General features: G+C 34.3%; 1 protein-coding gene across 1 annotated transcript; it reads left to right on the top strand.

The window, feature by feature from the left end:
* Positions 1–11,590: 11,590 nt before the first annotated feature.
* LOC134242972 (serine-protein kinase ATM-like) lies at positions 11,591–61,473 on the top strand (the record flags this gene model as incomplete). The annotated part of the gene is made up of 3 exons (XM_062725185.1): positions 11,591–11,697; positions 28,933–29,056; positions 61,216–61,473. Coding segments are annotated over 3 exons (450 nt in total), but the record flags the coding sequence as incomplete, so codon positions are not given.
* Between the last annotated feature and the right edge of the window lie 4,688 nt (positions 61,474–66,161).

The following is a 66,161-nucleotide window of genomic DNA, read 5'->3' as shown; positions in this document are numbered from 1 at the left end:
AAAAAGGCGAATCCAAAATGGCGTCTCTCTCTGTCAACTCCGACATTTAGCGCGCAGGGGGTTATGGAGTCAGCTGAGCGTTTGGTTGAACGCAAACTAACATAAGGATAAATGAAATGTAAAAGAGTACTTTGATTGTAACGTCGTAGTTACGTTGCAATTCTGTTTCAACTAAGGCCAGGTAAAATTAATCTTTAGATTCTCATCCTAATTTGCCAAAAAATTGGGGCGGGTGGGCGGATTTTATTTTTTATTTTTTATAATTGTTAATTTATATATAGGCCTAAGTATCAACAAAACAATGGACGCCCCGTACACATTTCTTTCATTACCTTAATGCAAATATGAATAGATTTAATTCTTTTCATATTCTTTTAAATATTTAAAGAAAATTTTTGCTTTAAAAGTTAAATATTTATTGTTAATTAACAAATTATCAAGTACACATTATACGGCACACCCTGAACAAAATGAGGTGGGGATACCAATAAATTGTGTATGCGTGACTTCTTATTTTGCAAAATCTATATAAATGTTCTAATAATTATTCTACTGAAAAATCTAGGCCTTCTCTTAAGTCTGTCTACGATGTTGTAGATTTTTTTTTATTTCAAAGCTAAGTCACACAGCTGGAGATCGTTATATATAACTTGACTTCCTCGTCTATTTTTACTTCATTACAATCTCTCTACATACTTGCTCCTGCCAGTGATGGTATCTATATGTGTTTATGCTATTTTTTCTTCTCTGCCTTCTCTATACTGACAAATTATCTTTTCCTTACACATTTAAACTGCTTTTATTGCCGATTTTTCTCCATTCTTCACATGGCGTTTTTGCTATACATTTTGTAAATAGCGACATGCGACTTTTAATACAGACGGGAGATAACTAAACTTTGACCCAAATTCTTACAGAATAAAAATACATGAAAATACCCAAAAAATCAAAATAAAAAAACATCGGGGCGGGCGGGGATGAGAATCTAAAGATTAATTTTATATGGCCTAAAGTTTTAATTCGAGGTCTTCTCAAATTGGTTTTAAGTGGTTCTCAAATTCAAAAAGACGAGACTACATGTACAAATGAAATATTATATCTACAACCTTTTGTTTTGCATCATGGAACAACAGATCTTGAATCACGATTAATATACATGTAAGCATAAGTTTATCAAGAAACAATATATTCAGTGAGTATAAAACGCGGCCACTGTTTTCCCATGCAAACTAATAGAAAAGAATAAAATAAGTAAACCATTTTTCAAAAGATCGTTTAATGAAGTTTATGTAAACATTTGTTTTCTAATAGATCTAATTCAAGTTATTGAACATAAATGGTATCTTAATTCTTGACCGTCGTTGGGTGAGGAACGTTTTTCAGTTTCAGTTTTTTAATAAATGTGAAACTAATTGGGAAATTGAAATATGTTAAAGAATCATAGCCATATTCCACTGCTTTCGTATTACTTGCGTATAAACGATATGTTTTATGTCTCGTACATTGAACGTATTTAATGACTTTTAAAACTCACAATTTAAGCTATAAGAATGTTCTTAATTTCATTGAAGCTATCACACCTTTTTAATAGAACTTTCCAAAGAAAAGACGTGAAGATTTTGGCGCGAAATTATGAATAGTGACCAACCTTTCACAATTTCAAGACAGATATACTGTTGCAGAAATATTTACAAATAAATTTAGAAGAGTGGTCCCAATATAGTAAAGGTAAGCGCGTTGGAAATACTTGCAGGTAACCCTGGTTCAATCACCACCAATTTTTCAAATTATTTTCAGCTCGATTTTACAGGTTTTTTTTTTCAGAATTGGACGGAAGACCCACTCGTTGCTCGCAACGAGATCGTATCTAGTTATTATTATTATTAAGGTCTTCCGTCTCCAACGGAAGACCTTCTTGTTATTCTTCGGTTTCTTTTTCCCTATTATTATTATTATTATTTTTCTTCCAACCGATTTTGTGCAAGCGATTTCTCAGAGATGGCTCGTCCGATTTATACCAAACTTTCAGATCTGAAAGATATTTAATTGATCTTGATAGGTTTTTTTGCTTTTTGATTATCTCACTTCCGGTCGTGAGATATGGACGATTTTCTGATTTTCAGAGGGTCGGCTTGTCCAGGAAACTCCTCCGAAACGACTCAAGATATCGACTTAAGATTTTCAGTGAAAATAGAGGAAGGTTTGGTGAGTTGTAATTGGGTCTCCAAATCTTTCTGGCGCAAAAGGCGCCGGAGCTCGGTAGGGCCCGAAAAAATGTCTCGGAAATATCTCACAAAATTTGACATATTTTGTTTTCATATCTTCACACCTGTTCATAATTTGTTAAAGCATATTGAAGGAAAAATGTGCAACATCACAAGACCTTTCATTTGATATCAAGAAAATGGGGCTGATCCCTCAAATTAGGGGCTCAGAGGGGCCAAAAGTCTTTTATCTATAACTCTATAATGATCAATATTTTGTTATATATTACTGAAGCAAAAGTATTCATCTTAACGATTTGCAACAATATATGATACAATTTTGATCATATGATACGTAATTAGGGGTCCCAAGGGGACAGAATGTCAAATCTTTGACGCTTTATATCTCAAAAAGTGGGAATATTTTGATAAGCAATCTGAACAAAAGATGGTCAGAATTATATTCTAAACAATATGCATACTTTGAATTTTTGTAAAACGGCCCCATTAAGGACTTGTAGGAGTGGCCCCTAAATATTTTCATTAATCATATCTCCACAACGCATTGAAATCTCTGAATAAGTGTTGAACAAAAAAACTTCAAAATCACAAGACCTTTCATTTGATATCAAGAAAATGGGGCTGCCCCCTCAAATAAGGGGCTCAGAGGGGCCAAAAGTCTTTTTTCTATAACTCTTTATTGATCAATATTTTGTTATGCATTACTGAAGCAAAAGTATCTATCTTAACGATTTGCAGCAATATATGATAATATTTTGATCATATGTTACGTAATTAAGGGTCACAAGGGGTCAGAATGTTAAATATTTGACACTTTATATCTCGAAAAGGGGGAATATTTTGATAAGCAATATTGAACAAAAAATGGTCTGAAAAATGTTTTGAACAATATGCATACTTTGAATTTTTGTAAAGCGGTCCAATTAAGGACTTGTAAGGTTGACCCCTAAATATGTATATGAAGCATATCTCCACAAGGAAAAGAAATCTCTGGATAGGTGTTGAACAAAAAGTCTTTGAAATCACAAGACCTTTCATTTGATATCAAGAAAATGGGGCTGCCCCCTCAAATAAGGGGCTCAGAGGGGCCAAAAGTCTTTTTTCTATAACTCTTTATTGATCAATATTTTGTTATGCATTACTGAAGCAAAAGTATCTATCTTAACGATTTGCAGCAATATATGATAATATTTTGATCATATGTTACGTAATTAAGGGTCACAAGGGGTCAGAATGTTAAATATTTGACACTTTATATCTCGAAAAGGGGGAATATTTTGATAAGCAATATTGAACAAAAAATGGTCTGAAAAATGTTTTGAACAATATGCATACTTTGAATTTTTGTAAAGCGGTCCAATTAAAAACTATTGAGCGGTTTTTCATGAAACTTTCACAAAATATGTGTCATTATATGAAGTTGTTACATCCGAAGAGAAATTTGGAAAATTCGCTTCTGGTGCCAAGTTATGGACAAGTTCCTGATTTTAAAATGTGATTTTGTCGCCCCTTTTTGTCGAAAATGGCTAAGGATATGAACTGGAGACTTATTGGAGATGATAGATCATGTCTTTGTGGTTTGCAGAATCGCCTTTTCGTGCGTCGTCAGTACTTCCGGTCGTTACGAATTGCAATCTTTAAAAAATCGTATTTTCTAACTTTTTTGTTTTTCAGTATTTTTCATTTATATTTGGTATGGTAATAGAAGCCCTCCGTGTAATGCTTACTATTTAATTTGTTTGAATGTTAATAAATCTAAAGTCTAGATATCAGCATTCAAATATCTGAAGCGGGTCCAAAATGGCGACTGTCTCTGTCAACGCCGACATTTCGCAATAGTGGTTTACGGAGGCAGCCGAGCGTTTGCTTTAACGAAAGTAACATAAGAATAAATGAAATGTAAAGAAATACTTGGATTGTCACGTCGTAGTTTCGTTGCAGTTCTGTGTCAAACTAACGTCTTCTATAGTTGGTTTTGGTTGGTTTTCAAAGTAGAAAAACAAAAGACGATTGTGCAAAATGTGCAAATGATATTCGATACCCAATATCTTTTGTGCATCACGGAAAAACTTAAATCATACTTATAAGTAATACTTTCTCAAAAAAGAATATCAATTAATATTGTCAGTATATATTTTTTTAAAGATCGCTTCATGGTGTTTATTTTAGCATTCTTGTCTCAAAGACCTGATTCAAGTTATTGAGCATAAATGATTTCTGATTCCCTGACCATCAAAGGGTGAGCCATGTTTTTCGGCGAAACGTTTCAACCTTTTTCGATTAACTAATTGGGATAGTTCACTTTGGGGATAAACAGGAAATTGAAAAAAAATTCATAACCGTTTCACCGCTTTAGTGTTACATGCATATATACAATATGGAATTTTTAAAATGTGTTAAATATACTTTCTAAATCTGGAATCTTAGGCTATAAAAACGTTCTTTTTTTAATATCATTGAAGCTATCACAGCTATTTAATAGAACATTCCAAAGAAAAGGCGCGAAGATTAACTCTTGGTGTTTGGCGCTAAATTTTGAACAGTGACCTGCCTTTCATAATTTTAAGAGAGAAGCATATTCGTAAATATATACAAGTAGATTTAGAGTAGAGGTCCCGATAGCGTAATATTTAGTGCGTTGGAATTTCATGCTAGCAACATGGGTTTAATCCCCCTTGTGTGCAAATCGTTTTTTACTTTTTCAGCTCGATTTTACGTCTTCTTTCCGGAATCGGACGGAAGACCTCTCGTTGCTCGCAACGAGTTTCACATCTAGTTATTATTATTATTATTATTCTTATTTTTTAGACAAATTTTGTGCACGCGATATCTCGAGAACTATTCATCGGTTTTTCATCAAACTTTCAGGGATGATGCGCTCTTATATGCCATTGTTACATTTGGAAGAATTTTGGAACAAGTCTCTTCCGGTGCCAAGTTATGGCCATTTTCCTGATTTTAAAATGAAATTTTGTCAGTTCGAGATCTAAGGAACTACTAAAGATATGAACTGGAGACTTGTTGGAGAACATAGGACATGACTTCTAGATATGCGGAATGTCCTTTTCGTGTGTCGTCGGTACTTCCGGTTGCTACCGGAAGCGAATTAAAAAAATCAAAATTTTCAACTTTTTTTGTTTTTGATTATTTTTCTTTGATTTTTATAGTGATAATAGAGACATTTTATAGGATACGAAATATGCAATTTGTTTTTGAATTGATAAAGCCAATCTTGAGATTAAGGTCTTCCGTCTTCAGCGGAAGACCTTCTTGTTATTCTTAGGTTTTTTTTTCACTTTTATTATTAAGGTCTTCCGTCTTAACGGAAGACCTTATAGCAATTCTATTGTTTCTTATTATTATTATTATTATTTTTCTGATGCGATTTCTCAAAGACTACTGGATGGAATTACATGAAATTTTCAGGACAGATGTTTTGTTAAATGAATTTGATACATCTGAGAGAATTTTTCGAAATTCGCTTCCGGTGCCAAGTTACAGACCTTTTTCTGATTTCTTTTGTCCACAGATTTTCTCAAGAACGGTAAAAGATATCATTGTGAAACTTTCAGATATTATAGATGATAAAAAATACTATCCAGGACGCGACTTTTCGTTTGTCGTCATTACTTCCGCTCGCTACCGGAAGCTAATTTAAAAAGTCTAATTTTTAAAAAAATTTTGTTTTTTCAATATTTTTTGTTTATTTTTTGTATGTTGATAGAAACCTTTCTTGTAATGCTTGCTATATAATTTGTTTTAATATTGATAAATCTAAACTCTAGATATTAGCATTTAAAAATTTGAAGCGTTTCAAAATGGCGGCTCTCTCTGTCAACTCCGACATTTCGCAATAGGGGTTTACTGAGGCAGTCGAGCATTTGCTTGAAAGAAAGTAATAAGGACAAATGAAATATAAAGGAATACTTGGATTTTCACGTTGTAGTTACGTTACAATTCTGTGTCAAACTAAGTTCTTCTTAAACGTCTTCTATAATTGGTTTTGGTTGATTCTCAAAGTAAAAAAAGAAAAGACTAAATGTGCAAATGAAATTCGATACCAAATATCTTTTGATTGCACCACGGAAAAGCAGCTCATTAATCATTGTTATAAGTAATAGTTATTCAAGAAGGATAACAATGAATACAGTAAGTATAAAACTTACCCACGGTTTTTCTCATGCACATTTGTGCCATATTATACTAATAAAAAAGACAAAATAAGATAACATATTTTTTTAAAGATCGCTTAATAGTGTTTATATTAACATTATTTTCTCAAAGATCTTATTCAAGTTATTGAGCACAAACGATATCCAATTCCTTGACCGTCGTAAGGCGAGCCATTTTTTTTTTGCGAAACATTTCAATCTTTTCATGAATGTTTTTAACTAATCGGGATAGTTTACTTTAGCGAGTTCACTTTAACATGAAATTTAAAAAAAAGTTAAAATTCATAGCCGTTTCACTGTTTTAGTGTTACTTCCTTGCATACTATATGGAGTTTGTGAAAATATACTTTCTAATCATCAAGTTTTAGGCTAAATGGACGGTTTCTTTTATTTCATTAAAGCTATCACACCTAGCTATCACACCTATTAAAGAGAACATTCAAAAGAAAAGGCGCGAAGATTAACTCGTGGCATTTGGCGCGAATTTATGAATAGTGACTAGCTTTCATAATTCTAAGACAAAAGCACTGTTATACAGAGGTATATACAAGAAGATTTAGAGCAGAGGTCCCGACAGCTTACGTAATATTTAGCGCTTTGGATTATCATGCTGCCGACTTGGATTCAATCCCTCTTGCGTGTAATATTTTCTTTACCCTTTCAGCTAGATTTTACAAAGGTTTTCTTTTTTTTTCGGAATCGGACGGAAGACCTCTCGTTGCTCGCAACGAGATCGTATCTAGTTATTATTATTATTCTTTTTTTCTTACCGATTTTGTGCACGCAATTTCTCGGAAACGGCTCAATGGATTTCCATGAAACTTTCAGGACTTATGTAACATGACTTGAACCTTATGCATTTTTTTTCCGATTTGATGACGTCACTTCCGTTTTGGAGATATTGTCGATTTTATGATTTTTGAAGGGTCAGATTGTCTGCAGACTTTCTCAGTAATGGCTCTAGATAGAAAGATGAAACTTTCAGGTATGATAGACGAAAGTCTGTAGATATGCGTAACGTATTTCTTTTTTTCCGGAAGTGCAGTACGTCGGCGCTCGTTACGGTCCGACGAATGTCACCTCGCAAATTTCAAAAATTCTAACACCTTTTCTACGATATCTTATTACCTGGAAATATTTTGCCAAAACATATAAAACAAAAGAAGTGTAGAATTCAAAGATCTTTCAAATGATATCTCGAAAAAAGGGCTGGCCCCTAAATTTAAGGGCCTAGAGGGGCCGAAATTTTTTCCTTTATATCTAAAAAAGTATTGAGAATTTGTAATACGTCTAAGAAGCAAAGTTGTTCAAAATGTCAAGGTTAATCTACGTGCGTCGTCAAAATGCGTCCGGCGACGTCACTTCCGGTCAAACCGGAAGTAGTCGGAAAACGCGTATTTTTGCCGTTCTTGACAAGTTTTGGGGTAACATCTGTCTCTGGGAGCATAAAAATTAATATTCTGTCCGTCGTCGCCACTTCCAGCTAAACCGGAAGTAGCGCAAAATGGCGTATTATTGCATTAATTAACATAGATTTGGACGATTTCAACAATTTTTGGATGTATTTAGTAATTTTTTTAATGAAAGTCACTTCTGGTTACGTTACTTCCGGTCAAACAGGACGGAAGACCTACTCGTTGCTTTGCAACGAGCTTTGCTCTAGTTATTATGTTCCCCAAACAAAGTTGGGGAACATATTGTTTTTACTCTGTTTCTTATTATTATTATTTTTCTTCTTCTTCTTCCTGGGTACTTTTTTGTCCGGGAATGATCTTGTAAACTGTTCGTCTGATGTAGGTAAAACCTTTTTAGGGTAAGTAGACATGTTATGTAGATTTGCGGAATCAAGGTCATTTTGCGCGCACGTGCTTGCAAGAGCGCGCACGTGCAACACGTGAAATGACCAATATAATAGATATAGCCGCAACTTTTCTATTTTTTGATGAATTGCTTTGAAACTCATAATGTGAGGATATATTAGTAGTATAGACATGGCGACATGACCAAAATAGCAAGATCTCACGCGCATGCACGTGCGCTTCACTCTGATTGGCTGAAACAAAAATCTCAATATCTTTTTTGTTTATTGACGAAATGCTTTGAAATTTTGAACATAGCCATGCATTAGGATAGCCAACAACGTGATGTATAGCAATTATCATTAAAACACGTGCATGCACGTGCACTGCAATCTGATTGGCTTAAACTTTAAATAGCTATAACTCATTTGGTTTTCAACCAAAGAGGATGGGATTTGAAATATAGATAGATATTATGAACTACTACAAGAAGGTATGGTCACCATGCACATGGATACATTGCATGTACGTGCGCTGCAATCTGATTGGCTGAAACTTTTAACAGCTATAACTCCCTTGGTTTCCAACGAAACAGGATGGGATTTGAAACATAGATAGATATAATGGACTACTACAAGAAAGGTATGGTCACCATGCACATGCATACACATGCGTGTACGTGTGCTGCAATCTGATTGGCTGAAACTTTTAACAGGTATAACGCCCTTGGTTTTCAACCATATGGGGTGGGATTTAGAACATAGATAGATGTAATGGACTTCTACAAGAAGGTATGGTCACCGTGCTCATGTATGCACGTGCGTGCGTATTTTTTATTACTTTTGGATTAAATACTTTAATTTTTAGTATATTAAAATATATGGATTGTGAAGACAAAATGATATGGTCATTACGCACAGGCATTTGCATGCGCACGCATGCAATGCTAAAATTTGAATGAACTTCGTACACTTCCGGGTAAATGTTGTTAAAGTCTCAAATACATAGAATTTGTCTTATTAAATGAAGCTTACAGGTAATATGGCACAAAAAGAGAGTTGGGGAGCGTTTGGGGAACATCTGTAACGGTCCCCGTTACAATTAGCACTAGTTATTCTTTTTTTTCTTCTTTGTTCTCCGGTACTTTTTTGTCCGCGAGTGTTCTCAGAAACTGTTCACCCAACTAAGCTAAAACCTTTTTAGGGTTTATAGGTGTGTAGTGTAGGTGTGCGGAACGAAGGTCATTTTGCGCGCATACGCATGCACGTGCGTGCGCGTGATTTGAGTGAAATGACTGATATACTTAATATAGCCATAACTTTTACATTTTTTAATGAAATGATTTGAAACTTATTATATAAAGATATATTAATAGTGTAGATAATATGACACTGTCAAATTAGCACGAACTCACGCGCATGCACGTGCGCTTTGCTCTGATTGGCTGAAACAAAAATATCAATATCTTCTCTGTTTTTTGACGAAATGCGTTGAAATTTAAAACATAGGCATGCTTTAGGATATCCTACAATATGGTATGTGAGAGTTTTCATCAAATCACGCGCATGCACGTGCGCTGCAATCTGATTGGCTGAAACTTTAAATGGCTATAACTCCCTTGGTTTTCAACCAAACAGGATGGGATTCAGAACATAGATAGATATTATAGACTCCTACAAAAAGGGAATGGTCAACATGCACATGCATGCACGTGCGTGCACGTGAAATGAGTAAAATTCCAAATACACTAGATTAAACATATTTTTGGATTAAATGCGGTAATATTTAGTATATCAAAATATATCAATAGTGTAGACAAGATGATATGGTCATTACGCAAATGCATTCAAATGCGCATGCTTGCGATGCTGAAATTGAATACTTCTGGTAAAACTTTGTTAAAGTCTTAAATGTATCGCGTTTGTCTTATTTAATGAAGCTTACAGGGAATAAGGCACCAAAAGGGAGTTGGGGAGCGTTTGGGGAACATCTGTAACGGTTCCCGTTACAATTAGCCCTAGTTGAGGTTTGGTTTAATTTCTCAATGTGCATAATGGTAATGTTTACTGTCTCTGAAATTCTATTCTTTATATCTAGGCTATTTTATCCATGAATATAATAAAACATGCAAATTATATAGGCCTAAATCAAATTCAAGGGAGTACAGTTACTGATATATGTAGCTAAAATCAATGCGATTAAATTCTAAGGAATCGATACATTTAAAATTCATTGCAGCTCAATGCTGCCAACAATACCTTTATTGAGTAACACAGAGTGAGTTATTCTTGTCGTCGGAGAAAGTGTGCTTATGCTGAGGTTTGTTCCGCCTGACTAACAACTGTACATTGGATTGTTACGATTTGATATCTCTTTAGTTTTTCTTATATCAAGCATGGGCATGCATAAAGGATAGATAATTGAGGGAAAATACACAAGTCTATTAAAAAAATATTAAGATAGTCTTTGAAAAGGTGAAAATTTAAAAGTGTGGTACAAGGTGGATTCAAACCCCGACTTTAAAAAGTTAGTTTGCACGGTAAAATAGTCAGCACATGTATATCAACTGAACTAGTCTGACTATCAGGTTTAAAGGTAAAAATTTGAAGCAGATTATCAAAATCAGGTTTCCTTATTTTTTGTAGGTTTTTAGCTCACCTGAGCCGAAGGCTCAAGTGAGCTTTTGTGATCACACACATTTTCTTCGTCATACTTCTGCCTGTCTAGCTATCTGTCTGTCTGTCTAGCTGTCCGTCCGTCTGTACACTTTTCACATTTTCGACTTCTTCTCAAGAACCACTGGGCCAATTTTGACCAAACTTGGTGCAGAGCATCCTTGGGTAAAGGGAAATTTAAATTGTTAAAATGAAGGGCCAACTCCCCTCACAAGGGGAGATAATCAAGAAAAGACAAAAAGAAAAAAAATCTTCTTCTCAAGAACCACAGGGCCAGAAAAGCTGAAACTTATGTGGAAGCAGCCTGGTGTAGTGTAGATTCTAAATTGTTCAAATCATAACTGCAGGTGGTTGGGCGGGGCCACAATGGGGAATCAAAGTTTTACATAGAAATAAATAAACTTATGTGGAAGCATTCTGGGGTAGTGTAGGTTTCAAATTGACTGTCTAAATTATGATCAGTGGGTAGGGTGCGGTCACAATATGTATAACAAGGGGGGGGAATCTGCTAAAGAACAGAATGGTCAAAGCTTTTCAGGTGAGCAATGTGGCCCATGGGCCTCTTGTTTGTGAATTTCGACCCTAGGGCAGGGATGCCCCTAAAACAATCCTATCTTAAATTATTCCTTACATCCAAACCTGAAAATATCACAATTTATTTAGGGGCAGGCCTTATAATTTTTTTTTTTTAATTATTTTACCTTTACGTATTCTTTCAGATGGTAGATAAATGTATTGGTAACAACTTGGATGTCATTGTTGTCAACATTTTGCTGTGTCTTTATGACCTTGAAGATGACAAATTTATGAAAACTGCTGTCATCAGGTGAGCTTAGCATAAAATGCAAATATGTACAAAATAAATATAATAAAAAGGATAAAAAAAGTCACTTAAATATATTGCAGTAATGCAAGACTAGTATCATTTTGAGGAATGCTCTCATATACCTAGGGTCAATTATCTATATAATATGTATTGTTGAGGAAATTCAAACTATACTCATAACACTTTTTTCAGTGTGCAGTGTGTTAATTTTTAGTTTTTTAGTCTTCTGAGCCAAAGGCTCAAGGAGCTAATGCTATGGCCATTTGTGCGGTGTGTGTAAACTTTTTAGAATATGGGCCATAACTCAAGAACCCTTGGCCAATCAGTACCAAATTTGTCACAGGGTAACCTTGGCCCAAGGGCTTCCATTTATACTAAAATTAGGGTTGGGACCCTTAAACAAGGGGAGATAATCAGGAAAACAAAACCAAAAGTACTGGTTGCTATAAATCGTCTTCTCCATAACCACCAGGCAGATTTTCACCAAACTTACATACAAGGATCAGGATATGTCGAAGATTAAAATTTGCACGGGGAATTTTCCTGGGGCAAAGGGCGTGGTCTCAAGGTCACTTCAAAGTTGACCTAAATTTACAATTAATAAAAATGTGTATATTTTGCTTACTATAAGCACTAGGATCATCAAATTTTGTAAGTTGATGCATCTTACGACTTCACATCATGTTAACTCAAAAGTAGGTCACGGTGACCTACTTTTAAAATTTTGCGGAGATTTGTTTTCAAATTGATTTGAAGTAATATTTTGGACACTTTAAGGCCTATGATCACCAAACTTGGTCAGTTGATGCATCTTGCGTCCTTGAACAATGTCACCTTAAAAGTAGGTCACCGTGACCTACTTTTTGAACTTTATGACTTATCCTTTTAAAAACATTTAATCCCATTATTTCAGACACTGGGAGGTTTAGAATCATCAAATCTTGTACTTTGATGCATCTTGGGAGCTTAAAACATATTTATGAAAAAGTAGGTCACTGTGCCTACTTTTTGAATTTTGCCGACATTTGTTTTCAAATTGTTTAAAATGCATATTTTGATTACCTTCAGACCTACGATCATCAAACTTGGTCAGTAGCTGCATCTTGGGTCATTGAAAAATGTCGACCAAAATGTAGGTCACAATGACCTACTTTCGACATTTTATGACTATATTTAAGTATCTTAGGTATTCATTGTCTTAGAATCATCAAACTTTGTGAGTCGATGCATATTTGGTTTTCGGAGAGTGACGACCAAAAAGTAGGTCACTGTGACCTACTTTTGACATTTTATGGCTTTATTTAAGTATCTCCGGTACTTTTTGGCTTAAAATCATCAAACTTTGTGAGTTGATGCATCTTGGGTTTTCGGAGAGGACGACCAAAAAGTAGGTCATGGTGACCTACTTTTGACATTTTGTGGCTATAATTAAGTATCTCTGGTACTTATTGACCTAAAATCATCTAACTTTGTGAGTTGATGCATCTTGGGTTTTCGGAGATTGTCGACCAAAAAGTAGGTCACAGTGACCTACTTTTGACATATTTATGGCTATATTTAAGTATCTCAGGCACTTACTGGCTAAGAATCATCAAACTTTGTCAGTTGAGGCATCTTGGGTTTTCAGAGAATGTCGACCAAAAAGTAGGTCACGGTGACCTACTTTTGAATATCTCAGGTACATATTAGCTTAGAACCATCAAACTTTGTCAGTTTAGGCACCTTAGGTTTTCAGAGAACGTCGACCAAAAAGTAGGTCACTGTGACCTACTTTTGACATTTTATGGCTATATTTAATTATATCTGGTACTTATTGGCTCGGAATCATCAAACTTTGTCAGTTGAGGCATCTTAGGGTTTCATTGAATGTCCAATAAGAAGTAGGTCACGGTGACCTACTTTTGAATATCTCAGGTACTTATTGGCTTAGAATCATCAAACTTTGTCAGTTGATGCATCTTGGGTTTTCAGAGAATGTTGACCAAAATGTAGGTCATGGTGACTTACTTTTGAATATCTCAGGTACTTATTTAATTAGAATCATCAGTCTTTGTCAATTAATGTTTCTTGAGTCCTCAGAAAATTTCAATCAAAAGGTAGGTCACTGTGACCTACTTATGGTATTTTATAATTATATTATAATATCTTCAGTCTTAACTGGCTAAATATTATCAAACTTTGTAAGTTGATGAATTTTGGGTCTTATGATACTAATAGAGTTGGAGGCTTCTAATAGAAGTGATAGATTGAACAATTTATCAGAAGAGCGATTCAAGGCCCTTGGGCCTTTTGTTTGTAAACTTCTGCTTCATATACACCAGAATACACTGAATGCACTTTTTAGGTCACCTGAGTAAACTCAGGTGACCTATTGCTATCCGTTTTTGTCCGTCGTCGTCCGTCACGTTTTTTTTTCCGTCGTTGTCGTGCGTTAACATTTGAACATTTTCAGCTTCTTCTCTGAAACCACTGAACCAATTTCAACCAAATTTGGCATATAGCATCTGTGGGTGAATTTTGTTCAAAAATTTTGTATTTACGAATTTCCCACATTCCAACATCCGCCCCCCAGCTGGGGCCTGGGGGCGTGGGGCATTTGAAACCACTAAAAATAGTGCAATCTTTAAAAATCTTCTTCTTTTGTCCCGGACATCAAGCAGTCAAACTGTTGATGTGATTGTAATCAGCATTATGGTCAATGACCAAAATATATAAAACCATCATGGCCCCAGGATCGGGGGTTCTGGTGTTAGGGTGGGGCTTAACTAATTATTATATAGTCAAAATGCAGTAAGTCTTTAAAAATCTTCTTCTCTGCTCCTGGGTATTGAATAAACAAATTAAGTTCATAGTTATGATGAGCAAGAGTGCCTCTACCAAAATTGTGCACAACTCATGGCCCCAGGGTCAGGGGTTCTGGTGTTGGGGGTGGGGCCAATTGATTATATAGTGAAAATGCATTATTTCTTTGAAAATCTTCTTCTCTGCTCCTAGGTTTTAAATAAACTAACTAAGTACATAGTTATGCTGAGCAAGAGTGCCTCTACCAAAATTGTGAATTTTATGGCCCCAGGGTCAGGGGTTCTGGTGTTAGGGCGGGGCTTATATTGATTATATAATGAAAATGCATTAAATCTTTGAAAATCTTCTTCTCTGCTCCTAGGTATTAAATACACTAATTCAGTAAATAATTATGATGAGCAAGTGTGCCTCTACCAAAATTGTGAAATTTATGGCCCCAGGGTCAGGGGTTCTGGTGTTAGGGTGGGGCTCTATTGTTTATATAGTGAAAATGTATTAAATCTTTGAAAATCTTCTTCTCTGTTCCTAGGTTTTAAATAAACTAACTAAGTAAATAGTTATGATGAGCAAGAGTGCCTCTACCAAAATTGTGAAACTCATGGCCCCAGGGTCAGGGGTTCTGGTGTTAGGGCGGGGCTCTATTGATTATATAGTGAAAATGCATTAAATCTTTGAAAATCCTCTTCTCTGCTCCTAGGTTTTAAATAAACTAACTAAGTACATAGTTATGATGAGCAAGAGTGCCTCTACCAAAATTGTGAATTTTATGGCCCCAGGGTCAGGGGTTCTGGTGTTAGGGCGGGGCTCTAAATTGATTATATAGTGAAAAAATGCATTATTTCTTTGAAAATCTTCTTCTCTGCTCCTAGGTTTTAAATAAACTAACTAAGTACATAGTTATGTTGAGCAAGAGTGCCTCTTCCAAAATTGTGAATGCCTTAGCATCTAGCTTAAAACATGAAACAAATTCAATCATTTGAAAGTTGTTGCATGATGCTCAGGTGACCTATAAGGCCCGTGGGCCTCTTGTTGATTGACATATCCAACTGTATGCTAAAAAGAAACGAGGCTTGCAACTTTATTTGCCCCTTTCCATGCCTCCCACACGTTTTTTTTTTTTTTCCCTTTTAAAAGTTGTATGCACTGCTCACCAGCTGAATTATGAATCCCAAACCTCTCCAAAATTCTTATAAATGATAAAAATCCTCAGGTATTAACTTTTCATCCTTATATTATTATTAACAAATAATTTTTTCTCCAATTTTCTACCTATTTAGTTCATTTAATTTTGTATTTAGAGAATTGTAAATTTCAAGACCCCAAGTTGTACCAAAAGGGGGGCCAGGATATTAAAAATGACAGCTCTGTTTGAAAAGGATCAGAGTAGCTGCAAATCTGTAAAAGCGTTATGGTTTTATATATTTGACTGTGTGGATGCTAGAAAGTGGAGAAATTCTGTGTGGTAGCGGCACAAATTGCGCAAAAAACTATTGTGCCGTAAATTGCACCTTTTTTGCATTATGGGTTCTGAAGCATTATGGTCAATGACAAATATATAAAACCATAATGCTACAGACCTGCAGCAAGGATCAGAGTATATGCCAATTAAAGTTGTTAAAACTTAACTAATTACTGACAATATATTTTTTTTAACCTGTATCCTTAATCAAAGGAAATTAAAGTTTAATTTATAGAGGGGGGGGGGGGATTTCAAATTTTTACACTTGTGTTTAAGGATGTACAACACCTTAATCTCTAAAATATCCTGTTGTTTAATTTTCGCTTTTTTTTATATTTAATATAAGACTTTATCTACTGTGTGTATGCATATTCTGGACAAAATCCTTAGCGTGATTTTTGGACAGGAAATTCCAAAAGTTACCCTCCTTTAGTTGTTTACGAGGAGAGAAAATTTTTAATCAATGAACTACTTAAACCTTGATTTTCAAAAAAGCCAGGTTAGCCTAGCTGTCAAAGAAAGATTGCTCGTACGGGCCCTGGTAAAATGTGAAAAAATAAACAAACTAGGAGATTTATTGTTCATAGAACAATAAGAAGTCTTTCCACCTTCTCTGAATTTCAATTTTGTTTATATCTAACTCCTTAAATACCATTTAAAAGAAACCAAAAGTGGCTGAAAGGATAAAAATAAAATGAAAAATTTTAAAATGTTGAAATGACCTTGACCTTTGACCTTGAATAAATTTTCAAGGTCAAAGGTCTAGGGTCACATTGCAATTAACTCCATGCCTCTACGACTTTTAGTTTTAAAGTTAAAAGGTTTAATATTAAGCACAAAGAAGTTAAAGGGCAGTAACTCATATAAGGGGTCATCAGATCCTTTCGCTATTGTACAATGAAGGTATGCCCAAAGTCCCTTAAGACATTAATGAAGGTTTTATGTCTCTGTGGTTTACGGTTTCGGAGGAGTAGCGATAACAAGGTTTTTGGCACAAAGGGCAATAACTTTTAGTAGGGTCAATTTTAGGGGACAAGAATGTAATCTTTGAAATAGTTTTAAGAGTACATGCTAAGGGTGCAAAGATAGATTGTATACGTTAAAAGACAAAAAAATATAAAAAGAGCTTAATTTCTCTTTTTTTTTTTTGGAATGACTTTGACCTTTGACCTTTGCATAAATTTTAAGGTCAAAGGTCAATGAATCATATGCAGTTGGTCCCATGTCTCTACCACTTCTCCTTTTGAAAATTTTTAATTATTTGTAAAATTCAAAAATTTTCATGGGCAATAACTCATTGAAGGGGTCACCGAATACTTTTGCAATGAATAGGCTGTAGAGTCTCCTTAATTGGTCGAAGACATTGGTGAAGGTTTCATACCTCTACAGTTTATGGTTTCGGAGGAGTAGCCATAACAAGCATTTCTTGAGGGAGATCCTGTTGCACCTTATTTATTTCTCCTCTTTGATGAAATCCTTGCTATTCTTGTGAAACAAAATAGACATTAAAGGCATTATTATTCAGGAAGAACATAAAATTTCCCAATATGCTGATGACACTTCGCTTGCCCTTGATGGTTCACCAAAATCACTTTTTGCTGCTCTTGATACTTTAGATTATTTTTTTGCAGTTATCTGGGTTGAAAATAAACAGTAGTAAAACAAAAATTATTTGGATTGGTTTAAAAAATTTTCAAACCAAGTTTTTCACCACCCAAGATGGAAGTTAGATTGGGGGTCAACAACTTTCTCCTTCCTAGGCATTAATTTTTCAGTAGACTTAGAAACAATAAGTGACACAAATTATAATTTAATTCTACCTAAAGTAAAATCATAGATTCAACAGTGGAATCGACGAATACAAACACCCATTGGTCAAGTCACTGTTGTTAAAACTCTAATATTACCAAAACTGAATCATTTACTGTAGACGTACTTTTTTCCACGGGGTCAAAATTTCGCGGAGTCTCAATTTCTGTTTAATCCGCAGGTAGAAAATTACGCTGATTTTTTAAAACCGTCATTATATGCCTTTCATTAGGGCCCCGCAAGGATTTGCGGGTGCCCTATAGTAATCATACTGTCCGTCCGTCTGTCTGTCTGTCCGTCTGTCACTCTTCCGTCCACAAATTTTCTGTTTTTTTTCTAATAACTTTTTTTATGGTTGCCCAATCAAGTTCAAATTTGGTATGGTAGTTCAGTAGGCAGAAATACATATTTTGATGCTAAGTTTGGTTCTCTATGTCCCATGGTTTGGAGCTGGGGTGGTGGGGTAGATTCCTTAACTATGCATAAGAATGAACGGGCAACTTTTTTTATGGTTGCCCAATCAAGTACAAATTTGGTACGGTAGTTCAGTAGGCAGAAATACATATTTTGATGCTACGTCTGGTTCTCTATGTCCCATGGTTTGGTGCTGGGGTGGTGGGGTAGATTCCTTAACTTTATATAAGAATGCATTGGCAAAGAGAGATAACTGCTGAAGATGTTCCCATTGTAAACTGAATGCTGCTAGGAGTCCCTTGTGATTAATTAGCTTTCCTCCTGAAGAAAATCCAGAGCATTATCTTTATCTGTCACATTGAGATTAATTACCACCTCTGTCTGCAAATGAAGTTTGTTTTGAAGTTAAATCAATTTGGAATGCTATGAACACTCTGAAATGTGGATCTAAATATAAATTTTTTATTATTTATTTTTGTCTGATATTTTTGATTTCATTGAATACTAAAAAAAAAAGAAATAGATTGAAGAAGAATTTTTGATTTACTTTTTTTCACTTTTTTCACTTTATTTTTAAACATATTAATTCAAGAATATTATTAATTTTTAATGTAGTTGTATAAAAACCCCATTCTATCATTAATACTGAAAAAGTTCTTATTGTAAATTTAGAAGAAAATGATGAGAGAGGTACAATTAATCCCTTGGGATTAATTATCTAGCCTGCTGCAGAAAATTTAGTAGGCTTTTCTTTATCTGTCACTTTAAGATTAATGAAAACCTTTGTCTGCAACTGCTGTTTGTTTGAAGTTAAGGTCAAGCCTTCATGATATTTGCATTCATTGAAGGCTGGCATTTTATATAACACAAGCTTCATAATTGTTTAAATATACATTCAATGTTAAGTTGTTCTTTACTGCCTAATGTAAATACAAGGATATTATTTTCAGGTTTTTGAATATTCAGGAATTATCTTGAAATTTTAAGAATACAGTTGCTGTTGCTTATTCTTCGTACATTTATTAATCATTCTGTAAGCTGCACCCTTTTAATTCTACCCCATGGCGGGGCCCTTGCTGACTGGTCAGTTTTCTAGTTTATAATAAGTATGCTTGCACAAATTTCCGTGGAAAATTTGTGACTGCGTACATAGCGTAAATTAATACCACGCGGAAAGAAGTACTTCTATAGTATTTATTTCTCTTCCTGCACCTAGCATTGACCAAATTTCCTCATTAAATAAAGATATCTTTAAATTTGTATGGAAATCAAAATGTGATAAGATTAAAAGAACAATAGCTACTCGGATAATCTGTCTGGAGGTTTAAAGATGGTAAATATTGACAACTTTATGAAATCCTTGAAATGCACTTGGGTCAAAAGACTGTTAACTGCAAGAAACAAAAAACCATGGTTTGATATATTCCTGGCAATTAATGGAAATGATGTTATAAAACAAATTTTAGATTATGGAGATGAATACATTTCTGTCATAATGTCAAAGAAATTCCTGGAAATATGTTATGAAAAAGGTAGAAAATGACATGGACATAAAAACTAAAGGCTTGTAATTTTCCAATATGGTACATTTTACTCAAACATAAAGATAAAAAATAAGAGTATTTTTATAGAAAATTGGTATTAGAAAGGTGTCAAAACTGACTTAGAGATTTTCTGTCCGAAGATTGTATTTTTCTTTCAAAGTCTTATTGGAGACAATGGTTCATGACTTGTAGGTTTGCAGAATCACCTTTTTGTATGTCATCAGTACTTCCTGTTGATACCGGAAGCGAATTTAAAAAATGCAATATTTCAATTTTTTTGTTTTTTATTATTTTTCTTTGATATTAGTTATCTTAACAATGACTCTTTTGCGAATGCAAAATATGTAATTTGTTTTAGAATCGAAAAAGGTAATCTCGAGATATTGGCATTTTAAAAATTTTAAGCGGTGTTGAACCATGGCCGAATGCTTAGCGCATAGGATTGTCATACGGGCGACCCGTGTTCGCTCCCCCCCCCCCGAATATCCGGTATTTTTTTAAATATCTTTTTCAGCTGGATTTTTCGTCTTTTTATTTCAGAATTGAACTGAAGATCTCTTGTTGCTCGCAAGATCATTTCTAGTTATTATTTTTATTCTTTTTTTGACTAAATTTTGTGCAGGCAATTACATAAGAACTATTTGGCAGATTTTAATGAAACTTTCACAAAATATGTGTCATTACATGAAGTTGTTACATCACAAGCAAAATTTGGAAAATTAGCTTCTGGTGCCAAGTTATGGGCAGTTTCCTGTTTTTAAAATGCAATTTTGTCCCCTTTTTAGCTCTACTGGTCAGAGACCAGAAGAGCTTATGCGATAGTAATGCATCCGGCGTCCGTCCGTCCGTCCGTCCGCTCTCCTCCTACGGTTTTGGTCTGTTTCAATATAACACATTTTTCAAATTTTTGATGCTACTCCTTTGTTACTACGGTTTTGGTCTGATTTCAATATAACTTGGCACACAAGTAGACTACATTAAGATACATAATTCTGTGTATCGATTTTTGATTTCGATGAACGTTGTTGCCTTTGTTACTAAAAATAGAAATTTCTGTGAAATACTTTCAAAATGCTACTCCTCCTACAGTTTTGGTCTGATTTCAATATAACTGAGCACACAAGTAGACTACATTAAGATACATAATTCTGTGTATCGATTTTTGATTTCGATGAACGGTGTTGCCATGGTTACTAAAAATAGAAATTTCTGTGAAATACTTTCAAAATGCTACTCCTCCTACAGTTTTGGTCTGATTTCAATATAACTTAGCACACAAGTAGACTACACTAAGATACATTATTCTGTTTATTGATTTTTGATTTCGATGAACGGTGTTGCCGTGGTTACTTAAAATAGAAATTTCTGTGAAATACTTTCAAAATGCTACTCCTCCTACAGTTTTGGTCTGATTTCAATACAACATGGCACACGAGTAGACTACACTAAGATACACAATTCTGTGTATCGATTTTTGATATCGAGGAAGGATGTTGCCATGGTTACTAAAATTGAAAATACTCTAAAACTTTATTAACTCTTTTCCCCCTGTTGCCACCATTTGACGCACTTGCGATTTCCCTAGAGTGTTTATCTGGCTGCCCCCTGAAGCCATTTTGACTGCCTTGAAATGACTGACCATTACATTTAGAACATGCTAATTAAGTACTTTAACATCATCAAAGTATCACATATTATATATTAATGTTTGGGGAATGGAATAAACTTTAGTATTGTCTAATTATTTTCTAAAAATTATTAATCTACAATTAACAATCTACAGGTGAAACCAGGTAAAATGATTTTTCCACAAAGTGAACTATAATCTTCATACTAATATCCTCACTATTAGTTAAACTTTCTATAAAACATACCAGTATACTTAGCTTATGATACCATACCATTTAAAAGGCTCATTAATTTTTTAATTATTAATAATTATGATAGTTTAATAATTAAAGGTAATTATCAAATCTTAAGCTAACTAAACTTCATGATCATGTTTGTACAGACAATGACAGAATCAAATTGTTGTTTATAGATATTTATTTAGCTGACCATTTCTTGCTTAAGTCTCTTGGGGAAATAAATTAATATCTTAACCAATGCCCAGAAGTAGAAATTTGCTGAAAGTAGAATTTAGCACTCATAAAACGCATGAAAATTCTGTGGCCGCCATTGCTGTTATTGCTCAAGATTCTCTGACGTTTTGCTATCTAATTTTCATTATAAAATTTTATTTCTATTAAATTCAACTTCAGAAATGATCTAAAACATTGTGAATGCTAATAAAACCCAAGGAATGGTTTAAAAAATGCAATATAAAGGCTGAATTTTGCTTGTGACAAGGCCCAATTTCTTCTTGTAAACAGACTGGGCGCCATTGTTTTCACACAGGTAAATCTCACGTGAATTCACACCAGATGTGACTTTACTAAATATAGAAACATTACCTAAGGCCAAAGTTTTTTTTTTTTTTTTGGTTTACGATTTTTTGACACAAAAATATGCGTTGGGCGGTCGAAAAAAAAAAAAAAAATTTGGAACCTTGACATATTTTTTTCTCCGGTAGCATTGAAATGTATTCAGATGCCTTGTTACTGTTGATGGTTTTCATTCTTCTGACTTACAAGTCCGAGTTTCCATGATAGACACATTGCACGGGTAAAATTAAGTGAATCTGCTATTCTCTGGTCAACCTTTCCACATATGAAAAAGTTTTTGGAAACTCTGTCATGGAAAGTCATGGACTGCTTTCACAACAGACTTTTACCTTAAATAAGATACGTGTGTCCATGCAGGGACCAATTAACCCAGACCCAAAATTTAAGGAGACATTTCTCCATCAAAGAAATTTAGGGAGAAGTTTTGAAATTTAGGGATCGAGACTTCTTGGCGCATATGTGGCACACATTAATTGTTATAAAACTATTTCATTGTTTATAAATTACAAACATTTCTATAATTTTTTCTGTATAAACATTGTATTTAAAATGATTTAATAAGAGAAAAAGAATCTTAAAAGAAATTTCCCCCAATTACAATATATAAATATCTAGAAAAAACAACATTGACATTAAATAAAATTTACTACTACGTGTACTACAATTAAAATGTAAAAGTTTCTTATCAGATTAATTGTTTATCTTTTTTTTTTCATTTCTTACATAGTAGCACGACCCTGAACTTCTAAAATTTCTCTTCTTATTTAAATTTCCAGACTTTTGGCATATAGTCATAATTTTGTTAATTTCTCTTCAAACTTTGTTTTAAATATAAAATTTATTTTCTAATAAAAGGTTTGAGGCACTTCTGCATACCGATTAAACTACACTTAAGTTTATCGGATCCGATGTGCGACTTCTGAAGAAGTTAATAACTTCACAATTTAACAGTAAAAATATGTCTGTATTCACAGCATGAATTAATTATTTGACAATAAAAAGATCTAAAATCTTCCCCAACATCTTTGGCATGACATCGATAGCTGTCCAGCTTGTGTATAACTTGTAACGATGGAAGTGTAAAATCGAGAGGAGTTCCGACGGAGTATTCGATGCATTGGTCATTAATAGTACAGAAACAGTCTGTAAGCGAGTCGCCCCCTAGGTTGATCCTTGCGCTTTCCAGCCATGTGGTTTGACAATCTGTGTTGTAAATTATAAAAACTGTCGTTTGGTCGAGAAAATTTCGGATTAAGGGTCCAGTTTCTAGAGTCAGACACATTATTTTTATACCCCCCGCAAACGAAGTTTAGGGGGGGTATATTGGAATCATCATGTCCGTCTGTCCGTCTGTCCGTCCGTCCGTCTGTCTGTCTGTCTGTCTGTCTGTCTGTAGACGAGATTTTGTCCGGACCATTACTCAGAAACTATTGGAAGGATTTGTCTGAAAATTTGTACACATATATGAAGTTGTGCACCTGATATTTTCATCTTGATTGGATTATTATTTTGAATTTTACAGGTGTTTTTTCATTTTTATTTTGTGGTTTTGTCTGGACCGTTTCTCAGAAACTATTGCAAGGATTAATCTGAAAATTTGTACACTTATTATTCACCATATGAAGGTGTGCACCTGGAATTTTCAACTCTTTTTGTTAATTTTTTTGCATTTTACAGGTTTTATTTTTTATTTTAATTGACTTGTTCATTTTGGGCTCATGTATAAGGTTTGAGATATAGAATCTAGAATATCTGTTCAAAAATACTACAGCTTAAAAGATAATGTAATTTCATTTGTCTCTTGGGAATAATGACTGGACATGCATCCAGTTAAAGATAAATTAATGAGTTTGGTGTTGGAAGTTGTTAAGGCATATCTCTTATCAAGCTGTGTGTTATCTAATCTCCAGGGAATAAGGCACAAGAATTAAAGATCTCTCTTCTCTTATTCTCTTAATTTTCAACTCTTTTTGTTAATTTTTTTGCATTTTACAGGTTTTATTTTTTATTTTAATTGACTTGTTCATTTTGGGCTCATGTATAAGGTTTGAGATATAGAATCTAGAATATCTGTTCAAAAATACTACAGCTTAAAACTACTCATAAAAACTTTTAAAAAAGAAACATCATCAAGTGTTAAAAACAGTTTTTACATTGCACAGAAGATAATGTAATTTCATTTGTCTCTTGGGAATAATGACTGGACATGCATCCAGTTAAAGATAAATTAATGAGTTTGGTGTTGGAAGTTGTTAAGGCATATCTCTTATAAAGCTGTGTGTTATCTAATCTCCAGGGAATAAGGCACAAGAATTAAAGATCTCTCTTCTCTTATTCTCTTAATTGTAATTTATTGTCTGTCAAAGCACTTCATTACTGGATGACCAGCTCTTTATTTTCAAAATGCATTTCAAATTGATATATCAAGATTAATTTGATTTTGTATAATGGTTTTTTTTCAACAATCAGTTTGCAGAGTGACATAACACATAATTGCAATATATTTTTTTAATGCAGAAATAAAAAAAAAATAAAATGAAAAAAAAAAAAATGTTACAATGGAATTAAATTGTATTAGTATTGATGTTTCATTTGGTTGCACCTTTGTTTCATTCATTAAGAAACATGATGAGCAATAATATTTCACTGCAAATATTTGTAAGTAAATTGTGAACCCCTCTAGATCCATACAGTATTTTTGAATTGGCACCTTCTCTGAAAAACCCAGCGGGGGGTATTTGTCCCTATTGGACATTTCTAGTTATTTTTGTAAATAGGGAAAAATAGGGTCGGCGGAATCGTAAACCAAGAGAAAAAAAAACTTTGGCCTAATGTGTAATACACATGATTGGCTGTTATTTTAGTGCTGACTTTATTTAGAAACAGGGGAAATCACAGAGCTATTTAGGGTTGTTGTGTATATGCGTCAAAAGTCGTCAACAGGAATGGGGCATAGCGTCAAATGGTGGCATCAGGGGGTAAAGGATGTAATGCATCAGGGGGAAAAGAGTTAATAGCTACTCCTACTGCTGTTGTCTTATTGCAGTATCTTGCCACAAAAAGAGCTCAATCAAGCGTCATTATTCTATTTATTGCTGTTGTAAAGTTTTAAGTCCCAAATGCTACTTTTCTCTTCCTTTGTTATAAGTACAAACCAGTAGAGCTTCAGTCTCGACAGAGACTTCTGGTTTCAAAAATGGCTGAAGGTTTGAACTGGAGACTTAATGGAGACGATAGTCCATGACATTTAGGTTTGCAGAATCACCTTTTCGTTCGTCGTCGGTACTTCCAGTCGCTACCGGAAGCTGATGTAAAAATCAAAATTTTTCAATTGGTTATAATTAGCGACTTTTTCAATATAACATTATATGTAATTTGTTTTTGAATTGAAAAGGCTAATCACGAGATATTTGCATTTTAAAAATTTGAAGCTGCGATTCAAAAGGGCGTAATGGTTAGCGCCTTGGATTTTCACATGGGCAATCCTCGTTCAATGCCCCTTGTGTCTGTATCTTTTTATCACTTTTTCTTCTTGATTTTTAGGTCATCTGAGTTACTAAGGTGACCCATTGCTATCCGTTTTCATCCGTCGTTTTGTGTCGTGCGTCGTGTGTTAACATTTGAACATTTTCAGCTTCTTCTCTGAAACCACTGAACCAATTTCAACCAAATTTGGTATACAGCATTTATGGGTGAAGGGGAACAAAAGTTGTGAATTTTATGGTCCCTGCCCCCCTGGGACCTGAGGGGTGGGGCCAACACCACTAAAATTATTGCCATCTCTAAAAATCTTCTTCTTTACTCCAAGGCATCAAGCAGGCAAACTGTTGGCATGAATGTAATGAGCATTGAGTCCTCTACCAAAATTTTGAAATTCATGGCCTCAGGGTCAGGGGTTCTAGTGCTAGGACAGGGCTATATAGATTATATAGTGAAAATGCATTAATGCTTTGAAATTCTTCTTCTCTGCTCCTGGGTATTAAATAAACTAAGTACATAGTTATGTTGAGCAAGAGTGCCTCTTCCAAAATTGTGAATTTTATGGCCCCAGGGTTAGGGGCTCTGGTGTTAGGCAGGGCTCTATTGATCATATAGTGGAAATACATTAATTCTTTGAAAACCTTCATCTCTGCTCCTGGGTATTAAATAAACTAACTGAGTACAAAGTTATGTTAAGCAAGAGTGCCTTTTCCAAAATTGTAAAATTTATGGCCTAAGGGTCAGGGGTTCTGGTGTCAGGGCGGGGCTCTATTGATCATATAGTGAAAATGCATTAATTCTTTGAAAATTTTCTTCTCTGCTCCTGGGTATTAAATAAACTAACTAAGTACATAGTTATGTTGAGCAAGAGTGACTCTTCCAAAATTGTGAATTTTATGGCCCCAGGGTAAGGGGTTCTGGTGTCAGGGTGGGGCTCTATTGATCATATACTGTATACAGGGTTATTTTCACCCCGTTTAATTTTCGCCTTTCACACTTGCAAACAATTTAGCACCGTTTTAAATTCGCCCATTCATAGTTTTATTAAAAAAAATATACTGTATTATTTCATTTCGCCCCGTTTTAAATTCGCCCAAATGAGGGTAGGTCGAAAGGGGCGAAAATAAAACGGGGGCGAAAATTTCCCTGTATACAGTAGTGAAAATGCATTAATTCTTTGAAATCTTCTTCTCTGCTCCTTGGTATTAAATAAACTAACTAAGCACATAGTTATGATAAGAGAGAGTGCCTCTTGTGAATTTTATGGCCCCAGGGTCAGGGGTTCTGGTGTCAGGGCGGGGCTCTATGGATTATATTGTTAAAATACATCAATTCTTTGAAAATCTTTTCATTTGCTCCTGGATTTTATGCCAATGATCCAAGTATATATATTTATGATGAAGAAAGTTGCATCTAGCAAAATGGTAATTTTGTACCCCCCCCCCCCCCTGAATAGTCTGAAAATAAATTAATGCTTTGAAATCTGCTCTTTGGTATTAATCAACTATTTTCTGATATAATTTGCAAAATTTTGAAATATGTGGCCCCAGTGTCAGTGGTTCCTTTGGGGTGAGGTGCACAACTTGTTATAAAGTTGAAGTGCATTTTCTCTTTGTTACTCTGATTTGCCTCTGGGTATTAAGTAAATAGAGTAACCATGCCAAGTCTATAATTATGATAAGCAATGGTGCCTCTTTCAAAATTGTGAATTGTGAATTCCATGGCCTCTGGTTTAAAACATGAACCAAATTTAATTGTTTGAAAGTTGTTACACAATACTCAGGTGACCTATAAGGCCCGTGGGCCTCTTGTTCGTTTTTATTTTAGAATCGGACGGAAGACCTCTGGTTGCTTACAACGAGTTCGTTTCTATTTATTTTTCTTCCTCTTCTTCCTGGGTACTCGGTGGATTCGAACCAGTACACTGTTCAGGGTGAAGGTCCGCAGCCTAACTTTCTGAGCTATAATGACTTTGTAGACACATCATAAATATCAACCAGTATTAAAGAAGTAGGTTTTCGCATTTTTTGTATTTTTTTTTTTTTTTTTTACGAATTTTGACCCTAAAAAATTCTTGTTTTAAATCATTCCTTAGATCAAAATCTATCAAAATTTCATAAATCAATTTAGGTGCAGGCCTGCCCTGAACGACTTCTAGGCCAAAATTCACGCAAAACTTGGTGTTTTAATTAATGGACAAATGCTGTTTTGACCAACTTTGGAGGTTAATTTCAAAGTTGCAAATAATAAATTTTAGGTTCAAAATGCAAATTTGAAAAATTTAGACAAATAACCTAAAAGGTTGAAAATAAGACGGATTTGATAATAAGACGGTTTTAAAAATAAGCCACCTATTTCTTGCATTGAAAATTACTTGAAAATAAGTCTGTTTTGAAAATAAGCCGGTCATAAAATTTCTATGAATTCACGATGTACGTTTAGCAATGTGCATTGCTAAAGGCACACCTTTTTTAAAACGGGCGCACAGAATTAAATACACCTGGAGACTATTCATTTAACTCTTATGGAAGTTTACCTGGATATTCTATTTTTAGAACAAGCAAGTAGTTCTCAATCTATCGATTACCATTTATTAAGAAAAACAGGAATTATTTAAATAATAAAATGCTTTCTTTGGTTGTTGGTACAGGAATTAGTGTTGTAGCTTATGTATATCAATCTACAGGGGAATATTTTTTAACCTACAGCTGGAACCCTGTGGCCTGTTTTGTAAAAGAACTTTGGACTACAGCTAAAAAATAAGTTGATTGTAAAATTCTATTAAAATTTATTTGCATAAAAATATCTTTCTTAATTTCTAAATTCTTTTCAAAAAGATTTAAACCATTTTCAAAGTATCGAAAAAAGGAAAGTTTTTTGCTTAACATTTAGATTTACATAAGTTCTTTTGTGAAATAAGGCCCAGGTTTGGATAGATGCCAAAAGTGAACACTCATTCAAAGTCAGAAAAATTGCAATTTTTGAAAAAAAGTACTGATACATAAAAATTTTATTATACCTCCAATTTATAAGGTCAATATCAATCTTTTACATCATCAAAAAAGAGTCCAGGCCATAGCTTGAGTGCCCTTTGATATTTTGATTTTAAACTTGGAACATAGTAGGAACACATTAATACAAGATGCACTGCACCAATATTTTGACCTTTACCTCTTTCTTCATTTGGCCTTTTGTTTGATGTTTACCTCTTATTTAGTAGAATTTTGTGTTTCATGTCAAAATGAGTTTTACAAAAGAACTAATATTAATGCTTTGGTTTCAGGAACCTGGACCCCGAGCCAAATCCACCATGTTACAAAATGTACCAGATACAGTCTACTCTTGATTACCTGACCAGTAATTTGTCTGGGAAAAAATCTCTGGTAGAAGTACTGTCAAAGACACAGGTATTATTTGGTGTGAACTAACCTCCCCCACCCCCTTCCAGCTCTTTTTGAATTTAGCATGCCTAATGAGGTAGGGAAATATGTGCATAATTTGCCACATGTAATAAAAAGTGTGATAGAAATTACAAAAATTGTTTTACATGGCATTTTAAATCTACCTGCTTTTTATTTAATTGAGATACATTTAAAATATTTTCATACCATATCAGTAGGTGCTAGTATCTGTCCTTTGTTTCAGTACATTGTTTGATTGTAGATATGTTGCTTATTTGTGCAAAAAAACGATGGCATCCTAACATCCAGACATGTCTTAAACTTATTAGAACCCGACACTCTTAATGAAGCATTTGGTCAGTTGCTCATATGTAGATTTTGATTAAGAGTGTTTCGGCAGTATTAATAACATGTCATTTCATAATTGTGATAAGGCCTGCCATCATCAGGGGTCCACCTTGTGCATAAATCAATCAATTTCTTTGAACTTCATTAAGAATGTCGGGTTCTAATAAGTTTAAGACATGTCTGGATGTTAGGATGCCGTCATTTTTTTTGCACAAATTATGTGCAGAGATGTTTTTCTTAATAACATGACAGCATTTTTGTAGAATTTAAAAAGATATTCAACATTGATTTTTCACCCAGTAAATACAAAATTGGCCATTCTACTGATCTTAAAAATTTTGTGACACTGAACCTCCAAACTTTGTGACACACCATCTTATTCAACATTCTCACAATAAATCGGCTTAATATCAGAAATCCAACATACAAATCAACACAAAATATCAGTCTATTCTAAAATATAGTTCTTAATTAACACACAAAAGGGATTATTGAGATGTAATTTCAAACAGATTAGCTCATGTAATTATATTTTTAAGTAATCAAAGACTTTTTAGGTGTATCCCATATTTCGTCGATTAACTCTTGTCTACGATGTACATCTCTGTCTTGGATTTTGAGCAATGCGTTCATAGCATACCCCATTGAATGACACCACAATTGTAACAATATATATGTACGTCATTTACATCATATTTTGAATTTTTCTACCAAATTTGATGTTTGTATTGTTTGTTTTATGGAAGTTATCATTTTGTCGTTGCATCTGCAACGTCCTGTTAACAGTCTACATGCTTTTTTGATGTAATTGATGGAATAATCAAATTAATATCTTTGACAAATGAAATTTTTTTATCAATATTTTTGTTAAAATGTATTCAGTATACGATTATCAACCTAATGATACATAGTTTTCATATAGTGAACTGTTTTAAAATTATTTTTTAAAAAAGCACAAATGCCACCGCAATGGTAATTTTTGACTTTCTGACACCAACACTGTGCGCAACTTCATAACATTTTTTGACCTTGACCTCACTTTTCCTAAATTAGTGTTTATCTCAGGTTTGAAGAAACCATTCAAGATATTTTGATTAAACTTCATATGCTAATACTTCTGATGAGAGCTATTCGATTTCATCAACATTTTTATGCCAGCCATGAATACTGCCAGGCGTATATCGTTTGTCATGTCCATCTTCCATCTGTCCTTGCATTGTGCTTTGCACTAAGCTCAGTTCAAAGCTCAGTTTCAAAGAAACTATTCAAGATATTTTTATCAATCATTTGCTGATAGATGTTGATGAGAGTTACATGTATGCAACACATAAACATTTTTTTTTATACCCCCGCAAACGAAGTTTAGGAGGGTTTATTGGAATCTGCTTGTCTGTCCGTCCATCTGTAGACAAGATTTTGTCCGGACCGTTTCTGAGAAACAATTGGATGGATTTGTCTGAAAATTTATACACTTATTATTTACCATATGAAGGTGTGCACGTGGTATTTTCACCATGATTGGATGAGTTTTCTGCATTTTACAGGCATTTTTTCTTTTTTATTTTATGGTTTTGTTTGGCTCATAACTAGAAAACTATCAGACTTACAATCATCAAACTTGGCCAATTTATGCATCTTGGGTAGAAGGTGTGTCGTGACCTATTTCAAGTTGACTGTGACTTTTAATTTGATTGAAATTTTTAAGAAAAAAACTGTCTTTTACTATTTAATTATGCAATCCCAAAAAATGTAAGAGTGTTTCTGTATTCCTATTTAAAAAATGTTAGATTAAGAAAAAAAATTTTTTCATCATATACTTTACAGCAATCCATAACAAATGTTATTTTATAAGAGATAATCTACCTCTCCCAATGGTTTAATTATCAAGCACTGGTCAATGAGAATTTTGATAACAGAAAATTGCATGTCAAATTAGAGAGAAGTTAATTTATTTAGTGTAAGGAGCTAACTGATACAAGCAATTATCAGTTATCTCTTTGAAACTGGGCTATGGAATCAGCCTGAAGGTCAAGATCTAGTAAATGAAAGGTGCCTACAGATTTATCAAATTTGAGAAATAAATTCCTTTATTGATGCTTTAGAACTTTAGCTTGGTCAAATAAGGTGTTTCGGGGCATAATTTGTAGGTAAACAAGATTAAAAACTATATTTTAAACTGTCGTTTTCAATGAAAAATTTAGAAAACCAGTCATGAATATGGGAGTTTTTTTCATATTCGACAGAGGAAATGTATCCAGATTGCCTACAGAAAATGGTAATTAGTATGTTCATGGCCTCTTCTTTAAATCAATATCAAATTTAATATAGGTATCCAGTTTACTTTTCATATGATTTCAAATTGAATGTCATGAAAATACCCTTTTTTCTACATAATCTGCTAAAGCCGTAAAGTACGGGAAAAAGAAAGTTGAAATTGATTATGACGTCATAATGGATCTTAAACAGTTTTAATGATTATCCTAACTTATTTGATGAATTTGAGAAAAAAGTAATTCAAACTATGATATGATAAACTTATTTGATATTGTATAATATAATTATACCCCCCCCCGCAAACGAAGTTTAGGGGGGTATATAGGAATCAGCTTGTCAGTCTGTCCGTCTGTCTGTCTGTGCCAACGTGTCCGGTCCATATCTTTCTTACGGAGGAACGTTAGAATCTATTATTATACTTCTGTTAAAATGTTTCCTATATAAAGTTCAGAAGGTAAACTAACTATCTTTTATAGTTCACGCATAGCAAAGCTATACCCCGGGGTATAGTTTTTGCTATCCACCCTCGGAAAATTTTCATGCAATTTTTGCCTCCAATTTTGATTTCAAGCAATAAATCTATGGACTTCAGTAGCATTGTGACGTCATCAGGATTTCAGATTATTCTTGCAGTATTATCTTACTCCAAAAAATTCAAACCTCAGAAATTATATTATACATCAGGCCACTTTTTTTTTATTAGTTGTTTTTCAAGACCGCCGACTTAAAATTTGAGAAGTTGAAAAAAAAAAAAATTTTTGATAGGCTTTTTTTTGACATTTGAAATTGCCGCTGAAAAATACAAAGGTAAACTTTGGGGAAAAAATGTGTCACATGCTGCAAAAATGGTGACGACCATGGAAAGGAACATGTCATCAATACAGTGTTTCCAAAAACCATTGGTCCTACCGGCAAAACAGATAGAAAATCGAAATTTCTGAGATTAAATTCACTATAGATCTTTTACCACTGGTCCATGTGACCGATTGGGGTGAGGGCTTGTCCTGATTAATTAATTGTTCTCTGATCTAATGTGATGTCTTCAATAAATGAAAATTTTTAATACAGTATGCTTCTATTCTTCGTAAATATTCACAATCTTATCTATTTTGCAATTCTACTTGACTTGTTTACTTCCAAAAATGATCGTTTTTTTCCTAATCCGAATTTCCTCCATTCTTCTGTTAATGGTAAATACATGCAGTAAATATAAGTCATGAAGTGCAATGCCCACTGAGAAAACGTGAAGATGATTTACCAGGAATTTTTTTTTTTTATTTTGAATTTCTATCATAACTGCTATTTATATATGATTCAATTTTACAAGTGAGGATTAAACTTTTAAAATTAATTTTAATTCCCATAATGGTAGTTGCAATCAACTAAATTTTATTTATCAAAAATTAAATTAATTGCATTACGTAGCTATTTTTCACATTAACATTGAACCATTCCAAGTTAAATTAGATCATAACGATAAATCGCAACATCAAATCAAAAATTAAAATTACTACTAAACAAGAAGCAGTTTAATTGCATGTAGAAGATTTTGAAATATTTAATACTAGTGTACTCTAAAGTACTCTATAGTAATCTGTTTAGTACGACCATTTTTCAACTGTCTTTTTTTTTTTTTTTTTTTCCGACTGACCGACCTTATTTTTTCAAAAAAAGTCTTGAAAAACAACTAATAAAAAAAAAATGGCCTCAGTATAATAAAACGCTTATCCACTGGTTGTGAGCCAGGCAAGCCCTCGGGGAATAGTTCCCTGTCGTAGGTTTGATAAAAGAGCTATCCCACTCACAACCAGTGGATAAGTGCATACTACTCCATACATATCCCAAGGTCATTTGGGGAAGTTCAAGGTCACTGGAAGAAAAATTTCATAATTCGTGTCTGGTCCATATCTTTCTTATGGAAAAACCTGGTAAGTTCTCGTTCCACACAAAGATTGCTCATGACCTAAGTGTGTGTCCTGACCTTGACCCAAGGTCATTTGGGGAAGTTCAAGGTCACTGGAAGAAAAATTTCATGATTCGTGTCCGGTCCATATCTTTCTTATGGATAAACTTTACAGGTTCTCATTTCACAAAAAGATTCCTAAACTTCTCATTTCACACAAAGAAGGGTGATACCTTGACCCAAGATCATTTGGTTCTCATTTCACAAAAAGACTGCTCATGACCTGAGGGTGTGTCAAGACCTTGACCCAAGGTCATCTGTGCAAGTTCAAGGTCACTGAAAGAAAAATTATATAATTCATGTTTGTTACATATCTTTATTATGGAAAAACTTGAATCTACTACTTCACAGAAACATTGCTTATGACCTGAGGTTGTGTCATGACTTTGAACCAAGGTCATTTATGCAAGTTCATGGTCACTGGAAGAAAAAGTTCATAATTCGTGTTTGGTCCGTATATATAGTCTATTTTTTATACCTCCCACAAATGAAGTTTGGGGGGGGGGGTATATAGGAATCACCTTGTCTGTCTGTCCATCTGTCTGTCTGTCCGTCCGTCCGTCTGTCAGTGCAAATGTGTCCGGTCCATATCTTTCTTACAGAGGGACATTAGAATCTACTACTCCACACAAAGATTTCCTATGACCTAAGGGTGTGTCATAACCTTGACCCAAGGTCATTTGGGGAAGTTCAAGGTCACTGGAAGAAAAATTTCATAATTCGTGTCCGGTCCATATCTTTCTTATGGATAAACTTGGTAGGTTCTCATTTCACACAAAGATTGCCCATGACCCAAGGGTGTGTCATGACCTTGACCCAAGGTCATTTGGGGAAGTTCAAGGTCACTGGAAGAAAAATTTCATAATTCGTGTCCGGTCCATATCTTTCTTATGGATAAACTTGGTAGGTTCTCATTTCACACAAAGATTGCCCATGACCCAAGGGTGTGTCATGACCTTGACCCAAGGTCATTTGGGGAAGTTCAAGGTCACTGGAAGAAAAATTTCATAATTCGTGTCCGGTCCATATCTTTCTTATGGATAAACTTGATAGGTTCTCATTTCACACAAAGATTGCCCATAACCCAAGGGTGTGTCATGACCTTGACCCAAGGTCATTTGGGGAAGTTCAAGGTCACTGGAAGAAAAATTTCATAATTTGTGTCCTGTCCATATCTTTCTTATGGAAAAACCTACTTCTGAAAAAACTCAGCGGGGGGTATTTTGTCCCGTTTGGACAGTTCTAGTTTTATTAGGCTGCGCCTTCGTTTCATTTATGAAAAATATAATGAGCAATTACATTTGCACTAAAAATGTTTTAGCATTTCTCTCTTCTCATAGATCCATGAAATATTCATGATTTAGCACCTCTGAAAAACCCAGCGGGGAGTATTTTGTCCCGTTTGGACATTTCTAGTTAAAACTAATTATACTGTGTGTGTGTGTGGGGGGGGGGGGGGGTATTGGAATCAGCATGCCCATTCTCCATATGATTATGAATTTCAGATTGAAACTTTAAGTCTGATTTTAAATCCAAATAAATCATCAAGTATTAAAAAAAATTGGTAGATAGTCCGCACAAATCTAACAATCATGCAGGAACCTTATTCAAAATGATGCATCAAGATTACACAACTTTTTTTCAGTATAAGTCTTTGTATCAAATTTATACAAAATCTTTGTTTTCAGATTTAATTTCAGAATGACACAATTGTGCATTTTGATTGCACTACAAAGGAGATAGTTAAGATCCATTCATCCCTTGACATTGATCAGTGGACATGCATCCAGTCAAAGATTAATTAATGAGTTCATTGTAGGAAAGCTGCTGTCTCAATCATTTCTGTTAGCTAGCATCCTGATCAAGGAGCTCTTATCTGTGTCTTTTGGGAATTAGACAGAAGAACTGCTGGTCAGTTTAAATAGCATATGTCATTTGATGGCCAGCCTTCTATTTCTAAAATCAATTTGTTATAGATTAAGTTTTTAATACATGTACTAATTAGTTAAATTTATATATTTAAATTAGAAAAAAATGGAAATATCAAGTGACAAATTTCAGAGCATCATGTCCCACATGAAAGATATATGCATATGTGTGTTTGTGGGGGAGTGGCATTTTTAAAGCTATAGTGCAACCAGTTGATGATTATTTGTTATGATTATACTACCCGCAAACGAAGTTTAGGGGGGGGGGGGTATATTGGAATCACCATGTCCGTCTGTCTGTAGACGAGATTTTGTCTGGACCATTACTCAGAAACTATTGGAAGGATTTGTCTGAAAATTTGTACACATAATATTCACCATATTAAGGTGTGCACCTGATATTTTCATCTTTATTGGATGATAATTTTGAATTTTACAGGTGTTTTTTTCATTTTTATTTTGTGGTTTTGTGCAGACCGTTTCTCAGAAACTATTGCAAGGATTTATCTGAAAATTTGTACATTTAGTATTCACCATATGAAGGTGTGCACCTGGAATTTTCAACTTTATTTCTTCATTTTTCTGCATTTTACAGGTTTTATTTTTTATTTTAATTGACTTGTTCATTTTGGGCTCATGTATAAGGTTTGAGACATAGAATCTAGAATATCTGTACAAAAATGTAAACTACAGCTTAAAACAACTCATTACAACTAAAAAAAAAAAGGAACATCATCAAGTGTTAAAAACAGTTTTTACATTACACAGAAGATAATGTAAATTCATTTGTCTCTTGGGAATAATGACTGGACATGTATCCAGTTAAAGATAAATAAATGAGTTTGGTCTGGGAAGTTGTTAAGGCATATCTCTTATCAAGCATGTGCTATCTAATCTCCAGGGAATAAGGCACAAGAATTAAAGATCTCTCTTCTCTTAATTGTAATTTATTGTCTGTCAAGCACTTCATTACTGGATGACCAGCTCTTTATTTTCAAAATGAATTTGATATATCAAGATTAATTTGATTTTGTATAGTGATTTTTTTTTCAACAACCAGTTTGCAGAGTGTCATGACACATAATTGCAATATATTTCTTTAATGCAGAAATAACAAAAAATGTTACAATGGAATTACAATGTACAGTTAATTCTCGATAAACCGCCACCATTTGTGATTTAGAAATCATGGCGGTATAACGAATTTGGCGATGAATTGAATTTCCCATCTTTTAGGAAACAAGAAGTAGAGTTACCGTTCTTAGAAATACCATAAAGCGTTTCTAATTCTTATAATTACATGTCCATGTATATAAAACATTTTTCTAAATTTTGAAATACTTCAAGTAATTTTTATGTATAATTTCTTTTTAAAACAAAGTGTGCAGTTATGAAATAAAGACAAGTACATGTGCATCTATGTATATGTAAATCGGCACGTCTGATATTGAAAAAAAATGCTGGGTCGATCGTCGTGATATATTGCTGACAGTACGTAAAATGGTTTCTTGAATAAATTTATTGTTTATGGCATCATTGTTAGTGAAACGTTCACAATTTATACCGTATAATTATTTTTAGACAAACTTTGCATTGTTTAAAGCAGAGATCTTTAAAATAATATTCGGCGTACTTTCACAACTACCCCTTTATTGGCGAAGCCGTGACTAAATGATTTTTTTTAAACAAAACAACAGAACAACATCATTATAACAGTTCATATTAAAATTATCTGTTCATTTAATTTTAATTTAATTATTTAATTGCGTATATACCTTGTCTGGCTTTGCATGCTTTACAACACGGATAGCGTCAACCAATTAGCCGCGCTTCACTGACCGCATGCACCTGTGGCGGTATATCGAGATAATTGACACTTAAAAATGGACGTTTGTTTCGAAAACAGGGTGGCGGATGGCGGTATGCGAATTTGGCGTTATAACGAGAATTTTATATAGCAAGAAAAACGTTCTTGGGAAATCATGGCGGTATTGCGAAAATGGCGATGAATCGAATGGCGATAATTCGAGAATTGACTGTATTAGTATTGATGTTTCATTTGATTGCACATTTGTTTCATTCATTAAGAAACATAATGAGCAATTATATTTCACTGCAAATTTTTGTAAGTAAATTGTGAACACCTCTAGATCCATAAAGTAATTGTGAATTGGCACCTTCTCTGAAAAAACCCAGCGGGGGGTATTTGTCCCTATTGGACAGTTCTAGTTAATGCTTACACCACAGGAGATGTTTAAACAAATATTATAAGGAATGGAAAAAATATGGAAATCCTTTTAAAGAAAATCTTTAAAAATCTTCTCAAGAACCATTGGGACAGAAAAAATGAAACTAATGTTGAATCATCCTAAGATAGTGGACATTTAAATTTGTTCAAATCATGATCCCTGTGGGTAGGGTGGGGTCACAATGGCCGATCAAAGTTTTACTTAGGAATATAAAGGTGAAATCTTTACCAATCTTCTTCTCAATATGATCATAGGGACAGGATTGATGAAACTTATGTTAAATCATCCTCAGGTAGTGTACATTCAAGTTTGTTCAAATCATGACCCCCCGGAGGTAGGGTGGGGCCACAATGGCTGATCAAAGTTTTAAATAGGAATATAATGATAAAATATTTAAAAATCTTCTTCTCAATATGATCATAGGGACAGGATTGATGAAACTTATGTTAAATCATCCTCAGTAAGTATACATTCAAGTTTGTTCAAATCATGACCCCCAGGGGTAGGATGGGGCCACAATGGCCAATCAAAGTTTTACATAAGAATATATAGGAAAAATCTTTAAAAATCTTCTACTCAAGAACCAAGCATTCTCAGGTAGTGTAGAATTAAATTTCTTCAAATCATAACTCCCAAGGGTAGGGAAAGGTCTCAATGGTGGATCAACATTTTACATATGAAAATAAAGGGAAAAATCCCAATAACAGAAAAGATATGTTGAGTTATATTGACATGTAAGCATCCTCATGTATTGAAAATTTAAATTTGTTCAAATCATGAGTACCCTTTGGGGTAGCAGAGCAAACACGGACCTCCAAAACATTAGAGGTGGGATCAGGTGCCATGGAGGAGTGAGCATCCCCTGCTGACTGGTCCCACCCACCGTGTGCTCCTTGTCATGATCGGAAAATGACAAAAAAATCCATCGTCATTTCAGTGTATAAATAATGGACTAATAATTAATATGAAAAAACGTCAGCATTTGACTCAAAGATAAATTGTATTTGCTGACTAGGTCATTGTATTGACCATAGAACTTATGAAATGAAGACTTCTGATATTCCTTGTTTCATCACCTTGCTTGTCAATAATTTACCTCATTTTAGAAATTGTTCATATGCAGAGCATGCTTTTGCGTATCGAATCAACTAAGATATATACACTCCATATGCAGGTGATTAAGGTATATTGCTGCATAAGTATGGGAAGTTGATGATAGAAAAGTTAAAGTCATCACGTTTATCATATAGCTTGGTTGTTAGATTACCATCAACGTCTTTTTCAAGTAAAATATCCAAGTATGAAACAGATGTGTCAGACTCTGTGGTATCTTTTATCGCTAGCTCACCAGGATATATCGTATCAACGTAGGAATGGAAATTACCATTATAAATTGACAATACGTCGTCGATATATCTAACTGTCGAGTTGAAGGCCACAGCAAATGTTTTCTTCTTTTCACACTTAAGATTTTGCACAAATTCTGCTTCATATGAATATAAAAATAGGTTTGCTAATAATGGAGCGCAATTGGCACCCATGGGAATTCCAGTAGATTGTTGGAATACCTGGTCTCCAAAAACCACATAGATATTGTCAATCGGAAACTCAAGCATCTTTTTGATGTCAACTTCAGAGTACATGTGTGTGCAATTAGAATGTGTTTTAGCAAAATAATTTTGCAAATGACCAGATAAGTAAATTTAGGAGTTCCATTTTTATTGAAAAAGCAGCTGTCAATGATATAAAAAATCCAGGACTTTAATTTGTCATTTGGATTGGTTGTGTATAAAGTTGAAAAGTCTAAAGTTTTTAAGCTGTTGATTTTGGTAAAATCTTGTGATTTCAAAATGTCCAAAAGTTCTTTGGAATTTTTGAATATCCACATCTGATTCACACCACTTCTTGAATATATTGTTGCACAGTACTCTTGAAGTTTTTCCTTCACTATTTTCAATATCTTAGTGAGGAGTAATGAAAGAGGCTTGGTTGAACATTTACTTGAACCTACAATGTATGTTTGTAAGGATTTTTATGAAGTTTCGGAATCCAATATATACCGTATCATGGTTTTTTTTTTAGGTGCTGCTAAAATTTATAAGTTTTATAAATCCATAAGATTTAAACGCGTAAAATTTCACATCATTTATAAAGCGACTAGTGTAAATTTTCAACATCGTATGTGTAAAAGTAATGCTAATTGTCATGAAGCTCACTCCCTGCTATATAAATTAGTGTACTGTTGGTATTCTGAGCACTTTTAAGTCAATCATCAATTGGGACCATACAGGTAAATCTCAATTAACTTGTTTAAATTATACAAACATCGTCAATTAATTAACTAGATGCTGTCATGAGACAGTAATACCCGCACTAAGGTGTTTGCCTCTAAATACACGCTCCTACATATTGGGCGGCTTTCCACAGAAATAGTCAAAATAATTCTATAATTTACATGTATTCATCAAATTGAGTATGAAATTCTCAGACCCAGTGACCTATAACTCAGAACCTCTTATATTTATTTTATACATGTTTAATTCATTATATACCAGTCTGAATTTTATTAATGATGTAAATTCATGCACGGATCTGTCGGGGGGGGGGGGGGGGGGTCAGGACCCCCCCCCTAGAATTTACAAGGTAAAAAATGTATATACTAAAACAAGGAAAAAGTTACAATGGACCCCCCTTGGAAAATGCAGATCCCCCCCCCCTGGTAAACACGAATATGTGTAAAATAGGTATGAAAAGTTAAACATTTGCGGCAATAGAAGTCACCACTACCCTCACCCCCCCCCCCCACCCCCCACGATATAGGTTTTTGACGTTTGGGTGAGTTTTACTTTACGTTTTTTTTTTTTTTTGATTATCAATTTCTGGGATAGGATTTTTTTTTGACTGAGGTGGACCCCCCCCCCCCCCCCCCCCCCGGAAAAAATTTCTGGATCCGCGTCTGAAATTAGATTTTGATATATGTTTTGCTCATAATAGGACCTTTTTAAATTTACTACCCCCCCCCCCCCCGACACCACAATCACACAGCACATACTTTTGGGAATAGGCTAGATGGAAAAGGTTTGTTAAAATTTAATATCGTTTGTTATGAATTAATTTAAAATTTGTTCTTGTACTATACATGTGAACATGTAAATTTCTACATCACATCACGTTGCGTCACCCATTATCATATTTATAGATTAAACACCATTTGGCACACCTCGGCCGATACCCACTTCATCTGATAAGGTGATGGAATCGACGAAGGTTCGCCAAAATGGCACATGGCTGCAGTCTGGTGTGCATTGGATTAATTCATTTTGTGTTATAATTGGATTTAGGCCTATATTTCATGAAGTTGACGAGACACAGGGAGTCGGTAAGTAGAAGTTTTAGTATAGTGGGGGGTAAAATACACCCAAACGATTAGGTTAAAGTTTAAAAAGGGTCAAAGATCATCGCATGCCACACTAGACGAATTTCATATTGTGAAGTTATCTCCCGTTGTCGATGTGACATTCAGTTACTGCCAATACTGGTGCGGATCCAGAATTTTTTTTGGGAGTAGGGAGGGGGGTTCACATCTCAGTCAAAAAATTCCAGCCCAGAATTTCGTGACAAGCAGGAGAAAAAAAATGAAAACAAATAAACAAATAAAAAAACAATGATAGTGAGGTCAATGTTTTCTAAGTTTATAGGGAGAGGATGTCAAGAGTCATTTTTTACTTGCTACAGTATATAGTCTTGTTTAAATAAAGCAAATGCCAGATGGGAGGGGGGGGGGGAGATGGGGGGGATTCCAATCTTCCTACCCACTTCCTGTCCCTGAAATAACAATGTATTTTGTGATTCCAGTTAAATAGTATAATATTTTTTTCCATTTGACTAATTATTATACATATTTTGTTTCTTGTGTTTATAGTATGTCTGTCTATAAGTCTGCAGAAATTAAATCCTAGCTAGCTTGCCCATAAGTTTTAAGTGGGATGGGCTATACAAATAGCTTCCACATTTTATAGGTTTATTTCTTGTGACAATTTAATAAGACCTTTTATTTGGGTACCATTAATTTTTACCTCTGATCGCTTGACATGGGATACACATTTTTACAAGAAAAATACCAAACTTTAAACTCTGCCTAAATTTTGATCAGTAGGTGCTAGGGCTTTCATACTTATCATGACATAATTGTATTCATTGTGAACTGTCAACAGGTATAAATATGTTTGACCTTGACCCTAGAGTTTGAACCACTTAAACAAAAAAATTAACCTTGGCAATTAACTTTTGAACAGGAATTACTAGGGATTTCTTTATTTCACATGTGCATTCCTTGTGACAAGACTTTCTTCTGATACTAACAGTTTGAACCCTTTGACCTTGACCTTTGATTTTGACATATATTTGAGAAACTTCAACCTTCGCCATAGGCTTCCATACTGGGACATCAGTGTTTCACAAACACATCTTATCTTCATTATTATTTGGTGGTGTCTCCATATGAGGGAAGATGTATTCACAACAAACAAACAAATCACTAAAGAAAATATAAAACATGAATATGTTGGTCATGCATATCTCTGCAGGAAAAAAAACAGCTTTTCAAATACTCCAACCATATTGTAACCCTTTCAAAACACTCATTTGAGCTTTTTTGGTTTCCTTAGCATATAATGTCTGTCATGACGTGTTGTCCATCTGTTTGTCTGAAAACTTTTTACATTTTTAACTTCTCTAGAACCACTGGGCCAATTTTACCCAATTCACATAGAAATATGTACATTTGTATGTCAGACTCAGTCCATCTGTCTCAATAAATTTAACCTTGGTTATCACGGTCATATCTACTGAATGAGAAGAGACATTCATATTAAACTTATGTATTAGTATATTTACCTGTGAGAATGGCATGGTTTTTTTTTTTTTTTTTTTACATGTGACCTAGAAGTTTGACCAACTTGCAAAAAAATTAAATTGTTATAAATTCATCATTTTGAAAGAGAAAAGTTAGGGCATTCATATCATAATGCATGTATATTATTACCTGTGATAAGACCTTTCCAAATAAATCATGACTTTTACACTGTGACCTTGACCTTGAAGCGATCAAGCCTAACCTACTTTTCAAAAATGTTGCATTTGCTTATAACTTTTGATTGAGATGAGATATGACTCTCACATTTGACATGTACATAAATTACTCATAAGAATTCAAGGTGTTTCCCAGCATGTGATGTTTTTTTATGCGCCCGAATTTTTTCGGGGCGCATATTGTTTTTGTCCTGTCTGTTTGTCTGTTTATCTGTTTGTGTGTTTGTCTGTTGTCAACTTTAACCTTGGCCAAAACTTTTGAACCGTAAGAGATAGAGACTTCATATTTGGTATGCATACTCCTCTAATAAAGTTCTTTCAAATGACATCAAGGTCAATGACCTTGTGACCTTGACTGTGACCTATATGCTAAAAATAGGTTTTTCAACTGTTTGTCATAACTTTTGAACCATATGAAATAGAGACTTCATAATTAGAATGCATACTCCTCTAATAAAGTTCTTTCAAATGACATCAGGGTCAATGACCTCGTGACCTTGACTGTGACCTATATGCTAAAAAATATGTTTTTCAACTGTTTGTTATAACTTTTGAACCATAGGAGATAGGGACTTCATATTTGGTATGCATACTCCACTAAAAAGGTTCTTTCAAACAACACCAAGGTCTATGACCATGTGACCTTGACTGTGACCTTTATACTAAAAATAGCTTTTTCCACTTTTTGCCATAACCTTTGAACCATAGGAGATAGGGACTTCATATTTGGTATGCATACTGCACTAATAAAGTTCCTTCAAATGACATCAAGGCCAATGACCTTGTGACCTTGACTGTGACCTATATGCTAAAAATAGCTTTTTCCACTTTTTGCCATAACTTTTGAACCATAAGAGATAGGTACTTCATATTTAGTATGCATACTCCACTAATAAAGTTCTTTCAAACAACACCAAGGTCAATGACCATGTGACCTTAACTGTGACCTTTATACTAAAAATAGCTTTTTCTGCTTTTTGCCATAACTTTTGAACCATAGGAGATAGGGACTTCATATTTAGTATGCATACCCCACTAATTAAGTTCTTACAAACAACACCAAGGTCAATGACCTTGTGACCTTGACTGTGACCTATATGCTAAAAATAGCTTTTTCGAACTTTGTTGACGCCGGGTGCATAGTGTTTCACAAACACATCTTGTTACCCCTTGACGTTGATGTTTTACATAATTTTCAAAATATTTAACTCTCCTAAAAGATGATTAGACTTCTGAGTAACACTAAGGAAGACTTCAAGGAAGACAGGGCTTTTTGCACAAAAAACGTCATTTTTCGACCCACATTTGACCCCCCGGGGCAAAATCTAAATTCCAAAACCTTACTGCACATCTACATGACCCCACCAACCATCTCCCAAAAGATGATTAGGCTGCTGAGTAAAATGTAAGAGGAGTTCAGGGAAAACAGGGCTCTTTGTATGAAAAACGTTATTTTTCGACCCCCATTTGATCCCCTGGGGCAAAATCTTAATTCCAAAACCTTACTGCACATGTACATGACACCACCAACCACCTCCCAAAAGGTGATTAAGCTGCTGAGTAAAATGAAAGAGGAGTTCAGAGAAGACAGGTCTTTTAGCATAAAAAACATCATTTTTCGACCCCCATTTGACCCCCGGGGCAAAATCAAAATTCCAAAACCTTACTGCACATCTACATGACCCCACCAACCATCTCCTAAAAGATGATTAGGCTGCTGAGTAAAATGTAAGAGAAGTTCAGGGAAAACAGGGCTTTTTGTATAAAAAAAATTTTATTTTTCGACCCCCATTTGACCCCCTGGGGCAAAATCAAAATTCCGAAACCTTACTGCACATCTACATGACACCACTAATCATCCCCCAAAAGATGATTAGGCTGCTAAGTAAAATGGAAGAGAAGTTCAGGGAAAACAGGGCTTTTTGTATTAAAAAACGTCATTTTTCGAACCCCATTTGACCCCCCGGGGCAAAATTAAAATTCTAAACCTTACTGCACATCTACCTGACACCACCAACCATCCCCCAAATGGTGATTAGGCTGCTGAGTAAAATGTAGAAGGAGTTCAGGGAAGACGGGACTTTTTGCACAAAAAACGTCATTTTTCGACCCCCATTTGACCCCCCGGGGCAAAATCAAAATTCCGAAACCTTACTGCACATCTACATGTCACCACTAATCATCCCACAAAAGATGATTAGGCTGCTAAGTAAAATGTAAGAGGAGTTCAGGGAAGATGGGGCTTTTTACATAAAAAACGTCATTATTCGACCCCCATTTGACCCCCCGGGGCAAAATTAAAATTCGAAACCTTACTGCACATCTACATGACACCACCAACCATCCCCCAAAAGGTGATTTGGCTGCTGAGTAAAATGTAGAAGGAGTTCAGGGAAGACGGGACTTTTTGCACAAAAAACGTCATTTTTCGACCCCCATTTGACCCCCCGGGGCAAAATCAAAATTCCGAAACCTTACTGCACATCTACATGACACCACTAATCATCCCACAAAAGATGATTAGGCTGCTAAGTAAAATGTAAGAGGAGTTCAGGGAAGATGGGGCTTTTTGCATAAAAAAACGTCATTTTTCGACCCCCATTTGACCCCCCGGGGAAAAATCAAAATTCCGAAACCTTACTGCACATCAACATGACACCACCAATCATCCCCCAAAAGGTGATTAGGCTGCTGAGTAAAATGTAGAAGGAGTTCAGGGAAGACGGGACTTTTTGCACAAAAAACGTCATTTTTCGACCCCCATTTGACCCCCCGGGGCAAAATCAAAATTCCGAAACCTTACTGCACATCTACATGACACCACTAATCATCCCACAAAAGATGATTAGGCTGCTAAGTAAAATGTAAGGGGAGTTCAGGGAAGATGGGGCTTTTTGCATAAAAAACGTCATTTTTCGACCCCCATTTGATCCCCCGGGGCAAAATCAAAATTCCGAAACCTTACTGCACATCTACATGACACCACCAATCATCCCCCAAAAGGTGATTAGGCTGCTGAGTAAAATGTAGAAGGAGTTCAGGGAAGACGGGACTTTTTGCACAAAAAACGTCATTTTTCGACCCCCATTTGACCCCCCGGGGCAAAATCAAAATTCCGAAACCTTACTGCACATCTACATGACACCACCAACCATCTCTTAAAAGATGATTAAGCTACTGTGTAAAATGTAGGAGGAGTTCAGGGAAGAAAAGTGTGACAGACGGACGGACGGACGGACGGACATGAGTAACAACAATATACCCGAACTTTCTTTAGAAAGTGCGGGTATAATCAGTTAGACCTACCTGGTTACTCTTTTTTTAGTATTTTTACGAGACTTCTGTTAATGACTAAATAAATACAGGCCTTCCATTTATACCCATGTTTTCAATCTTTGACACTTTCTTCTCTTTCATGTGCTTTGATCGACTTCTTAATACACAGTACATTGTACTTGTATACTTTCACTTTAATTATGATAGTTTGAGTTGTCTCTCTCTGTTTTTGGTAAATATCAGACGAGTTTGTGGTGTGCCTAGCTATGTGTTTTATTAATCATTATACCAGCACTTTCTAAAGAAAGTTCAGGTATATTGTTGTTACTCATGTCCGTCCTTCTGTCCGTCCATCTGTCACACTTTTCTTCCCTGAACTACTCCTACATTTTTAACAGTAGCCTAATCATCTTTTGAGAGATGGTTGGTGGTGTCATGTAGATCGATGTGCAGTAAGGTTTCAGAATTTTGATTTTGCCCCAGGGGTTCAAATGGGGGTCAAAAAATGACGTTTTTTATGCAAAAAGTCCCGTCTTCCCTGAACTCCTCTTACATTTTACACAGTAGCCTTATCATCTTTTGGGAGATGGTTGGTGGTGTCATGTAGATGTGCTGTACGGTTTCGGAATTTTGATTTAGCCCTGTGGGGTCAAATGGGGGTCGAAAAATGACGTTTTGTTATGCTAAAACCCCCGTCTTCCCTGAACTCTTCTTACATTTTACTCAGTAGCCTAATCATCTTTTGGGAGATGGTTGGTGGTGTCATGTAGATGTGCAGTAAGGTTTCGGAATTTTGATTTTGCCCCGGGGGTTCAAATGGGGGTCGAAAAATAAACATTTTTTATGCAAAAAGCCCTGTCTTCCCTGACTCCTCTTACATTTTACACAGTAGCCTTATCATCTTTTGGGAGATGGTTGGTGGTGTCATGTAGATGTGCAGTAAGGTTTTGGAATTTCGATTTTGCCCCAGGGGTCAAATGGGGGTCGAAAAATGATGTTTTTTATGCAAAAAGCCCCGTCTTCCCTGAACTTCTTTTATTTTTACATTTTACTCAGTAGTCTAATAATCTTTTAAGAGATGGTTGGTGGTGTCATGTAGATGTGCAAGTAAGGTTTCAGAATTTTGATTTTGGCCAGGGGGTCAAATGCTCCTCAATATCTATCAGCATATGAAGTTTGATAAAAATATCTAGAATTTTTTCTTTGAGCCCAATGGAAAGACGGATGGAAGGGTGGAGGACGGACATGACAAAAACTATACATGTATTCCTAATCATGGTGTGGCATAAAAAATTTGAATCTACATTATATGAGGATGTTTCCATATCAAGATTATACAAGCAAATTCAAAGAATTGTGTCCTCTGCTTTCTGTGTTTTAGTGAATGGGATGCCATAATTTATGGCAGATTGTGTGTCAAATATGCACCCCTATCATATGTCAATTTTTGAAAATTATCTCAAAGGGGAAAAATCATAGCATGTTCAGAATTATTTTGTTGCAGGTAATGTACATGTCAAATATGAAAGTCCTATCTCTTTTCAATCAAAAGTTATAAAGAAATGATAATATCTTTGAAAACTAGGTTAAACTTCTAGGTCAAGGTCACAAAGTCAAAAGTCATGATATATTTGGAAAATTCTTTTCACATGTAATAAACATGTATAATTTGAATGCCCTATCTTTTCACTTTCAAAATGATCAATCTAAAATAATGTTATTTTTTGGAAAGTAGGTAAAACTTTAAGGTCAAGGTCTCACTTGGGTTAAGAAATCATAGTCTATTTAGAAAGTTTTGTGGTAATGTACATGTGAAATATGAAAACCCTATCTTTTATTATTCAAGAGTTATGACCAAGGTTAAATTTACTGTGACAGATGCACATACTGTCAGTATAAAGATGGACAGACTGACAGATAAATGAGATTTAATGTCCCCTCCCTTTCCCCAAAACAGGGGACAATAATGCCCTTGCTGTTCTTGAGAAGAAGATTTATGATGGAAAAAATCCTCTGCATATTTCTTAACACAAATCAATATTGTGTTTTTTTATGTCATTTGTTTGTTTGTTGTTAAACATCCCTCTTGAGAAGCTGAAAATGTATGACATATGTATCCATTGTTGAAAAAACTGCACATTTCAGAAAACATGTATGATTGAAATAGTTGTTTTGAGTAGCAAAATAAAGCTAGTAAACTTTTATAGCTAATTCAGCCACATAACTTAGTCAATTTTAAGATGCACAACCTTTTCAAATCTTATGATAATTATTTTAAAAATATTTATATCATCATTTCTGATTCAAGAGAGAACAAGAGGTACAACCAACATGTTCATGTTTTATGTTATTTTTAGTAATTTGTTTGGGACTTCTTGTTCAGAAATTAATTGCCAAGGTTTAAGTTTTTTTCAAACTCTAGGGCCAAGGTCAAACATATCTATACCTGTTGAAAGTTCACAATAAATACACATGTTAAGCATGAAAGCCCTAGCACCTACTGATCAAAATTTAAGCCAAATTACTGATCAAATTTCTGCAGACAAACAGACATAATATAAACACATGTATATAGTCAAATGGAAAAAAATTCTATTTCGGAGTCACAAGATCAATTGTAATATGAGGGACAGGGAGTGGCTAGGGAGAGTGGAACCCCCCCCCCCCCAACCCCGGAATTTGCTTTGTTATTTAAATGAGACTATAAATACTGAAGCAAATAAAAAATGACTTTGGACATCCTCCCCCTTAAAAAACATTGACCCCACAACCCCACTGTCATTGTTTTTATTTTGTTTTCAGTTTTTTTTTCCCTTGCTTGTGAGGAAATTCTGTGCTGGCATTTTTTTTTTAACCCCCCTTCCCTCCTGAAAGAAAAAATGGATCTGCACCAGTAACTGAATGTCACATCGACAATGGGAGATAAATTTACATTGTGAAATTTGTCTACTGTGGCATGCGATGATCTTTGAACTTTAACCTAATCTTTTGAATTTCAGTTTATTTTATCCCAATCTATACTTAAACTTGTACTTACCGACTGTCATAGGTCCTGTCAATTTCATGAAATATAATCCAATTATAACACAAAATGAATTTTTTCAATACACATCACACTGCAGCTATCCCATTCGGCAAACCTTGGCTGATTCCGTCGCCTAAATCAGATGTACGAATCGCCCGAGGTGTGCCGAGTGGTGCTTAATCTAAAAAAAGTGATAATGGGTGACGCAACCCAATGTGATGTAGAAATTTTCCAAAAGGTGTTTACATGTAAACATTTATAGTTCAAGAACAAATTTTAAATTAATTCATAACAAACTATGTTTTGACATAACTTTTCCATCTACATGTGTAGCCTATTTTAAAAAAAACGTACGTTTCGTGAGGGTGTGTGTGTGTGGTGTTAAGGGGGGGATCAGTAAATTTAAAAAGTTCCAGTTATGAGCAAAACATTTTTTAAAATCTAATTTACATCAATAATTAAATTCTGTTTTTTTTTCAGGATGGTAAAGTATTAAGCACATAGGCGTGAACTGGGGGGGGGGGGATAGGGGGGCTTAGCCCCCCCCTACTTTTACTTTCAATTTGCTTCCGACCCCTATGAAGCATATAAAATACATAATAAGAGGCTCTGTGTTATAGGTCACATAGTCACAGGGTCTGAGAATGTTATACTCAATGTGACAAATACATGTACGAGGGTTGTCCCGTAAAATCGTGGACAAGTTGTCTAGTTTGAAGAATAATCATCACTGCGTTCTGAAATTTTCACTACTTTTTAGTACTTATAATATGAATATATATAGCAAATTTCAAATAGATACATGCATAAATAAACAAATTTTGATATTTTATGTTATGTACTGTATCGCCCTACGGCGCACGGATTATAACGTCAAGTTGTCTAAAACAACGTCACGTTTCATGTTTGCTAAAAATAAAGTTGGATAAGCCCCACTTAAATTTAGAAATTTTACTGATTTACATACGTGAGTGTTTATATCCAGTTAAGGAACCAATGTGGCACACTTTGCGATCTACTGAAGATTTATTAGCAAGTTACGGACAGTATTCTCACCATCATTCAACTAACAGAGAATCTCATATCGACGGTCGACAGTGACAGCGTCTTTTGCTACTACAATCGCAGTCTGTCCGTATGTTTTGTACTACCTGGGGACTCGATAAAGAGAACTTCGCTAAGAAAACTTCCATTTAATTTATATTTTAAAGATCTGGTGATATTTGTCATATTTTCTTTCCTCTGTATTTATTTAAAGTCTCTTGAGGTGTCATTACAACATCCTAATCTAACTTAACTGTTCTCCGGTGCGCCGTAACGTCAAAAAACGTCGCAATTTTTCGTGTATTGTTTTTATCACTTTCCCATTTCGAATGCTCGGGAAAATGCCAAAAATTAACCAAATGCCTTGAAATTTTCAAAAAGAAGACAGAATTGATTAAGGAATCTAATTAGGACAATTTTCATCCTAGTCTTATGTATTGAAAACTTTTATTACGAAATAATACTTGTATATTCTCTAATAAAACCTTGTTATTTTTACCGTGCGCCGTAGGACCGTACCCTGTGCATATTCAAGCAGAATAAAATCTTTATTTTTAGCTCTACTGGTCAGAGACCAGAAGAGCTTATGCGATAGTAATGCGTCTGGCGTCCGTCCATCTGTCTGTCTGTCTGTCTGTCTGTCCGTCTGTCTGTCCGTCTGTCTGTAAACAATTTTTCAAAACGCTACTCCTCCTACAATTTCAGTCTGATATCAATATAACTTTGCACACAAGTAGACTACACTAAGATACATAATTCTGTACATCTGTTTTTGATTTTAATGAACGGTGTTGCCAAGGTTACTAAAAATAGAATTTTCTGAGAAATACCTTTAAAACGCTACTCCTTCTACATTTTTGGTCTGATTTCAATATAACTTGGCATACAAGTAGACTACACTAAGATACATAAAATAGTGCATCGGTTTTTGATTTCGATGAATGGTGATGCCATGGTTACTAAAAATAGAATTTTCTGAGAAATTCTTTAAAACGCTACTCCTTCTACAGTTTTGGTCTGATTTCAATATTACTTGGCACACAAGTAGACTACACTAAGATACATAAAATAGTGCATGGGTTTTTGATTTCAATGTTGCCATGGTTACTAAAAATAGAATTTTCTGTGAAATTCCTTTAAAACGCTACTCCTTCTACAGTTTTAGTCTCATTTCAATATCACTTGGCACACAAGTAGACTACACTAAGATACTTGAACTTGTGCATCGTTTTTTGATTTCGATGAACTATGTTGCCATGGTTACTAAAAATAGAATTTTCTGTGAAATTCCTTTAAAACGCTACTCCTTCTACAGTTTTAGTCTCATTTCAATATCACTTGGCACACAAGTAGACTACACTAAGATACTTAAAATAGTGCATCGGTTTTTTGATTTCGATGTTGTCATCGTTACTAAAAATAGAATTTTCTGAGAAATTCCTTTAAAATGCTACTCCTTCTACAGTTTTAGTCTCATTTCAATATCACTTGGCACACAAGTAGACTACACTAAGATACATAAAATAGTGCATTGGTTTTTGATTTCGATGAACGATGTTGCCATGGTTACTAAAAGTAGAATTTTCTGTGAAATTCCTTTAAAACGTTACTCCTTCTACAGTTTTAGTCTCATTTCAATATCACTTGGCACACAAGTAGACTACACTAAGATACATAAAATAGTGCATCGGTTTTTGATTTCGATGAACTATGTTGCCATGGTTACTAAAAATAGAATTTTCTGTGAAATTCCTTTAAAACGCTACTCCTTCTACAGTTTTAGTCTCATTTCAATATCACTTGGCACACAAGTAGACTACACTAAGATACTTAAAATAGTGCATTTGTTTTTTATTTTGATGAACGGTGTTGCCATGGTTACTAAAAATAGAATTTTCTGTGAAATTCCTTTAAAATGCTACTCCTTCTACAGTTTTAGTCTCATTTCAATATCACTTGGCACACAAGTAGACTACACTAAGATACATAAAATAGTGCATTGGTTTTTGATTTCGATGAACGATGTTGCCATGGTTACTAAAAGTAGAATTTTCTGTGAAATTCCTTTAAAACGCTACTCCTTCTACAGTTTTAGTCTCATTTTAATATCACTTGGCACACAAATAGACTACACTAAGATACATAAAATAGTGCATCGGTTTTTGATTTCAATGAGCGGTGTTGCAATGGTTACTAAAAATAGAATTTTCTGAGAAATTCCTTTAAAACACTACTCCTTCTACAGTTTTGGTCTGATTTCATTATCACTTGGCACACAAGTAAACTACACTAATTTAAATATAATTGTGCATCGGTTTTTGATTTCAATGAACGGTGTTGCCATGGTTACTAAAAGTATAATTTTCTGTGGAATTCCTTTAAAATGCTACTCCTTCTACAGTTTCGGTCTGATTTCAATATAACTTATCACACAAGTAGACTACACTAAGATACATAATTCTGTGGATCGGTTTTTGATCAGTACAAACCAGTAGAGCTACAGTCTCGACAGAGACTTCTGGTTGCATATATATAATCAAAAACATTATGATACACTTAAATATGATGAATAAACATTTACTGAAAATTTCAGCTTAGTGCGCCCATTACTTTTCGAGAAAAGCGCTTTGTCCACGATTTTATGGGACAACCCTCGTACTGTGTAAATTATAGAATTAATTTGACTTTTTCCTTGGAAAGCCCAATATGTACAAGTGTGTATTTAGAGGCAAACACCTTAGTGCGGGTATTACTGTCTCATGACAACATCTAGTTAATAAATGAAAGGCACATGGTTCATGTAAATAAAGGAAAATGATAAAAAAATATATACGTTATGTAATTTGTTGCATTGCTTATATTTTTATAATTTAATAAATCTCTGTCTCTTACATCGGGTTTTTGGACACATTATTTGTACGTTAACGCATTCAAAGTGCTAACAATCAGTGCTCTGGAACTTTACGTCTGAAGATTTTAATTTTTACGGACATGTTCAGTTCATAAAAAATTAATGCGTAAAAATTTAAATCACCCTTTTTTGACCAAAATTCATAAAAATTTACAGCAGTAAAAATTACCCGTTATACGGTATAGGGTAGTTCAAATTCATTTTGGCTCTGTGGAATATTAAAAATATGTTCCTCCTTAGAAAGGGAAGTATGAGTATAAGTAGGATTACCACTTGTAGAATTATTTTAATCCAAGTCTTTTTAAAGTACAATTTATACAATGAGCCTTACAAACGAAGACAATGTTGTTACAATGCTTTGTCGGCGAGGACTAGTGCGTACTGATCATGTACTCTATCTAATTCTTTTTAGCTCACCTGAGCCAAAGGCTCAAGTGAGCTTTTCTGATCAAAATTTGTCCGTTGTCTGTCGTCGTTCTTGTTGTCGTTGTAAACTTTTCACATTTTCATCTTCTTCTCAAGAACCACTGGGCCAATTTCAACCAAACTTGCTACAAAGTATCCTTGGGTAAAGGGGATTCAAGTCTGTTCAAATGAAGGGCCACGCCCTTTTCCAAGGGGAGATAATTATGAATTAGAGAAAAATTAATGGCATTTTTAAGAATTCTTTTTCTCAAGAACCCCTGGGCCAGGAAAGATGAAACTCGTGTGAAATCATCCTCAGGTAGTGTAGATTCAAGTTTCTTCAAATCATGGCCCCTGGGGGTAGGGCGGGGCCAAAATGGCCGATCAAAGTTTTACATAGAAATATATAGGAAAATTCTTTAAAAATCTTCTTCTCAAGAATAATAAAGCCATGATTGATCCTATTTATATGGAAGCATCCTCAGGTAGTGTAGATTCAATTTTGTTCAAATCATGGCCCCCGGGGGTAGGGCGGAGCCAAAATGGCCGATCAAAGTTTTACAAAGGAATATATAGGAAAAATCTTTAAAAATCTTCTTCTCAAGAACCACTGGGCCAGGAAAGATGAAACTCATGTGGAATCATCCTCAGGTAGTGTAGATTCAAATTTGTTCAAATCATGACCCCCGGGGGTAGGGTGGGGCCAAAATGGCCGATCAAAGTTTTACATAGGAATATATAGGAAAAATCTTTAAAAATCTTCTTCTCAAGAACCACTGTGCCAGGAAAAATGAAACTCATGTGAAATTATCCTCAGGTAGTATAGATTCAGATTTGTTCAAATCATGACCCCCCGGAGCTAGGGTGGGGCCATAATGACCGTAAAAAGTTTTACATAGGAATATAAAGGAAAAATCCTTAAAAATCTTCTTCTCAAGAACCATTGAGACAGGAAAGATAAAACTCATGTGGAATCATCCTCAGGTAGTGTAGATTCAAGTTTGTTCAAATTATGACCCCTGGGCCAGGGCTAGGGTGGGGACATAATGGCCGTTAAAAGTTTTACATAGGAGTATTCAGGAAAAATCTTTAAAAATCTTCCTCTCAAGAACCACTGGGCCAGGAAAGATGAAACTCGTGGTATCCTTCTCAGGTAGTGTAGATTCAAATTTGTTCAAATCATAAACCTCGGGGTTAGGGTGGGGCCAAAATGGCCGACCAAAGTTTTTATAGGAATATATATGGAAACCTTTTAAAATCTTCTTTTCAAGTACTTCAAAGCCATGATTAGTGATATTTATATGGAATCATCCTCAGGTAGTGTAGATTCTAGTTTGTTCAAATCATGACACCCTGGGGGGTTAAAATTCAAGCCCCCCCCCCCCCCCCCCCCCCCCCCGCTTTAGTAAACTTTCAGTTCTGATCTGATATGTGCTTTTTCCTAGCCTATGTTCTCAGGTGAGCGTTGTGGCCCCTGGGCCTCTTGTTTCACTTCTGGATTATTGAACACATAAGGATAGATTGTTTTTATATTTCCCCTCAATCTTTTAATACGTGACTTTAACATGGATCTGATACATTTAATGCATTTTGACAAGGTGTCAACGTCTTCTTTTTCATATCTGGCCCATCATCTGGCATAATTTTCAACAGAATCCATATTATTTCTGAAATTCTCTATATTGAGGACCTTTTAAAATAAGTGATCTAAGGTCCTTATTATTAACTATATTTACATCACCTGTAATAATGTGTCCAGCAGGAGTATAGCTATAGGGAGAAGAAGAAAATGAACATGATCTTTTTCTCATGACGTTATATGCAGTATTGATATGGAGGCATTTTCAAGTAAAAGTGAATTAAAACCCCTTTCCCCACCCCTCAGTAAACTTTTCAATTCGGATCTGATTTGTTCTTTTTCCTAGCTCAGGTGAGCGATGTGACCCCTGGGCCTCTTGTTCTTTAACTAGTGTTAGGCTCAGCTTTAAAGATACTATTCAAGATACTGTGGAATCACTTTTATTCGTGGGGGTCAATGTTCGTGGGTAACCAAAAATTTCCTGGTTCATGGGGACGTAATTTCGTTGGTAACAAGTTCTATTTCATTTTTTTAAAAGTTAAAACAAAGAAGGATAACTCCGTCAATGTTGCTTATTCAAGTTATCTCTCTTGTGAACACATAAATGTACAGGCGGCTTTCACCGATGATTTACAGCCTTTAAGTTGCGGTAAATTACGATGGTAAAGAACAACTTAAATCAACAGGTTTTTAAATCTCTGGATGAGAACGACAGTGACAATGCCAATTTGACATAAAAACCCAGAAACCAATTCATGCTAATTGGTTAATTAGGCCCTATAATTAGCACCCACTTCAAAATCGTACTGAAAATTGACCTCATCAGAAAGGCATTTGAGCGTGTTGGACTATAATGTAAACACTACTTAGATTTAACAGTAATGTTTATCCTTTTTTAATTATTGTATATAATCATCAATGTCTTTCATACATTATGATTTTTGGGCTTTTTTTTTAATTTTGGTTTTGTGTCCAAAACCTGATTGTCTTCAATATGCGCAATCACACGAACACAAGGGTAACGGTTATTTTACGATATAAAATTAATTTTAGTCTGTGTATATTTTTTAACAATGATAATATATATGTTTGAATATACGTTCGTGGGGATGTAAATTCGTGGGTCAGGGTTACCCAAGAAAGCCACGAACATTGGTCCCCCACGAACAAACGAGGGTCGTTCAAAAATTACGCGGACTGTGCTATTATTTACTCTTTCAGACGTCATATAGTTATAAAATTTCACAGAAATATGTATCTTAAAGATTCCAATAAATTTTGGGCAAATTTTCTGTATTTTAAAAAAATTCTACTAAAATTATCGGTATGTTGATATCGTTGATGGAGAGGTACGGCGCACGACAAAAAAATTGAAGCAAAAGCATGCGGATTCAAAAATTTAACTCATTGATTTTCTAAAATTCGCAATATTTTTCAACAATTTTCTCAAATGTATCTTTAAATTGTTCTATTATTATGTACTTAGATTTCGGACGTAATATTTGAAGTACTAACAGAAATATAGTGATTTTTCTTTTTGTTGTGTTTGATTAAACGACTTTAACTCATTAAAACAAATTTAAGAGTTTGTTTAAACGAATTTAAATTATTATAACAAAATTAAGATTTCGTTTAAACGAATTTAAACTGTTATATATGTAACAATTACTTGTATTCAATATAATGAATTCAATAAACCTGTTATAACAAATAAAATTCGTTATAACAAATTCCAAAAATTTTAAAGCGAATTGAATTAAATTCGACAATTTTTCAAATCAATTTCAAAATATTTTTGATAGATCCTAAATTGACTTTAAGAGGGCATAAATCATGAAAAAAAATTAACATAATATTCAGCCATTTGTAAATTGATCTAGGAAAGAAATTTTGAAAAAAGTATTATTATACCGGTACTAAACCAAGAGTCTTCAAATTAATTCAACGGTTAAGTTATAATAATATTAAAGTTTTCTTAAATTTAGGCAAATTTTTCCATGCTGCAAGAATGTTAAAAATAAAATGATGTATAGTATTATTTTAATATATGTGTTTTTTTTTTACGTTCATTCTCTCTGTATATGTTTTTCCCTTATTAATATTATGTATAACAACTCTGATGAGCCAGTTGGTTAAAAAAGTAAAGACACTTGAAACTTTATTTAACTAGAATGTCAATTCCAGGTATGGACTAATAATAATCTTTAAACAAATTACCTTAGAATAGGATAAATAATAACTTTTAATACGATTTGGATAACTTTTTCCAGAAGAATAGAGGTGATCTTTTTTTACACACTAAATGTGTAAAATCAAATTTGATTTTTCAGAAGTGTAAGGACTGATCAGAAATTTAAAAAAAGATTGTTTAATAACAGATAAGTTAATTTAATTTTAATGACATCAGGTAAGGAATATATTCATAATTATAGATCTTTTTTATTAAAAAAATTAATTAAGAAGCATATGAAAAACGTAATTTTACTTCTGATAAGCAAGATTTAAATGGATGGGTATTTTTTTCAACTTTTCACAAGATCTCGAATTGTAATTATCATCAATCGCAATTGCGTCAAATATATTCATCTTGAGTTTAAGGTCAAAGTGGCATTGAGAAGATAACATAGAAACTGAAATGTACTTGACATAATATTTACTGAATGATAAAAGCTTAACTGATATTTGTTTCAGTACATTTTGATTTAACCCATTACTTGGCAATGTATCTAAGGACAGATCTTAATATATCTTACCATAAATCTTGAATATATATATAAACAATGTCTATGTTTAAATAAGTAAAAGTTGTCATGCAATGTGTTAATACTTTAAAAGTTTTATTTAAGAGAAGTAAATAAGAAGATATTTGAACTTGTTAGAAAGTCTGTAAATGTTAATTTAAAAATACATTTATTTGATACATTAAATTGTAAGAATCATTTACAACCAAATAAGTCGAAAAATACTTCACCCAGTCAGCCTTTTTTGTTGAAGTACTCGTTCTTAATATTGAAGTAAATAACAAACTTTTGGTAAATAAGCAAAACATTATTAAAAAGGTGTCAACCGTCAAAAACCTTTGATATGTTTACCAACTAAAGATTGTGTATATTAGATATTTTTTCTATAAATGTTAGGAATGCGAGTCAAATTTCTTAAAATGTATCTAACAAAACATTCCAATGTCCTGACATATATACAGGTAGCCATTAGACCACAGTTTATTTCCTCTGGAAGGCAAACTTTCAGATTCCAGACGAACATCGTATTTAGTTTAAGGCTTGACAAATTACATTTGGTGTGTCTTCTAAGGAAAGCGAACGTGGCATACACACGTACTAATGATGAAAACAATATTCTTCATCGTTAATAAGAAACAAAATAAATTCTACAGTCGTAATAAAGAATAATTCAAACTTTGTTTTAATCATTGTCTTAGTTCGAAAAATCTTACTTAAACATAAAGTAAAATCTATCCTTTGTTACTATATATTGGAAATCTGAATTTTATTTCGAAAAGAAGGAATTGCGTTGAATGAATCGCAATAAGCATATACTTATTATATAGAGAGTTAAGCCGTATTTAATTCATTCTAAGAAATCTTTCTGCAAAGATTTATCAACTTTTATGGAAAAAAGTAAACCAACTTCTATCTTCAAATTTAAAAAAAAAAAAGATCCCAACTTGATGAAGATTCAAGAAATGGAACATTTTTTAAAAAGGTTTAAGTATGCAAGACTTGTGGTATGAAATGAATGCAGTATCATAAAGTCCCATGTGAAATAGAAGCAGAGAACCTATCCATTCATATTTTATTTTTCTCTCAGAAAAATATCAAAATGTGAAGAAATGTATGAATCATGGAACTCTTACATAAAAATGTTCATGTATTTATGAAGTGATAGTTGTTTTTAATAAATATCAAGGAAACTCACTTTGCTGACCATTATATACAGAATGGCACCGCGTTAGATGAAAATACCAAATACCGTTAAAACAGACATTTTTAGCGATAAACAAATTTAAATTTTAGCAAGAAATACTTTTAGCAGTTTGTTGATGCATGGAAAGACAACGGTAACCTTCAATTCGGAATGGATTCAATGCAATGATCAACTCTATACATTACTCTCTTGTAAAATGCCAAAATTGAGTCCTCGCTTAAAATATCTACTACTACATTACTTTAAACCATTATAATTTATGCATCCTTCAAGTTAGATGTCCTTCTACTCACATTATCCAGTTTACAGTCCATGTCCTCTTGGTTCATACTGTTAACTGTGTACACCATCTTGTATTTACCAAAGCTAGAAGGAGAAGGCAAATTTCTGAAATCATCTTCATCAGAAGAAAATGCAGTAACATCCGTCTCAATGGAAGAGCATTCATCGCTCATGATTTTGTTTATGGTTTAAATTCCTCCAATGTATATATTGAAACAAAACGATAGAGTCGAAAGTAAAGAATTAAATAATCTGACTTTCACTTGGCTTTCACTTTATTTGTTTTCAAAATGTATCTAAGTATCAAACTTGGTACTTATTGGCTTAGAATCATCAAACTTTGTCAGTTGATGCATCTTGGGTTTTCGGGGAATGCAAACCAAAAATTACATCACTTGACCTACTTTTGACATTTTATGGCTATATTTTCTTATCTCGAGTACTAATTGACCTAGAATTGATAAACTTTGTCAGTTGGGGCGTCTTTGGTTTTCAGAGAATGTCGAACAAGAAGTAGGTCATAGTGACCTACTTTTGAATATCTCAGGTACTTATTGGCTTAGAATCATCAAACTTTGTCAGTTGATGTAAGTTGGGTTTTAAGAAATTCGTCTAGTAAAAATTAGGTCACAGTGACTTACCTTTTATTTTTTATGGATATATTTAAGTATCTTGGGTACTCATTGGCTTAGAATCAGCAAACTTTGTCAGTTGATGCATCTGGTTTTCAGGGAATGTAGACAAAAAAGTAGGTCACAGTGACCTACTTTTAAATATCTCGAATACTTATTGGCTTAGAATCTTCAATCTTTGTGTATTAATGCATCTTGAGTCCTCAGAAAACTTCAAGCTTAAATAGGTCACTGTGACCTACTTATGGTTTTTTAGCTCACCTGAGCCGAAGGCTCAAGTGAGCTTTTCTGATCACATTTTGTCCGGCGTCTGTGTGTCCAGCTGTCTGTCTGTCCGTCTGTCTGTAAACTTTTCACATTTTCATCTTCATCTCAAGAACCGCTGGGCCAATTTCAACCAAACTTGCCACAAAGCATCCTTGGGTGAAGGGGATTCAAGTTTGTTCAAATTAAGGGCCACGTCCTCATTCAAGGGGAGATAATTGGGAATTAATGAAAATTTGCTGGTATGCTTTAAAAATCTTCTTCTCAAGAACCACTGTGCCAGGAAAGATGAAACTTATGGGAAAACATCCTCAGGTTGTGTAGATTCAAATTTGTTTGAATCATGACCCCGGGGGGTAGGGCAGGGCCACAATGGCTGACCAAAGTTTTACATAGAAATACATAGGAAAATTCTTTAAGAATCTTCTTCTAAAGAATAGCAAAGCCATAATTGATCATATTTATATGGAAGCATCCTCAGGTAGTGTAGATTCAAGTTTGTTCAAATCATGACCCCCGGGGTAGGGCGGGGCCACAGTGGCGGATCAAAGTTTTACATAGAAATATATAGGAAAATTTTTTAAAAATCATCTTCTTGAGAATCGCAAAGCCATGATTGGTCATGGGACTACTTTTGGGTTTAAAATTTTCAATAATAAACTAATTTCTGCTTTTTTCCTAGCCACAGTGCACAGGTGAGCAAAGTGGCCCATGGGCCTCTTGTTATAGGTTTATTAAAATATCTTCAGTTCTAATTGCCTAAGAATCATCAAACTTTGTCAGTAGATGCAACTTGGGTCTTACGATACTTAGAGTTAGAGGCATCAAATAGAAGTGATAGATTGTACAATTTATCAGAAGAGCGATTCAAGGCCCTTGGGCCTCTTGTTATTTGTATAATGGTTTTGTTGAAAAGTTCTTAAAATATAATGTTGATAATTTTTAAAAGGATTCCTTTCAAAAGATCCTACAGGAGTTGTCGTTGAGATTGTTTATGGACCAACGATTACATGAGAAGCGGCGGGTGCTGCAGATGTATTGCCTTGTATGCAGACTCCTACTTCAGGACTTTGATGGTGGATTGGGTGGTTGCTTTGTCTACATATTCAGAGAAATTCTCTATCGTCTAGTTTATCTGATACAAGAAATGAGGAAACAGGAATGGTAAAATTTTATATCTTCATCAGTTATCATTGTACCAGAGTAGATAAATACATGTATAATACAAGTTGTTCAAACTGGATATACCCATTCCATGAAAATTATACCATATCAGACAGAATCTGGAGGTCTGTACTCCTGTGTGTTAAACAAACAAACTTAATGTAGAGTTATGATAAGGGAGGGTGCCTCATCCAAAATTGTGAATTTCATGCCCACTGGTTCAAGGTTTGGGTGTTAAGGTTGGGCTCTATTCCTTACATAGCGAAAATGCATTAATTCATTGAAAACTTTTCTGCTCCTGGTTATTAAACACACTAACTACATACATAGTTATGATGAGCAAGGATACCTCTTTTTAAATTTTGAATTTATGACCTTAGGGTCGCGGTTCTGGAGTTATGGTGGGGCTCTGTAATCTGATTATATAGTAAAAATGCGTTAATTCTTGAGAATCATCTCTGAGGGTTCTCCATGGTCCCATTTACATGGTTTGAAATTGCATTTGCACCATCAGTCAAACACATCTATCGTAATCATGGGATTTTGTAATGTTGAAAAATTAACAATTAAACCACCAAACTGATTTTATGACTCGGTCTAAACAGCTCAAGTATTTTTTTTTATTCACAAGTGTTAAGATATTTTACTCTTCATACTGATGATTGAAAATATAGATGTTAGCATGATTGTGTGACTACTTACCAAAATTTCCTTCGTCCTTTAATGAACACTATATAATTAATTCTTTTTACACTTTATTTATTCAATATTGATTTATTATGTTCCCCAAACGAAGTTGGGGAACATATTGTTTTTACTCTGTTTCTTATTAAGGTCTTCCGTCTTCACGGAAGACCTTATAGTGATTCTACTGTTTCTTATTATTATTATTAATTTTTTTGACAAAAATTTGTGCAGTCGATTTCTCGAAAACTATTCGGCGGTTTTCGATGAAACTTTCACAAAATATGAGTCATAATATGAACTTTGTTCATCATAAACAAAATTTGGAAAATTCGCCTTTGGTGCCAAGTTATGGACAATTTTCTGATTTTAAAATGCGATTTTGTCGCGCAATTTTATTGAAAATGGCTGAGGATATGAGCTGGAAACTTATTGGAGATGATAGATCATGACTTTGTGGTTTGCAGAATCGATATTTCGTGCGTCGTCAGTACTTCCGGCCGTTACGAGATGCAAATTTTAAAAAATCGTTTTTTCTAACTTTTTTGTTTTTCAACATTTTTCATTTATTTTTCGTATTTTAATAGAAACCCTTCTTATTATGCTTACTATATAATTTGTTTGAATGCTGAAAAATCTAAACTTTAGATATTAGGATTCAAAAATCTGAAGTGGGCCCAAAATGGCGGCTGTCTCTGTCAACGCCGACATTTCGCAATAGTGGTTTATGGAGGCAGCCGAGCGTTTGCTTGAACGAAAGTAACATTAGGATAAATGAAATGTAAAGGAATTCTTGGATTGTCACGTCGTAGTTACGTTGCAGTTCTGTGTCAAACTAACGTCTTCTTTAATTGGTTTTGGCTGGTTCTCAAAGTAGAAAAAGAAAAGACTAAATGTGCAAATGAAATTCGATACCGAATATTCTTGTACACCACGAAAAAAAAGATCTTAAATCATACTTATAAATAATACTTTCTCAAAAAGAAAATCAATAATATCAGTATCAATATCAAGTATAAATCTTAACCACTGCTTTTTATGCACACTTGTGTCATATTAAACTTATAAATAAGAAAAAATAATAAGAAAGTGATTTTTTTAAAGATCGCTTCATGTATTTTATTTTAGCATTTTGGTGTCAAAGACCTGATTCAAGTTATTGAGCATAAATGATATCTGATTCCTTGACCGTCGTACCTGTAAGGCGAGCCATGTTTTTCGGCGAAACGTTTCAACCTTTTTTTCGATGAACTAATCGGGATAGTTCACTTTGGGAAAAACAAGAAATTGAAAAAAAAGTTAAAAATTTATAACCGTTTCATCGCTTTACATGCATATATACAAAATGAAATTTGTATTTGTGTTAAATATACTTTCTAAACTTCGAAACGTAGGCTATGAGAACGTTCTTTTTTTAAATTTCATTGAAGCTATCACACCTGTTTAAGGGACTCCGACCCTCAGCTAGGAAGGACAACTCTTTAATCTATAATTTAATTCAAAAAGTCTTTAAATGAAGCTTGAGAATTAAATCTTTTCATGCAACAATTTTCATTATATGCCTCTCAATGATAATAATAATAATAAAATAATTTTTATAGGGTTAATAGAGACTCTTAAATGAATGCGAAATGTGTAATTTGTTTTAGAATTAAAGAAGCTAATCTCAAGAAATTCGCATTTAAAAAATTGAAGCGGTGTTCCAGATGGCGTAATGGTTAGCGCGTTGGATTTTCACGCGGTCGACCCGGGTTCGATCCCCCGTGTGACTGATATTTTTTTATGACTTTTTCAGCTAGATTTTTCGTTTTTTTATTTCAGAATCGGACGGAAGACCTCTCGTTGCTTGCAACGAGATCGTTTCTAGTTATTATTATTATTATTATTTTTCTTCTCGGGAAAATTTTGTCCGCGAATGATCTTGTAAAGTACACATCCGATTAAGGGGAAACCTTTTTAGGGTAAGTAGGCATGTTATGTAGATTTGCAGAATCAAGGTCATTTTGCGCGCACGTGCTTGCAAGAGCGCGCACGTGCAAAACTTGAAATGACAAATATATAATGGATATAACCGTAACTTTTCTATTTTTAGACGAAATGTTTTGAAACTCATAATATAAGGATATATGAGTAGTATGCACAAGATGACATGGTCAAAATAGCAAGATCGCACGTGCAAGCACGTGCGCTTCGCTCTGATTGGCTGAAACTAAAGTCTCAATATCTTTCTTGTTTTTTGATAAAATCATTTGAAATTTTGAACATAGTCATACATTAGGGAGATCTACAGCCCGTAATAAAAGAAATATCATGAAAGCATGTGCATGCACATGTGCTTGCAAGAGCTCGCACGTGCAACACGAGAAATGTCCAATATAATTGATACAGACGTAACTATTTAAATTATTGATGATATGCTTTAAAACTCATATTAGAAGTATATATTAGAAGCATAGACAAGATGACATGGTCAAAAAAGCAAGATCTCACGCGCATGCACGTGCGCTTTGCTCTGATTGGCTGAAACTAAAGTCTCAATATCTTTCTTGTTTTTTGACGAAATCCTTTGAAATTTTAAATATAGGCATGTATTAGGATATCCTACAATAAGATATATAGCAATTATTTTGAAAACGCGTGCATGCACGTGCGCTGCAATCTGATTGGCTTATGCTTAAAATAGCTATAACTCCCTTGGTTTTCAACCAAACAGGATGGGATTTGGAACATGGATAGATATAATGGACTTCTACAAGAAGACATGGTCACCATGCACATGCATACACATGCATGTACGTGCGCTGCAATCTGATTGGCTGAATCTTTGAACAGCTATAACTCCCTTGGTTTTCAACCAAACGGGGTGGGATTTAGAACATAGATAGATGTAATGGACTTCTACAAGAAAGTATGGTCGCCATGCTTATGTGAGCATGTGCGTGCACGTGAAATTAGTTAAATCAAAAATACACTTGAATTAGCGTATTTTTTAATACGTTTGGATTAAATACTTTGATATTTAGTATATTAAAATCTATAGATTGTAAAGACAAGATTGTGTGGTCATTACGCACATGCATTCACATGCGCACATGTGCAATGCTAAAATTTGAATGAAATTGGTACACTTCTGGGTAAACGTTGTTAAAGTCTCAAATGCGTAGAGTCTGTCTTATTTAATGAAGCTTATAGGGAATATGGCACCAAAAGGGAGTTGGGGAGCGTTTGGGGAACATATGTAACGGTCCCCGTTACAATTAGCACTAGTTGCTTTTATTATTAAATTTATCAATCAATTTTCAAAATAATAAATGTCATTTGTATGTTAAACTAATGATTCATGGGTTGTGTCATAAACTGTGATTCTTAATTTATTTCATGGTTCCTTTGCAAATTTGGTCGTGAAATAACCGTGAATATTAGCACTTCGCAAAAGCCTTAATTTGTGCCACAATTAAATTTGAAATGATGGAGAACCCTGTTTTCCTCTTCTCCTGGGTGAACTGAAAAGGTGATGAGCTACCTACATAGTCATGATGAACAAGGGACCTTCCAGAATTTTGAATTTCAAGACTTCTGGGTCAGGGGTACTGTAAAGGGTGGGGAGGGGGCTTTTATGATTATGTACTGAAAATAAATTAATGCTTTAAAATTTGCTCATTGGTATTAATCAAACATTTAACATGAGCAAGGATACCTTCTCTAAAATTGTGAAATGAATAGCCTCTGGGTCATGAGTTCCTGTGGGGTGGGGGCACTACTGATTATTGCTGAATATGACTGATTAGTTGAAATGCATTTTTATGTTCACCTACTCTGCCTATAGGTATGAAGTAACCTAGCTAAGCATGCTAAGTGTATAGTTATGGTGACCAATGGTATCTCTATCAAAATTGTGAATATCATGACCTCAGCTTTAAACCACAAACCAAATTCAATTGTTGGAAAGTTGATACATCAGATGTTCAGGTGACCTATAAGGCCCAAGGGCCTCTTGTTCTTGATCAGATATTTGGAATTCTGGAAAATTCATAACTGTCCTAACCT

This window comes from Saccostrea cucullata, unplaced genomic scaffold (genome assembly GCF_032062105.1).
Source record: "Saccostrea cucullata isolate Sc308-1 unplaced genomic scaffold, CSIRO_AGI_Scuc_v1 ctg2546, whole genome shotgun sequence".
Lineage (NCBI taxonomy): Eukaryota > Metazoa > Mollusca > Bivalvia > Ostreida > Ostreidae > Saccostrea > Saccostrea cuccullata.
The sequence above is the reverse complement of the archived record's forward strand: the minus strand, read 5'-3'. Positions and strand labels throughout refer to the sequence as shown.